The sequence below is a fragment of the Orussus abietinus genome, unplaced genomic scaffold (assembly GCF_000612105.2).
Source record: "Orussus abietinus isolate OABI.00-Male unplaced genomic scaffold, Oabi_2.0 scaffold88, whole genome shotgun sequence".
Taxonomy (NCBI): Eukaryota; Metazoa; Arthropoda; class Insecta; order Hymenoptera; family Orussidae; genus Orussus; species Orussus abietinus.
The window spans coordinates 18363-89036 of record NW_019394252.1 but is presented as its reverse complement, the minus strand read 5'-3'; the positions used below and the strand labels follow the sequence as shown (position 1 = coordinate 89036).

At 58.8% G+C, this 70674-nt stretch overlaps 1 protein-coding gene across 1 annotated transcript; it reads right to left on the bottom strand.

Annotated features, from left to right (window-relative positions):
• Positions 1–13219: 13219 nt before the first annotated feature.
• Positions 13220–37922, bottom strand: LOC105701892. Its single transcript, XM_023433933.1, has 3 exons — positions 36939–37922; positions 17192–17344; positions 13220–14215 (listed from the first exon to the last, which is right to left on the bottom strand). The coding sequence occupies exons 1-3, from the start codon at positions 37920–37922 to the stop codon at positions 13220–13222; spliced, it is 2133 nt and encodes a 710-aa protein (XP_023289701.1).
• Positions 37923–70674: the final 32752 nt, after the last annotated feature.

Here is a 70674-nt window from a genome sequence, read left to right as displayed (position 1 = left end):
GATTTTCCGCTTCGACGTTCCCGGTGTCAAGGGGTTCATTCATTTCTTCTGGGCACTCTTCATTAGCGGGGATATGTAGGTTACGTGCGGCTCTTGACTTCACACCTGACCGACTGATTATCAAATTCGTTTTCCTTTCTTTTCCGAGAGGCTCCTGGCCCGAAGCTTTGTCGAACGGCAATTTTTCTGGGCGAGAGGGACCAAACTCCGAAAGGAATCCTACGCACAGAGAAAAAATTTGGTTTATTGAAATACATCGTTTGACTCTCTGCATTTCGTTCATTTTAAGGAACAGTTTAGTTGAACCGAATTTTAATTCACTCGACCAAACTCGTTTGCATCTAACAACTAAAGTGTTTCGGTTAAATCGTTTCGTTACTTTTAGAACATAGTTAATAAACCAATGTTTCGAATAATGTACAAAATTACTTTAATATTGGGGGTGATATACAACAACACTTGACGTGGTCAATCAAAATTGATTAATCAAAGAATTTTGTCACGTCAACCAAATATTTGGCTGTTCGTACAACAACCGTATACTTAAGCTGAACCAACAAAAAGTGTATCCAATTCAAGCAAATATTTTTCAGCGTGTATTCGTCTATGACTATTGTAAACTATACGGTTAAACTGAAAAAAAAAAAGAAAATACTGTAGATTAATTGTAGAAACAATCGTGTCATCGCAGAAAGCAAAAAATCTGTTAACGATTCTGAATTCAGTGCTACTAAGAAAGTTTGTTTTAGACGAGGGGCTAATATTTACTGATATTCAAGCAGAATAATAAATGTTTCTCCGTTGAAAAAGGAATAAACGTTGATTCCAAATTAGACAACGAGTTAATACCACCTCAAGAACTCGGCGCCGTCTGAAGATAATTAACGATATCGAGACATGCTTCCCCCGGGGGGGGCCTCCCCTCCCGCAATCGACGGTATTATAAATCGATTCGCTTCGACGAATTTCTCTCGGTACGGGGATTAGCATCGCGCGAAGTGGGAGGAGAAAAGGAAAAGCGAAAGTCGTACGCGAGAAGGGCGCTGGCAGTGGCTCTCATCGGGGGTTGGAATTAACGGGGGTGGTTTCGATTCGAAGGAGAGCGGAGAGTGGGTCAGGGGGTGCACCGAAATGGCGGCGCCTCGGTATCGAGAGGTCCTAATAAAGGGCCAACCGGGTGGCCACCGGTTTCGCCCCCCGGAAAGGCCGACGATAAGCAGGGTGAATTTAATTCCGCGGGCTAACCCCTCTTGGCGCTCCACCATCCCTTGGGCTGCCCTGTCCCAATTCCATGAATACCCTTAGCCGAGGCTTCGTGGTGGTCGTACGTGCTCGTCCACGACCCGGGTCGGGAATCCGGTCGAAGACAGTAAAAGGGGTTGGATAGGAAGGAAGGAAGGAAGGAAGGAACCACCCTTACGCCATTTGGCACCGCCACTGTTCTATTTATGTTGGCTGGAGAGATGCACTGCTGCTTATACAGAGAGTTTCGGGGGGCGCATCCCGCACCCCTTGCCTCGCGCGCACCCCTAACCACTCGCGCGGAGGCGCGACCAGACGATTTCTGACGGTAATTTCAATTCCTCCGAGGGTGTGGAATTACTTGCACCTTGAGGGGGCGCGCGTGTACCCGGTATGTACGCCGACGATAACGTGACAATCTCGTAATGAATTTAGGCGATTATACGGAATATCGAGTTTCAAAGGCAAACGTTTACCACTCCGAGGTAAACGGTTGCCCTTGGTATCCGATAACCGACGGCGAAGGGTCGATCAAAGAACGGAGAAAATCTTGTCGCGAAACTGCAGCCGTGCTTAATGGAGCCGCGACATCGGGGTTTCGCCGACGCATTCAGCGAAGTTCGGTACGTATCAGGTGTCGAGCTCGATTGGACGTTCGCGGTTCCCGGAGTTCGCCGAAAGAGATACAGAAGGCGTCCGGATCTCGCGGTGGCCGAACTTCCCAAAGGGGGAAGGGTTGCCGGGGGCGCCAAGTTTTTGAAGCCCTGTGAAAGGTTTGGACCTTCTAAGGGGATGCACCGGCTCCGAGGGTCCAAGGTACTCTGGGAAGTTTGCAGGGATCGATAAGAGTCGCGAGAGGCAAGAAGTCCCCCCGAGTCCCCTCCCTGGGTCGGAGAGGGTTGGGGGAGGAAGTTCCGAAATTCCCCGAAGGTCCGGGCCGTCGTCTCTTCGGGGAGACCCTGGAGGAATTAAGATCGGCGACAATTCCGCGGCGAACGATGTTTCCCCACGTGCGAATACCGTGCGTTCCCTCTCGTATGCGCCGGGTCGAGTTGCGAAATGTTCATCCCCAGCGGGTCGAACCGAAGGGGGCGGTCGCCCCCGAGAAATAAACCATTCGCGAGAACCGACCGAGTAAAAACTCCTCGAAACTTTCGCCCGCTCGATCCGCAACAAACACGGTAATAGGATTCAGCCACTTCGGCATCCACGCCCTTCCGAAGGCTGCGCCGCCACCTACGACGACGACTCCCTTGTAGCTCGCCTCTAGGGTCGACATTCCCAGGAAATATCCGTCCTTTGATCGCGCCCATGGTCGAGGAAGAATGGGGGGAAAAAGCGGGTTAACTCGCTCTTCCCGAGGACGAACGACCCTTCTCCCCCGCGCCCTACACGCCCGTGCTAAGCGAAAAGGTCGTAACTGCATTTATCGCGGCAAATGCAATTTTCAGTTCCAACGGTGCGCGATATCAAAAAGTGTTCCGGATGAAAGTTCTTCGGGGTAATATACGGGATGACTTTCGTAAGAAACGTTTCCTCCCATCCGGCATCGTTAACGCTGAAAATCCGATTAATTTCGAAGAGGTTACGGGGCTGCGGCAAGAAGAAGGCGCTGCGCCCTCGAACGAACGATTTTTCTTCCACGGATCGAAGAGAACGGGCGATCGAACGTTATGGGGTTTAACCCTTCGCGGCAACCTTTACTCGAGGGGTAGGGACGTCGAATCAATCCGTCCCGTCGAACTCGAGACCGGAGCCCCCGCGGCGCCATCTTTAATAATTTCGCACTCGAGAAAAATGAACAGTCCGCTCATAATCCTTTCCCGACCTTACGGAATCCACCCTCGCACGCGGTGCCCTCCGCCTCCTCCCCGTACCTCCATCCACCTATATCGGGCGCCCTCCCTCCCTTCCCTTCGGCCGCTACGTCAGGCTAGGTACTCATTCATTTAATTTCAGTCATTCCCGGCAGGCGCACCCCTGTCGTGCGACCGACAAAAAATAATTAGTGAAGCCTTACGCCCTCTCCATCCCCTCGGTCGCCGCGCCCCTTTCACCCCCGGGGGTACCTACGTATACCTTGCGCCACGATTCGCTCCTTCCCTCTTTCTCTCCACTCCGTCTCTCTCTCGCCCCTGCTCGTGCCTCCCTCTTTCTCTTTCTCTCGCTCTCCCGCCGCCCCCTCGTCGCCTCGCCAACCATCCCCCGTCCCACGGCCAAAACCCTAGCTCAGTCAGCCACCCCCGACGGCCTCGGGCGGGATGATTCAGGCGCCAGTAGGGCGCACCTACCTCAGTGGGGTTGGGGCGAGGCGAGGGGTGTGGGTGAGCCGGAGCGCCGAGCGTCGGGGGCGGGGGCGGAGGCGGAGGCGGATGCGGGGGCGGGTGGGCGGTGGGCGGCGGGCTGCGCGCGGGTGTCGGAGGCCCGGGGGTGGAATTGGGGGAAACAGAGTGTGTCGGGTGCTGGGAAGGGCTCGGGGAGATACGCGCATGGGGCCGCAGGGTGGAGGGTAGTTTCTACGGCGGAGATATATATATATATAGAAGATACATATATAAGCACTGCCGACGCTAGGTATATCGCGGACTAAGTAATACAGGGAAGAGTGCTAACCTCGGGTAGATGGTAGCGCCACCTAGTCGCGGCCAGGACGAGGATTACGAAGTCGGGCCCGGAGCGGGAGGGAGACTCGTTTCGAAGGGGCGCTCCATATTTCGACGGTCCACCCGGACCTGGCCTTAAATCTAAAGGAACAAGCGGTTGCACCAAGCTTGTAGGAAAAACAACGCGAAGTCAACAAGAAACTCGATCGAAGGGTCGTCCCTTCCCTTCTCCGGCGACCTAACCCTTTCCGGACCCGGCCGTTCGATATCTACTCGATTGGGCCGCCCTTTTCAGTTCCACCGGTCAATTTCCTGTCCACTATCGAAAGGGCGCGTCCCTTTATCCTCACCGCTCTCCCCTTCGATTCTTTCCTTACAAACTACCGAAGAAAGACAAGATGACTCGCGCATATATTTACAAAGATTTACCATCTGTGTCCGTGTATGTCTCTGGGTTAACAATATTTCGTCCCGGTGTATGTCCGATCCTTTGCTGCGATTGCATAGTTTTTGGCCGCGTAGGAGTACACGAAATCACGACGGGGGTGGGAGCGATCGGGGGCGCAAAGGGTGGCGGAAAAGTTTGCTCCGCACCACGTGGCGAGTATCGGGTACGAGGCGAAAGTGGATGGCCGGATGGATGGGATGGGCGAAGGGGGCGAAGGGAGCGAAGTGGGTGGGACGGCCGGGGGTGGTTTTAGACGCGCGGAACCCCGGCAGGAAAGGCTCCTGCTCGGTGAGTGACTCGAGTGGGTGGCGGCCGGTGAGGTTAGGTTACCTCGCGGAAGAATATGCCGCGGGGGGCGGAAGCGGAGGAGAAGCATTTATTAGGCGCAGTCGCCTCGCTTAGACGCTCCCAAGTAGGCAAGGTAAAGTAACGGCAAAGATAGGGCTCGGCTAAGGGAGGGCGCTGATAAAGAAAGTGGCGCACGGGACGTGAAGTCAATATTTTCCCCTTTTTTTCAACTCTATAAGCTTTCCGATCTAAACGCGGACGCGTACACGGGGAAATGCATTGAAAAGCGACACACGATTGTGCAAAGGGAGTGTAAATAATTTATTCTAGGGATGTCGGTTAATTAATATCTCCCCTAATTAGGCTCGATACGGACTCATCGTCTCCTTCGACAATCGAGAGATATCGCGGCTCCCCACTGATAGCATCTTGTCCCACCTATCGCTGTTCGTTGGATTTAAATTGCGAGCTCTTACAAATCTACGTCCATTTAATCGAGCTTCAAAACCTTTACATATCACCAGAAAGCGACCCTTAATATACGGTAATTCTCCATTTTTCAGGTTTGTAATGATTTTAAAATGACACAGGGAGGTAATAAAGGGGGAAATGCCGGTGGCTAATGCAGGGGGGTTAGCCACTTGTTCGTTCGATGAAAGGGACAAGAGTAACGAGGAGGTGAAGGAGAATGGCAGAGGAAGGTAGAACTAGGCAGAGATTAGAATCTATCCGGCGGATAGAGGAGGTGCACGTCAGGGAGGAGAAAACAAATTGCACCGTTTGAAATTCAATGGCTTACCCTTCTCGGGACCGAAGGTCGTGAAGTTAGCGAGGAACAGGCGACTCCGTTTGTCAGGAGTTCGCGACACCCCACGCCTTCCGGGCTTGAAATTAGCAAAAGTGAAAAGTAAAGGCACCCTCTGGAGCGACTAATGCCCCGATCCGAGGGGCGCGTTCCTTTGCGATGAGGGTGGTTAAGATAAATTACATAATAATATAAGTAGGCGCCGAGTGGAATGGCTAGATCGTAAGAAATCAAAATTAAATGGCCACTGATCGGTTCGACCATATACTATTAATCCAATAAAGCTCCCTCAAAATGTACACGTATCGGGTAATCCCAAAAGTTCTGTCCTTTCCTAGTAATCTCATTTACCATATAACCGGCTTCATGGATTTTATTTATATCACTAACCGAAATATCAATTACCCATTACTGACTGACGGTACATTACTGATTAACCTTCAGTTTTTTTCTCGCAACGTTACTTCAAAGCTCGCCGATACAAACGACAAATAATTGATTTCATTCGGAACGACCCAATAATTATTCCCAAGAGGTTGCGAATCCGGCGGCTACCTCTTGAAAAATGGTTCCAAGCGAAAGGTGCTTTCGAAATGAATAAAAAATGGAAAACATGGTCCGCGGACCGCCTTCATTATATTGAAATCGGAGAATCTCCCACCGCGCCTCCGCGATTTCAAAACGAACGGGCTCGAACGGTTAAATTCAGAATTAACATTTGTAATTTTCAGGGAAATTCGAAGGAAAGAGGAATAATTTTCGGCGCGCAACCTTTCGCGTAATTGCACGTTCCTCGGATTACGGTAAAAGGTGTTTAATAAAAAAAGGGTAACGTTGCCCGTACCGAAATCGAGCGCGTCCGCTAATCCCCGCCGCATAAAATGTTTACCGGTTATATCAATTATCAGAAGACTGCTTTAGCGGTTCACGGTGTAATCCGTTAATACCGGCGGCGGGCTTCGCGTCGGCGTAATACAACAATAATAATTCGAAAATAAATTTCCTCTTCCACCCCCGAGGGGGTGTTCATAAATTCGAACGTTTTTCCAGAGGCCACGAAGGGTGGGCGGAAGCGCCCCATTTTAAAATGAAATTCGGCCCTTCGTAATTTCGGGACGGGTCGGACCTTGAGGAGATCCTCGGGAGAAATCCTGCCGTTAACCCGGCGCCCCTGGCGACGACGAGGACGCCGTCGACGGGGGTTGGCTTTAAAGGGAGAAGAAGGTAAATGAAAATCCCTGCCCCTCTTATTAGCCCTCTCGAAAGGGCCACCCATTCGGGCGCCGCCGCCTCGGCTAAAGCGTGTAACGATCAGCGAATAGAAAAATAAAGCGCAAACAAAGGGGCGCAGGGGAAACCCCTTTATGAGCGGAGGGACGGCGATTCAGCCCTTCATTATTCGGGAATTAGTAACCCCTGTTTTATCCTTTCCTTCCCTCCGCGCTCGCCGGGCCGCCGTCTCTCTCTCCCTCCCCCGGCCCCTCGTGCTCGTTTGTTCCCTCTCCTCGCGTCCCTTAAAAGTAGTTTCTCCTCTTTCTTCCCGCCACTGGGAATCTCTCCGTGTCCCTGTTTGTTTTCCCGCAACTACGTCCCGTTACACCGGCGGCTCGGGATCGACGCGAGGGGGGTGGGAAAAAATTTACATGGAAATACCTCCGAGCCATGGCGCGAGGGAAAAAAATCATTTCAAAGCGCGGGGGGCCGAAGCCTGCACGTCGACAATGAAAATTTCAGTTCCGGTGCCCGTCGCGAGGAATGTCTTCGGGCGCCCGAAAGAGAGTCCGCTTCCCGAAATAAAATGGCGCCGACCTCATAAGGCGCGACGTGACCCGAGCGTCGCCCACTCGTTTTAGTTCGGCCCCCACGGTAAACGCTTACGTGACTGACGGACGCCGGGGTGGATGTGTTTACCGCGATCTCCGGGAAACCTGTTTTACCGACAAACACGGCCGCCGCTCGGGGGCGAACGGCCCAGGGGCCGAATTTTCTGCCCCCACGAGGGCCGCGCGTGGGGATCGACCCGGCCTTCCTTTCTTCTCGGTGTCGCCCTACCGCTTATTAATTTATCGCGTTACCAAGGGAATCTAACGTCATCGGATTTCCAGGGCTCGGCCAATTTTGGGAGGTTTAAATTAATTACTCACTGTCCGGTTGATTTATACGAGGTGGTTCTTCGGAAAAAAGCATGGAAAATCGGGGACCGATCAGCGGCGGACGAGAAGGAGGGTCGCGACGCCCAACCTTGGGAAGACGCGGCAAGTTTCGGCGCGCATTCTTCTCGAGAAAGATTTCTTCGCGGGTCGGCACCGCGGGAGGGGGCGGGAAGGGACGAACGGGGTATAAAAGTGAAGTTAAAAGCGAGGCACTCGAGCTCCGGAGCACATTTCCGTTTGTCAATGCTCTCCTCCCCTTCCACGTGGGTTAAAGCGCCGGTGCGAAAAACCGTCGCGGATTTCGTCGGTCGCTCCCGACGTCAACGACGTCGCCCATTGTTATTCCGCCACTCTCCCAATTATTTATTTAGATTTAAACGAGCCAGTACCCCGGAATAGAGCTATATCCCGCGCTGTATAGGAGTACCGACACCTCGGCGCCAAACTCACCCCCCTGAGACTCTGCAGACTCACCTCCGTCGCCCCCGCCCCCAACTCCAACCCCGGCCCCAACCCCCGCCNCCCGCCGCCCCCGTAAACCACCCCAATGCCAGCTCCCGTTTCGCAAACCCACCCAGCCACCCACCCGTCCACCCTCTTCTCCGCCCACCCCACCCTCGGCGCCCGCTCCACCTCCGCACCGCAACCGCCCGACAACTCCGACGTAGCGAGCGACCCTCGAGCTATCTCCAAAATCATCCCTTACATTCTGGGGCCGCTGCCATCCAGGGGGGTGCTCACCCCCGGACGATGACGCAGGATAGGTGGGGGGCCCTGGGAAAGTAAGAGACTTCACCTTGGTGCCGGGCTGCGCTGCGCGGAACTCGATCGAGCCGGGTTTCGAGAAGGCGCTTCCCCTTCGAATTAGATGCCCGGAAGGCGGCCAATATTATTCCCGTTTCCCTCCTCTTGACGGGAGCTCCCATCCGGAGAGTCCTCGACGTTTGTTTTCCCGCGACTTTTGTCCCCGCAGTTGGCAGTTTTCTTTGTCGGAGCGGCGAGTCGAGGGTGCCCTGTCGGGCATCGCTTTGGGATCCGGCGGCACCGATTTGCCGGGTTACATGGAAATTAGACCATCGTTTAATCAACATGGTCCAGGAGGTAACGAGCGCTACCTCCTCGATGCCCCCTACCTCGGTACCGTCCTCGACTCTCCTCCTCTGTGCCCTCTTGGCCTACGTCGAATGAATTGGGGCGTAAAATGAAGTCTGCTCAGAAATTGTGACGCGGGCCGCGGCGCGGGGAGATCATTCTCCCATTTTCCAATTTCCCGGTATTCCTTTCTTTCTTCGGTCGCGTCAACGCGATCGGCGGGTCCCGATACGCCGGCGGATAGTAAACCGCACCCATCCATCCATCCATCCATCCAGTGTTCGGCCCTCTTCCGGTTTTTGTCGGCGACAAACTCGTCGACGTTCGTCAGATCGATCGGCTCGTGCGAGGCGGGGTCTAATAGGCACGGGCCTCTCTTCCGGGAGTGTGACGGGCTCGAAGGGTGGTCGGGGCTGATTTCACGGAGTATTCCCCGAAGAACAATAGATTTCAGTTGAATGCCACGGAGGCAGACCGGGGAAAATTCTAAATCACCGCTCAATGGGGCCGCGCCACTTAAACCACGATAATATGGTCACTCGCCACCGCAAGGGGTCTACTTTAACCGGACCATCGAGACCGCTGAAAAACGAGATATATCGAAACAACCCCCTCCTCCGACCAGGAATTATCTCGCGAGACGCCACGACTTTTCCACGATCAATTTGACGTTTCTAATCGAACCGTAGTCTAAAAAAACATGAAAAAAAGAAAATAAAAAGAATAGCACTAAAGATCCAAGGAACAAGTTGGTTCGAAAAATTCCGGAATTTTATTTCCAATGTTTATTCTTTGATACTGTACTTGTAAATTAAAATATTTTCATCGTCGATGGCTGTGACCCTCATCTTGGCGTGTACTGTCAATTTATTACCGTTTACCCACGCGCGTATGTAACTGTTAACTCAGCGGTACAACGCTTTAATCATCGTTGGACAAATTTTCCCCGATAAACAAATATAGACGAGTTCGTCAGACTGCAACCGAACGCGCATGCATTAACACAATTCTGGCCGGGTTAATCAGACGACGTGAACATTTACTTGTAATAAATAAACTAAATGCTCTAATGGGGTAATGGACTAAGATATAAAATTGGAGTATCCTTATTAAACTCGGCTCGTTAGAGTCGGATTCTGACTTTTTGAGTACCCAACTTTTTAAAAGGTTCTAATCTGATTTCGGCGAAATTTCAAATGAAAGCGTTAGGAGAGGAATAAATAAGCGGGACGATAATTTTTATCTGTAACGAATCGAGATATATTCTTGAACTTGATTACTTAAATTGTATAAGTACGGTATTTAAGGCGTATTAATTCTTTTACTCAGTTTACGGCATAACGAGAAATATAACACTTTCGATCGAAGGTGTTCAAAATGGTGACGAGCGTTCCATCGCCACGTATTAGTTTTTTATTGATTGCGTTAAAATTTGACCTGGTTACGATATTGGACTAAAAAGAGAAAAAAGAGAAAAAAGAGCGAAAATACCAACCGAAGATATTCCGTTTCAGGAATTGAGCCTCCATTTATATCTATTTGTTTTCAAACACTTGTTCGATTTCAAGGTAGATATTTCCTGCCTTGGTACCTAACCGAGTGTACAAATGTTTGTTTACTCTCTCTAGAGCTTGATAAAAGCCCATTAAACCCAATTTCTTCTCTAACCCGCTTATTGAAACATCCCTGTAGAAATGGGCGGTTATCACGAAAGGATAAAGGATTCGCAGGGAGGCGCAAACATCGGAAGAGCGGTTCGTCCTATGACATCGGAAGGGCATGTTCGAGTTTCTTAGGTTGTAGGTGAGTTCCGTTTCCGGAAATAAGGGCCGCAAGGTGTAGCGGAGAAAAAGCCGTTTACAGGAGACGAATCGATAGCAACAATGCCGCGGCAAAAGCGAGGCCTCTGCCTGGCAGGGGGTTGAGGGGGTTCGAGGGGGGTCGAAGNGGGCGGGGGCGGGGGCGGTGGCGGCGTCGGAGGGTTGAAAATGGCGGAATGGGGCAGCCTTATTGGAATCGAGGGGACGGGGGTGAGTTTTCCTAAGGGCTGGGCACGAGGGCGAGAGCGAGACGGAGAGAGGGAGAGAGAAAGAGGGAAGTGCCTGGCAGGGGGTAGTTGATGGAACGAGGCCGCTACAGCGTTGGCAACAGCCAGATGGGTAAAGGCTGCCTTACACGTACGAGACTCGTTACGGACCGGAGCCAGGAAGTGCGATTCGTTGCCGACTAATATACCCGGTGAGACTTTTTGGAAGGGAGGTTCTACCGCGGCGACAAACAAAAGTACGCACAAATAAACCCCGGCAAGTGATTTCCTCCATGTATATGCGTTTCCTCCCCTTTCCCTTCCATTCGGCTTCAACATACACCTCGGTTCAACTTTTGCTCATTTTATCCCGAGCGAAGTACATAGGTTTCGCCGTTGCTAATGATAATTAAGAAAATGTCTGCTCGTTTTTATACGGCAAGGGGAACGTTCGCCCCTGCGCGGACGTCGCGAACTTCGAGATAGGAAATCGTTGCACCGATAGAAAGAGGGAAATAATAAAACCACTTACCTTGGTTCTCGCCCCCTCGGTCCTGATTTATACGACTTTCAGCCCGCGGCAGAGGGACGTTCCAAATCGGTCATCGGGGAGATGATGGCGCCACGAGGGTCGGACGGGAATTGAGACCCTTGAGTGCCTCGCCGGTAGTCGCGGTGAGCGAGTGCTCGGAGGTACGCTCACCGGAACGGGATGCGACACCCGTCCAGCGGGACAAAAACAGAGGAGAAGGTCGAATCTCGGGAGGGTCGGATAAACACAACACGCTCGTCTAAGATTTGCGAGAGTTCGCCCTTGGATTCTCGTATATATATTTTCCGTCCATCTGACTCGCTGAGAGATTTAAATACGATCATATAATAATATTAATAGAATAATATATATATATAATAATATTATCAATAGTACATAATAACGTACGAGATTGTTGACCTTAGGTCTACCTTCTATATTACAACGGTTATTTACAAAGAAATCACCCTACGTCTACGGCGGCACGCTCACGTTTCATGGGTCAAAGGCTTAGTCTACGCTATTTCCTTTTAGGTGTCTTGGGTGTAAGTTTTTTCGAGTGTGTGTGTGTATATATATAATCTCTCTTAATTTTAACGACAATAGTTTATATCGAACCTCTAGCGGACATCTCGCGTAAGCACACCTTAAGGCCTATCATCCTATTGTACTACTCCACGCTCCTCGTCCCGGCTTACTTTCCGCAAATTAGTGACTAAGTTATCGTAGGGGAACGGCTACTTTGGGTGATTACGACCGCCCGGGCGGGCGGTCCATGCCCGGCCTTCGCCGCGAGTCGGGCCGACTCGATCGACTTGCGAAATGTCACAGCCCGGCCCGGTAGCGCGCGTTAGCGCGAGGCTAATTGCGCGTAATTGCCCGCGAGCCAATTACCCTGATCGCTGGGGAAAACTCGAATGGGAGCGAGCCGGTAAAAACGTAAGGAGCGGCCATTCCCTGGCCTCGAGCGGGAGGGCGGTTTTCGACCGGTCGCCGAGCAAACTTCGCGACTATCGACCGGCGCCTTTGTCGACCCCCGGCTCGGGGGTCGGGGGTGAGGGCCGGGAAACCGGAGGAAACGGAGGAAACGGTTGAAAACGACCGAAACGAGGGAGCGGGGAAAATGCAGATTTTCTTTCGCCGAGGCCGGCCTGCTCGGACCGGTGGGGGTGCGACCGGAACAGAGCTCACCCCCGAAAACCGGGCGACCCGGGAGGAAACAAAGCCGCGTCTCCGTTTCCCAGGGGGCGGAAAAACCGTTGCGTGGAGCGTGGCGATAATTGGGAGGTAATTAAACGGGGGGGTGGCTCGCGGAGGGCGAGAGAAGCTCGGTCGCTTCCTCCGCCACGGCTCTCCTCCCGAAAGGGCTGGCGGCCGGGTGCGTCTTTTTGCGAGCGCCCCTTCGGGCTCGTAGGTCCCTCGTATCGAACTTTTGTGCCCGCGAAAACCGAGAGGAGCTCGCGCGGGATCCTCCCGTACCGTTCCTTTTCCTGTGCGCCGTCGAACAACTCCGGAGTACAATTAACGACACGGAGAGAAAGAGAGACGATATTGTCTGTGTAGCTAAGAAAATACCGCAGTCCGTTTACCGCTAACGACATCGACGCAATACAAGAATACCGTAAGGGTGCAGAACCGTAGCCGCTTTTGAAGCATTCTAGGTGGAAAAGGGTTCCACTCGGATCCGTCTCCGCGAGAGTTCCGTCCCCGGCACCGGGAGCGGCGTCGAAATTTCCGAGGGATTTCCCGGATCGGGCCGCACCGCAGCTCAGACGACCCCGATCGGGGATCATTTCGCGGATGGGAAAACTCTCGGCGGACTGGGATCCAGCGGGTTCAAACCGCGAATAATTTAGAGCTCCCCGGATGCCCGGGAACCGTCCCGCTTAGACATGAACAATTCCACGGGTCCGGCCGAGCGCCGGGGCCGGATTAGCGTCATCTCGCGGATAGACAATTTTAGCCGGCCTAAAATCCGACGCGGCCGGGTTTCGAATAATTTAGGGCCCCTCGCCCCCGCCGCGCGCCGCTCAGGAATCGTTCCGCGCCGAGACGGACAATTCCGCGGTCACGGCGGCGACGTCCGCGGGCAGGGAGAGCGCGTTCCCCGGCACGGAGGCGCGCAGCCTCTCGGTCAGGGCGAGCATAACTTGGCAGTGGAGGTGCTGAATGGTCGCCAAGAGGTTGAGGTTGGTATCGATCAGGCCCGCCGCGGGCGAGAACCTGCCCATGTCGGGCGCCTCCGCCTCCTGGAGGCCGGGGGTCTGATCGGGGTCTCGGTGCTCCTCTTCGGGGGCGGCGGCGGCGATGGAGGCCGCCTTGCTCTTCTCCGCGAGGATCCGCTGCTGGTGCTTTAGGTACGAGGTGGTGATGGGAAGACTGTAGTCCACGGGAGTGTTCTTGGGGTCCAGCCCCGGACTCCAGGGCCTGGGGAGGGGATGCGTTGGCTGCGGCGACGGCGTCCGGCCCTCGGGAAGCATTCGCCTCCGCTTAGAGGAGGCCGAACTCCTGGAGCTCGCCCTGTCGGACTCTGGAGTCCTCCGGGAGTCTGGGAGGGCGTCGGGGCTCGCGCCGAAGCCGCTGCCGGTGGGCTCCTTCTTGAGGAGGTTGCTGATGCTCAGGGGGTTGTACTTCTCCTCCCGCTCCGTCGGCGCCGCGGCAACCGGCGACGCCGCCGCCAGGGGCGCCGGGGCGGGCGTCGCCGGGGCCGTCGTCGCCGTCATGGCCGCAGTGGGGACGGTCTGCTTCTGGTGCTTTGGGTGTCGGTAGCTGAAGAGGCTCTTGCTCTCCGGGGGATGGCTCGCTTCCCGGGGCCGCGGACTGCTTTGGACCGCCCCGGTCGACGCCGAGAGCGCCGTCGCCGGGAGCGGACTCAGCGGCGTCGACGAGGAAGACGCCGTCGTCGCCTGCGACTGGTTCGACAGATTCGTCGGGCTCGGCGTCCGTGGTCGACGCTGGCACTCCGTGCACCCCAGGAGAAACCTCGTCACCGCCTCGCGGGGTAGAAACGCGTACGTCTCCGTAATCTGTAACAGAGAAATCGGATTTCGGTCACAATTCGCGCTTCACCGAGCCTGGAATAAACCTAATCTCCGCGTCGCGCGACATCGGGTGACCGACCAAATCGCGAAAATCCGTCTGATTACCGTCAACTCCGGCGGGCGAGCCCCACCTCGAGCTACTCGATTAAATCGTGGAAATTCAGTGACGGGAAACGTTCCTCCGAAACGAGCGGCTCTCTCTGTGGAGCGAAATTCCCGAAATCGATTCGGCACATCGTCGCCGGCTGCGAAACGACCGCACGATTGCTGGGATTATTTTTTTTTCCATAGCCCGGAGTGGGCCCGCTTCCGGTCGAACAGGCCGTGGTCGAAACAACCGAATAATTCCCCCTCCCGCCTGAATTCCATTTATTAGCCGTTGACGTGGCGCCCATCCCACCCGGTCGTGTCCCCCGCGCCATTCCACCGAAAGGGATAAAACGAGCGCTTCCACCGGCAAACCGTTTGGGTCTTTTTCGGGGAGTCGCGCTCCCCTCCTCGGACGAAAAGGGATCTCGCGGTCGAAGGCTCTCGCTCAGGAGTTCCCCCGAATCGTCCGATCTCGAGGGTCGTTCGGCGCGAAGGACGCTCCCCGGCCATTGGGCGGCCCCGAGGTCGGCGGGTTCGCCCGGGCGGGAAAGGAAGAGAAGGAGGAGGTCCTAATGGGGACCGTTTCGCCGTAAGATGCGGGAGAGGCGGCATAACTTAATCAGAGATGAGAGAGCCCCGGATCCGAGAAAGCTAAAGGCTTCGGACGCGTTCCGGGACGCAAACCGGGCCGCCTTTGCAACGGGGTGCATTTGCGAGAGGGGACCCGTGGCGGTAATTCGATGAGATTTACTCGAGGCTCTGCTCCGGGGAGTAACCACTTCGACGTGGTCGGAGAGCAAAGTCGCCGGCCGATGCATCGAGGGCGGCTCGCAGCTTCTTCGGGGTCGGAACTTGCCCCGGAATCCGGATACGCATCGACCCGAGGTCGCCGTATCGATTTAGGGAGATGCGACGCCACGTCCTGGGAGGGCCGGACATCCCGAGAACGTCCCGGATGTCCGGCGAGATCGAATTAGGCTGCAAAGGGATCGCCCGATGGAGGAGCGATGACGTGGCGCGGTACTTTTTGCGTACCAACTTTGCTCGTTAGGATAGGACCCTGTCGACCGTGCGAAGAACTTTGCCCTGCGACTATTTCCTTCCACGGACTCTCTACCGCTCCCAAGGGCACTCCCGTGGGGTTATACTTTCCGACGATGCAAAACCGAGCTATTAATTTCCACGGGGTGCAGTCGACGTTGCAGAGGTTGCATTCCGGGTAGTCGCTCCCCAGGCGCGCAACAGACCCCGAAGAGAACGTAAAGCCCTTTCGCACGAACTACCGAAATTTATTCCCCACAAACCAAACGAAACGTCGACGAATGGAGCCCGGCGGGTACCAGGGCTAGGATGTTCCCCCACGCAGGATCGGCGGATATCCCGATAACGTCCCGGCGTATCCGCGAGCTCGGAATCGCATCGGCGTAAGGTCGACTTAACGCGATACGGTAAAACGACCGGCGGCTCGGTGTGGGTACGCGTGCACGCGTGTCCCCTACACGTGTGGGTGCGCGCGCGAGTAAGCAGGCAATGCAACAAGTGTCCTGAGGTTTTGAATCGCAAGCAGATCGCGCCGAGTGGGCGAAAGAGAGAGACGGACCGAGAGGAGCGGAGGGAGGGACGGAGCGAGAGAGAGGAGCGAACGCCGCCCGGCGCGGAGGCTGCGGAGAGAGGAAGAAAGGGAGAGAGAGACGGAGGGAAGCGACGGCCCGCGGAGAGACAGGGAGAGGAAGAGGGGGACCGAGAGAGGCTCGCGCGAACGTGCACCGGAACATGTGAGATGACGTGTGGTATCGAGTGTTCGCCGCTTGAATGCCTCGATGCGTTCCCTCGGGAAACACCCCGGGAATCTGTAAATAACCGACTGCCCGGGAGAATTCGGTCAATGCGAGACGACGCCGGGAAAAGGAGGGCACGGCGTCGCGGCGCTGCCCCGAGTCGAGTGCTACTTCGTGAAAACCCTGCGCTCTTTCGCTGCACCGTACTAAATGTGGGGTTATAGGCGACGGCGCGGTATTGTATCTCTACCGTAGAAATGAACGGTCTTAAATCCAACTTTTGCTAATGCGATGTCATCGTTACTATTTATCGAGTAACGTTAATTCCGTTTTATGTAGTATAATATCATAGAAATGAACTCGCTACTCTTTGCTTTCACGGGACATACATCGTATATTTTTCTATAATTCTCTACCGTACAAATTAACGGTCCTAAATCCAACTTTTGCTAATGTGAAGTCATCGTTACTCATTATCGTGTAACGTTAATTCCGTTTCATGTAGTAAAATATTGTAAAAATAAACTCTTTAGTCTTTCCTTGCACGGTACATATATCGTATATTTTTCTATAATTCTGCTTTGCCCCGACAATTTCTGCAGTTATTCCCCGTTGCATATTATCCTGCACATTTTGCGGTATAACTCCCATGTATATATTCTTTTTTAAAAGTGAGTTTTATTTAATTTCATAGAGAACGTATAAAGAAAAGTGATGATCGATCACGAGATAAGAAACTTGGAACGTTTATCGACAACTTTTATCTCGAAGTTTATATTGCAAAGTACTTGTAAATCTTGGAATACATCGAGTGACGTTCAATTTGATAACTCATTCTTTTGCAATGCAATGACGAAGAATTAGTGGAGCCGTTTTTTATTCCCGTGTGTTATGGCAGGTGTGTTTCCTCTGTAATATGGCTATTAGCCGGAGACGTTGTTGAAACGAGATCGGTTAGGTGCTCGGAAAAGTTTCCAGGATCCGTTCAGGATTGTCGGGGGAGTCTCGGACAAAAGGGCGCTTGTTCAAGGGAAGGTTTGTCGAAGATTATCGGAAGATTCCTGGTAACCAGGCTGCTCGGTTCCAAACTTACCGTTCTATACGTCCGCTTCTGTCCGGCATGTTTTCCAGGCCGCCCCTCCAGGTCCACGTGGACGGCATGGATGATGTCGAAGAAGTTTTCCACGATGGCCACCTTCTTGTACACTCTGCCTGGCGGCACCGTGCCTTCCGCGCCATTTAGACTCTGCAAGCAAACGATAAAAGATCCCTTTATTTCTTCCATTCTTTTTTCCTCACTGAAATGGTTTTTTTCTGGACAATAAAGATATCGAACACGTGTCATCTGCGTTCGAATTAATTTTCAATACAAGACCGTTATGTGAATCGGAGTAATTTGCATTTAAGGTCTCACAATTCACCCGAAAATGTTAAGAAGCAATCCATTTCGATACTTTGTTAGAAATGTTTCTTAATATCGAACAATTTAAGTACACAAAATCGCACCGAAATACAAATTAAAATCGTGATTTATTATGAATTTGTAAATGTATATACAACATTCACATTTTCTTATGCCTTATTGGACATTTCTTTAATTAATTATATAATTAAGAAACGCAAATCAATGAAATACACCTAAGAAGCCTTTATAAATTCGGTATACAGTGCCCCGATACGACTTCCAGGAGGTTTCATGAATTTATTTTTCTTTTGAACAGTGTACCACAATGGAAGGATAATTAATTGAAAAACTGATCTTACATAAATGACCATTTCGACAGAAGGTATCAGTCCGTAGGATAAAATATTAGCGGATTCAATTTGTCGTCAAATACTGCACGCGGAAGAATATTCCTTTTTTGAATAGATTTCGAAGTCGAGGGATCTTGGGCGGGTCAGAGTTCAGCGCCGCTCCTGCCATCTAGAAGTGAACGAGTAATGCATATCCGCCATACGACTCTAGCAGCGGTCGGAAGACGAGGCCACGAGAGGTCTCTGCATTACCCACCGCCGCGTCTCGCGGCGCTATCCCTCGCGTTGGTAACGTAGATCCCTCTAGCCTCTTTTCCCAAGTTACCATTCGGCAAGCATCCAGCGAGCGTTATCGACATTCGGCCGCAAGGCGTCGCCCCGCGTCGAGCGGAAATGGCGTTTCGCTTCCGGAAAAGAGCACTCCGCCCGGAGCTCCCATTCCGGATAAAAAAAAAACACCGTCTCGACCTTTTTCAATTGCCTTTAATTTCCTGATAGGTAATCGATACATTTTTTTTCGACGGCGGGACAGCGAATCGGGTCTCCCGGAAGCGCGCGACGCGGCGAAATCGATCAAAATTCCGGACGCCGAAAACGTGGCCGCGGGCTATCGGTCGTCTGTCCCGGGATTTTTACCGAAAACAGGAACTCGGCGAAATCCCCGGACGCTTCGACGATGAGGGGGCTTCGCCAGGGAGGGGTCCAATTTTGGAAGTTCCCCAGGAAAGTCAATGGATCCAGCGGCCGGGTCCCGCGGGGATTGGCCGGCCGCGGTCAAATCGCACCCCGGCAAAGTCCGCGACTTTAAGAAGTTCACCGCGCACGCGCGACATTATTGTATTTCCCTAAACACCTGTTGAAGGGCGAAGTTAAACTCGCGGGGACTGCGGAGAGGGTGCCGGGGGTTGCGGTCAGGCCGGCGCTCCGGTCCGGACGACTACGTTTTCAGGTTGGCCTCGCGCGACATTTTTCATCGCCCGCCCCGGCGTATATCGAAGCCGGCGAATTCACGATTCGCGAGGTAAACGGACCGCGGCAAACCGAAAAACAAACGTAAAATTAAATGGAACGGAGAAAATAGATTAGACACCGAAGAAACTACCTTTCCTCCGTCTAACAAATGTCCCTCTGCATCGTCGAAGACCCTAAATCCAGGATTTTGAAACCGCGTCCCGCCATTTCGAGCCAGTGGAACAAAGAAACCCATCCGAACCCGGCCAGGGTATAAAAATTCCCTTCTCGGGTTGCGCCTTCGGCCAACGGAAAAGTCAGGAAAATTTTCAACAAATATCTCTCCGCGCGGCCACTCTCCCCGCGTGCTTAAAACATTCACACATCCCAAGGATGAGAGCGCCCCACCCCGCTCGAGCATATTTAATACGCGCGGAAACGCGCGAGTGGTTCGGCTTAAGGTGAAGTGAAACATCCTTCAAATCAGTCTATTCGAATACAACACTTTTTTTTAAGGATATTAGACCAAACTGTCCGAAACTTTGACACATCACTCCTGATCATCTAAGAATTGTCCTGACACATTCAAAATTTGGATTTTTTAACAAAATTTTTTAACTCAGCCCAGACCAGAACCAAAATGGCGTCGAGCCCTCATATTTCAATGGATATACAATTATCGAAGGCTCTAATATGAGAATCGGAAGGGTCAGGACAATTTTACGACAATTTAGAACACTCTGGTAATCGATAAACTCGCATTTGACCGGGATAAAGGCAAAAAAAGTGTTGTATGCGCTTCTTTGCCAAAACGATGGTAATACGAGGTCTCGGAGTGAAAATTTAATTGACCTGGAAATCATAGATGGCGCAGAGGGTCCCTCCGCAGTCAGTTAGGGCCCCAGAAGGCATGAATCCAGAGGATTTCTGGAGTTTTACTTCGATTTCTTTATAATTATTGTACGGACACGACAGGTGGAATATTCTATTTGGTACTATACACAATATAATTCGACCCAGCTGTCAATATAAAAACGGACGTCGGCAACGTAGGCATTTAGAAAAATCTTCTTTGTCAACGTTGATCAAGTTCCTCGACTTGTTTCACTTCACCTTAAATCATTAAACCTTCGGGACGATCCTTCACCCGGAGTACCTCGAGGACGGAGAGGTCGAGGGCGCATCCGGTCGAGCCGGGTGAATTCGCAGGGTATCGGCTCGACATCTAGAATAAACATATCCACGGGTGGGGGCGTCGCCGGGAGAGCCATCGACGCGTCCCCCGGACCGGAGGACGAGTAACGCTCTCCGGAGCGAGATAAGGACTCGGTGGAGGGCCTCTACGGGGCCGAAGCTGCCCTTTGACGTCGGCGTCGAGAGGCCCGACGATAACCCGGTCGCGGGGCGTCGCGGCGGCGTCTCCACGGGCGTCCTCGCGCAGTGCCCGCCCGGGAAGCGGATCGCGCGTGCACGTACACGCGGACGCGTGGGCACGGGGCTGTGCTTCTATATAGAGGGCGTTTCACGGCTGAATGCGCGAGGCGTGTGTTCGGCACCCTGTCGCCTACCGGCCGTCCGCGTCACGCAACGCGTATCAGGGTATACGAGCGTGCGGTGGATACGAGGTCGCGTAGAACCGAACCCCCGCGTAACCGCACCTCTACGGGGTGTCCCGAGCGAGACGCGGCACGGCCTGAAAAAACCTCGAGGAGGACCGCACGCGTCGCCGCGCCTCCACCCGTGCCAGTCCGTCACCTCCGAGACCCCGGATTCTCCGCGACGTGCTCGGGCGTCGAAGACGTTTCGTTTGTCAAACTTTTCCCCGAATAGGCTCTACCGAGTCATTTCAAACTTCCCAACGTGAATACGGAGACCGGAAGGAAGGTCCTGAAACTCATGAAATTACCATTTTTTTTTTAACTATTTGTTAATACGTACTTTTTAAATTTTGTATAAGAAATTAAGTTTCATGGTCATTCATGGTCAGGACCTTCCTTATAGACTCCATATTCGTGTTGTAGAGTTTCAAACGATTCGGTACACCCTGTTCGGCGAAAAGTTTCGTGAACGATCGACCCCTCGGATGCCAATTTCACATCCCTTTAAATTTCACGTGGGGATTCGTTCCACCGCTCGTGCCCTTGTGGACGTCCTGCGCCGCATCCGCAGGGAAGGCATTCGCGACCCTCGCTGTACGTCCTAGGGGCTTTGAGCGGCGTCGCGGAGTTCGGGAATCGGACGAAAGTCGGTCGGCCGGGACGCGAGTGGGATCTCGTTGGGAGCGTTTAATCCTCTTAAGGTAGAGCGCGCTTACCCGGCCGGATCCGCCGGGATCGGGCCGGGCCGGCCGGGAAAATGACGGAGGAACGAAATCGGAGCACGCGCGCTTATCCGACTGAAATCGGGCCGGTGGGCCGACGGGACCGCTTACGGGGACCCTCCTCAGGAGAAATACGTGCCGAGCCGAGCCGGACCTTTCTTCGGCAATTTCGGGGAAGCGATCGGCAAACTGGAGCACTTTTGACGAGGAATCGTCTACGTCGTACCTACGTGTTCCTCGCCGTGACAATATGCAAGCACGATCCGATTACTTAAGGGCATATAGTTTCATGTACATTAATTTCAAAGTTCTTAATTAATTGAACGTCATCGTTTCTAAGGGAACGTTCTTCGATACGAGATACACATGCCGGGCCGTGCCGTACCTTTTTTTTGGCAATTTCGGGGAAGCGATCGGCAAATTGGAGCACTTTTGACGAGGAATCGTCTACGTCGGGCCTACGCGTTCTTCGCTATGACAATTTTGGAGCACGATCCGATTACTTTAGGCGTACAACTTCTTGTTCATCGAATTCACCGTTCTTAATTAATTGAACGTTCCCTTGATATGAGAAACACGTGATGGGCCTAGCTGGACCTTTCTTCGGCAATTTCGGGGAAGCGATCGGCAAACTGGAGCACTTTTGACGAGGAATCGTCTACGTCGAGCCTACGCGTTCTTCGCTGTGACAATTTGCGGGCACGATCCGATTACTTAAGGGCATATAGCTTCTTGTACATTAATTTCAAAGTTCTTAATTTATTGAACGTCATCGTTTCTAAGGGAACGTTCATCGGTACGAGTTCGTTCCAAACCAAGTCGAATCATTGTTCGGCGATTTAGGTAAGGAGATCGACAAAATAGGGCACTTTCCTTCAAGAATCGTTTACGGCATGCCTCGGCATTCTTTGCCAGGTTTTTTACATTAAATTCAACGTTTCCCCATAAAATCGGTTACTCTGACGCTTCGCGCTCCTGCCGCGGATTTCAATTTCCCGTTTTTCCTTTTTCGCCCTCCCCTTCCGCATTTTCCAACAAAAGGTTTTCATTAGAGCTGCCGATTCCCGTGTCGATAAATCACGACCGAGAGAGCAAAACTCTCCGCCTTGGCGTCGTGGCCCCGCCAACCGTGCGGCAGCCTTTTTAATTTTCGATCCGAGCCGATTCCGTCAGGAGAAGGGTGCTCACCCAATTCCGCCGGCGGATTTCCCCGAGCCGATTCCGGCCAATCCGGGTCGATCCCGCCAAGTGGGCTCCGACCTTTCCGCTCGCGCTTGCCGGGAACGAAGACTTCCGGCGAAGAGGCCCGTCGAGGAGGTCGGGATTTCGCGTAACGCGGACAGGTTGCCGCACGGAAGCCGCGCCGCGGTCGCGGCGAGAGCGAGGTCTCCGATAAGATCTCGATCCTCGGCCGTGGCGGGCCGTACGCGCGCCTTAACGGAAACGTTATCGGGGATATAACGAGCGGGGATAGCCAGGCTCGTTTCTCCGCACCGGATCCCCCTGGCGGAGCGAGCCGTTTCAGGGCCCGATTCCCGGGGGCATTCCCGACCGGACGACTCTTCTCCTGGGAAAATCGCCCTCCCTCGGTCACCGCTCCGGAGGGAGCGAGCGAATCGGGGGCCGGGGCCTTTCCGAACGCTCCGCGGAATTCGCTCCGCTCTTGGGTTACGTAAGGAAGCATAAAAGTATCCTTTCGGCCCCGCCGCAAATCGCGCGGTATCCCTAGATGGGGCACGGCAGGATCTGGGTAGATAAAGTCCGCTACCGGACGACCGGAGCGGAGAGAGAGAGAGAGAGGGAGCCGGTAAATCGGAGCCGCACCTCGGCCTCCCCTCGCACGCACGAGCGAATATTTCCGATCGATCGAATAAGCGCGCCACTCCGATGAATGCGCTTCGGTCGCCTGGGGCACTTCGGGCGCACCGCGGGGCGACTCCGGAGCCGAGGGTGAACGTAATCGAGTCGGCCTCCCGGTGACCCGGGTGACCCGCGCGACCCCGCTGACCCGGGGCGTCCCGACGCTCGCGGCGTCTCCGGGGACGCCGGCCGGAAGTCTCCGCTCGGACCCCCAGGGCTCGCCGAGAAAGGGACACTTTCCGACGTCCCCGTCGGTCTCGTTCCCTCGGACCGACTTCTCGAACGGACGCGCTGGATGATTAACGAAAGGGAAACGCGACCCTCCTCCTCCGAGGAAAATATAAGAGCTAAGTGCGCGTTGCTGCTAGTGGACGAGGAGCCCGAAACGACGAAGCGAGAGGGAGGGAGTCGCGGCGAGGTCCGAGGAAGAGGGCGAGCAGCGGGGAAAAAACGGTCGCCGCCGAAAGCGGACGACCCTCCATCCGGGTCGCGCCTCGGCCTCGAGACTCCTCCCGGGCCGTCCCGAGCCCCACCCCGAGGGACCGGACGGGACGGCGAAACGCGAGAAGCGGCCGAAGCGTGAGAAGAGAGAGGCTGCCCGGGGTCGCGGTATAAAAGCTAATTTGAGAATTCCTGTATAGGAATCGAGGCGGCCTCCATATAACGCCGACCACCCGTCGACAAACGGGACACAGCCGCGCTGCCGCGGCTTCGAGTCTCGGTGCGGGTGGGACCGGGAACGTTTGTTTATCCGTCCCCGGCCGCGCCCCACCCCGCCCGACGCCCAGCCAACCCGGGGTCGCGTTCGTCGCGATGCTCGGCGTCTAGAGCAGCCGCGGCCGATCCGTAGCTCGCGCGCGGGTAAGCGCGGAGAGGCGATAAGCGGCGAAGGCGGCGACGCGGGTCGAAAGCGGCGACCTCGCGGAAGTGGAGGGACTCTTTGCGAGGGGCTCCCACGGGGTTCGGGTCTCGCGGCGGCCCTCGGGCGGCTCGCCGGGAGCGTCGGGAGCGTCGGGCAGGGAAGGGGCCTCGAAGAAGGCCGGGCAATCGATTCGGGTTCCTCTACATAACCGATGCGACGGATGGAACGCTCGTCGGGTCGAGGGGTCGCGTCGCGGCGTATCGCGGGGTTATCCGTATCCCCGGCAATTACCGGGTCGCGATCGAGGCCGATCTAGGGCGCCCGCCGGTCCTCCCTTTTTCTCCGCTCGCGGGGACCTTTCCTGGGCGGCGAGGAGGCGTGCGCGATCGGGTTAGTTTTGGCTCGGTGGAACCGGATGGCCGGGCCACCCAGTAGCCATTTAGATAAACGGCCGGCCCCTGTTAAGTGCCGCGGGATGCCAGCCAGAGAGGAGCGGACGGCCGGAGAGGAAGCGAGACGGCCGAGGGTGGCTCGAAGAGAGGAAGGAGGACGGACGTGAACGGGAAGGCGGGCCGGGACGGGGGTGGAGAGGGCAAAGGACGGCTGGAAGTCCGATAACCAAAAGTGTTTGGTCTTCGGTGACGGAACAAAGAGGGCCGCGAGCGCCAGCGCCGGATCATCTCCGGCCGATCGATTTATTTGCGGAACTCCGCCGGCGGAAAACGCCGGGCCTCGCCGGTATTTATTGATCTTGCGCCGAGGCCGCGATCGCGGACCGGGAAGGGCGCCGGGGAAGGGTCGCCCGCGCCCGTTTCGGATTCCCAGGATCTCGTCGATTTCCGGAAGACTTTATTCCCGGCCGAGTCGAGCCCGAATCGCTCGATCGGCCGTCACGGGGAATTGGATCGGCATTTTCCGCGGATCCAGTTCGTCGCTCAAAACGCGGAAGCGGCGGGTCGGATTCGACACCCGACACCTCGCGCGAGTTCGGCCGAAACGAAAACGCGTCCGTGTGACGCCGGTCGAGTTCGACGGTGGTCGCGGATCGTCGATCCGGATATCCGGCCGCCATCTGACCTCGCGAAAGGGCGAAACGTTTCCCAATCGAGTCGAACGTCCCCGAGGTCGCCTCCCCTCGACCCAGACCTTGCTCGTTAAAGGGACTGGAACGTCCTCGCCGAGGGGACCGCGGGCGGATTCCGCGGCGGCTCCCGGAAAAGCGGCCCCGGGGCCCGTTATCGGCGAGGGGCCGCACATCCGGGCCGGGCCCTAAGCCGAATAAACGATGAGTCGGCCCGTCCCCTGCCACCTATTCCTTCGATCGGCTCCCTGCCCCCTCGGGAAGATTCATATCCGACTCGGCCGCGAAGTCCCGCTCGGCGCGGCACGGAACGGAACGGGACCCCGAGAGCCGAGCCCGAGCCCGAAGCGGGACGGGATCGGGACAAAAGTTCCGCGGCGAGTACGCGCGCCGGCGGACAGAAGTTCGGCATCCTTCTCGTAGGCGGCTCCGCCGGCCGCCTACGGCGCCGAGTGGCGCGCGGAGTGGGAGCGCGGAGAGGGAGCGGAGAGGGAGCGGAGTGGGAGCCGAGAGGGAGCCGAGAGGGAGCGGGGTGGGAGCCGAGTGGGAGCTGTCGAGGCGGCGACGGTGGCGGCGACTGCGCCCCGCGGGAAGCGGTGGGGGACCTCCGGAGATTCCACGCATGGAGAGGCCGAGAGAGGAGCGGGCCGGGCCAGACCGCCAGCCTCGTTGGTTGCACGGAAGGCAGCTGCCAGCCGGCTTACCGCCGCCGAGCATTATACCGGATGAGAGAGCGAGACGGCCGGAGGCCAGACGGAGAGGCCCGGCCCGTAAAGATCCGAGCGCTAAAAAGTCCCCGAGGGGCCGCGCGGCCCGGCCGGGAGCGGCCCGCCGAAACGGGCCGGCCCGCGGCCGCGGGACCACCGCGAAGGCGGAAAGGACCCGCCGACGGAAACGCCGGATCGGCCACGGATCGAGCTCGAAAGGACGTCGCCCCTCGAGTTTCGCGCCGCGTTGCCGAGCGCGGCCGGTCGCGACTCCGCCGCGGGTCGGCCGCGCGGCGGACGGGGTTTCCGCCATTTCGCGTAATTCGGCCATTAGCCGCGCGATTCGGGCGCGGCTAAAAATTCCGTTTTGCGCATGCAAAGTATCCTCGGTTATTGCCGCTGAAAGCATCGTCGGGTTCCGTCAAAGCGAGCTAAACGCGGGCGGACCGCGTCGCTTCCGCGATGGATCTCGCTGCGACCGGTCGCGTCCGGCCGGACCGGGTCGACGAACGGCGTCGACGAACGGCGTCGACGCCCTCCACGGGCGCGGCTCCCTTTCTCGTCGCTCTTTCTCCCCCCGGCCCGCAAAAGGCTTCCATTGTGGCGGGGCTCGCGTTTCCAACCCTCTGACGGCGCGGTGACGCCGAGTCCGGGGGTGGCGATCCACGGTCAACAGCGGCCGCGCTCTCCATCCGTCTCTCCGTCTGGCCGGCGTGTCGGATTTCTGTTTGCGTAGCCGCGTCACGCGTCGGGCCGAGCCCGTTCGGATTTCGCGAGCGAGTCGCGGCCGCCCGACCGAGCGCGACTTTCTCGAGCCGGATGCGGATGTGCCCGGAACCGCGTTCTCAGGGAAGCAACGAGGCCGAGGGAACGCCTCCCGGGCCCACGGCGCCTTTTGTGCCGCCCGGACGAGCCGAATCGGTCGAAATAGGATCCTCGCCTCGCTAAATGCCCCACCCAAGCTCGGGACCCCAACGAGACCCTGACCGAACCGTATTTTTAAAGTTCATCCAACGACTATATTTATATATTATCCAGTCATTTTCCGTTGAACCTTCGTTTGCAAATTATCGTTTCCACCGAAGGCGCGGTCCTTCTCTCCTGGACTACGTCATCCCCATCCTGCTCTTGAGAAAATCTAAACAACGCGAGAGAGAGGACAACCCTTGAGAGGCGACGTGGGACCGGATCCCGAAGGAAAAAGGATCGAGATTCAATCGATTCATCGACTACCTGCGAGACGCATCGCAACCTTTGCCAGATATTAGCGCCAATTGGATATAATAAAGTTCAGCCATTTACTTTTAACAAATTATCAGGGAATTATTATTAAATTCTCTACACCAAATTTCGTCCCTCAAATGACTCGTCACGGTCTAACTACGGGAAGGCGTTCGTTTCCGTTCCTCCGCAGTGTTTAAGGGAATCGAAGAGACGATTTGCAAACGAGGCTTTCCAGAAAAAGCCTCCGCGGTGGAAGCGGTTACCCGCAAACGTAATCGGCGACGCGACTCGTGCCCTCGTACACTGGATAATAAAAATTCGAGGTGTTCGCCGCGTCAATGGTCCAGTGGCTTTGAACACCGTGAAAACCGTACTTTTAACAAATTATCAGGGAATTATTATTAAATTCTCTACACCAAATTTCGTCCCTCAAATGACTCGACACGGTCTAACTACGGGAAGGCGTTCGTTTCCGTTCCTCCGCAGTGTTTAAGGGAATCGAAGAGACGATTTGCAAACGAGGCTTTCCAGAAAAAGCCTCCGCGGTGGAAGCGGTCGCCCGCAAACGTAATCGACGACGCGACCCGTGCCCTCGAACACTGGATGATAAAAATTCGAGGCGTTCGCCGCGTCAATGGTCCGGTGGCTTTGAAAACCGTGGAAGCACCGTCGAGTGGACCGACGGTCGTTCCGCCAGTTGTCCGGCTTTCCGATCCGGTCGGCTCGCTTTCGCGTCTTTCTCGTCCCGCTCGGCCGATTCTCCGGCGATCCGGCTCGGAAACGCGAGTAGAACCGATAGCGGCCCTCGGTGGCGGAACGAAAGTCGCGCCCGAGGCGGAAGCGGCGACCGGACGGGTCGGAGGGCGCGGTCTCGCCGAGGACGAGACCCTTGCTTATTTGGTCTCGCTCGGTCCTAGAGCTCGCCCAAGATCAACACGACCTAACGAGCGGGGACTCCTTGAAGTGGAGTTTTTCATGGCGGGAAATACCGTGAGCGCGGACTCTGCTGGCCGGAGGGAAGGAAGGGGGCGCCATGACGGGATTAATCTCTCACCGGGCGCGCGGGATGAAAGCGCCGCGACGCCGCGGCCATAAAAAGACGACACGGCCGCCAATAATTGCCGGCGCGGTCGCCGGGACGTCGAGTCGATCCGCGGGCCGAATCTCCCGCGCGGCGGATTAAATGAAATTAGAGCCCGAAGAATAATTTCCCGATAATGAGAAGGAATTCGAGCGGCGTCCATTATCGGCACGGCGAGGGACGCCGGCCGTCCGGCGGGACTTCTAATCTGCTTTGAGCGCGGCGATAACGGGCGGAACCCACGCTCACCTGGCGCGCAACCGCGGCCAGCGCGGAGTGATAAGGAAATGGGCGTCCCCGCGCCCCGGGCTCTGCCCAGGATCGACCCGCGTAACGAAGGAGAATACCCGACGGACCTTCCCGCGGCGGGAAATGCCGCGGAAATATCGCGCGGGCCGGAAAAAGGAGCGTCGCGACGGAATTAATCTCTTACCGGCGCGCGTCGGGTAAACGCGCCGCGACGCCGCGGCCGCAAAAAGGCTGCGGCGCCGCCAAGAATTGCGGGTAACCGTTTATCGGAGGACGCTCGCGCTCGTCGTTTTCCTATATCCAGCCCGGCCCGTCTCTCCCGCCCCCGGCGACCGCGTCCCCGACCCTCCCCGGAGGGATCCCGAGGGATCCCCGGGGATTCCGCGGCGGATGGGACGAGGCGACGAGGCGAGGCCTCCCCGAAGGGGACGTTTCGACCCACCCCGCGATTCCGCCGCCCCTCGAGATAACGCACTTTTACCTTATCGCCCTGCGTTATCGATCGCCGCGCGGATTAAGAAACCTCCAAAACGGGACCCGCGGGGAGAAAAAACGCGACGAGACCTATCAGGGTCGAATCGACGGCGCCCGGGAAATTCGATTAAACTTGATTTGATTCCGCCAAGTTGGGTCCGCTCGGAACGAGTCCGCGGAAATTTTCTTCGTCCGACGGAATGGCGCTCGAGATCGACTTAACGGTGCCGTTCCGGGCTGCCAAGTGGACGGCCCACTTCGTTGACTCGAGTGTCACCCGATTGGACGATCGAAATTTACGGCAACCTCGTTGCGACGTCTGACTCGAATCACGTGATTAACGCGCGAGGAGACGACGTTTCGCCGAGGATCTTTCCGGACGATTCTTTGTATTTAACGTTTAATCGACGCGATATCCTTTACAATTGCCGGCGTCAACTGCCAGGGTCTTCGCCGCGACGGCGCTCCTCTTATCGGACTCGATACAACGTATAATTGCGGGAAAAGTACCCCGGTCGGACAAACGTCCGGAGAACGAAGGACGCGTCGAGAGTAGCCGACGCTTCTCTCCCGACGTCCAAGGTATAAATATTAAATTATCGCTCGGTCGAAAAGCTGCCCGTCGAGGTAGTCGAGCCCGTATCGCGTTTCGATCAACGTTTCCGCTGACGTCGAGATCGCGCGGATACGTTGTCACCGGCGTCTCTAGACGTCGCCTGCGTCTTTTCGTTCCTCTACTCGAGCAGCGCCGAGTCTCGAATCGCTCGGCCGTGATTCGGGCAATAAACCGCATCCGAGAAGTACCGCGATAGCCCGATTTCCCGCGATCCGCGCAGGTCGGGCCGCGCGATAATCGAGCGGAGGTGAGAGGTGGGCGCGATATCGGGCGGGCGAGGAGGAGCGCGCGATTACGGCGCGACGCGTCGCGCGAGGAGACCGCGTCGGGGGGACCGGGGCGAAGGGGAAAGGGGGGCGACGCGCAGGCGCGGGCGCGCGAGCCCGTGCGTGCGCCTCATTAGGCGCGGCGGTCGCGCCGAGTCGCGGCGAGGGTCGCGTATGGCAGGGTCGGGTCGCGCGGTCGCGTCGACGGCGCGACCGCGCGGCGGCCGCCGGCCCCGGCGGCCCGGAATCGATCGTTCGGAAGTATTCGCGCTGATTGGATTACACCGAGAGAGACGCTCGGTCGCGCTCTCGATCCCGTCGGGAGCCCCGCGACGCCGAGCGTCTCTCCCTCTCTCGCTCTCTCCGCGTTTTCCCCGATTGCCGCCAGGCAACGGAAAGAGGGAGACCGAGCCGAGGGCGGAAGAAAGCGGGAAAGCGAAACGCAGGGGGCGATCGAGGGTGCGGTCGACGAAGCCTCGCGCGCCGCTTTTCCGCGCGTCGGCCGTCGAAAGTCGACGGGATCGACGCCGAATTCCCGGCGCGTCCGATTTGGCACCGCGGCCGGAACGAATTAATCGACGTCAACGGGAGGGCGCGAGGTTTCCGGCAGCGGGGGCTTTTTCGGGGTCGCCGCGGGGACGCGGATCACGACTTTCCGGTGCGCGCCGAAAGTCGATTCCCCGGGAGTTTTTGCCCCGTCGACGGCGGGAGGGCGACGCCGCCGCCGAGCTCGGTTCCGCGCGGGCACGTAGGCCCGGAGTTCGGTTCGTCGAACTCTCCGCGATACACCGGAACCCGAGGGCCGCGCTAATTCGAGCCGGGCGCGATTCCCCATAACGTTTTATATCCGCCCGGTGTCCTGCGTCCCTCTCCGCCCCTCCCGCGCGGCCTCCGTGCCCGGGCCGTCATTCCGCCCAACTGGTTACCCGGGCGTTCCGCGACCTCCTAACTTTGACGGAACGCGCGGCCCGGAAGTTGGGCGCCTGATTTGGGCCGTCTCGCGGGCCGCGATCGGGTCCGGCCAATCCGGCCGAGCCGCGCCGGAGAGACGCCCGGCGTCGAGGGTCGGCCGAGAGGTGCCGAGGGGAGCGGCGGGCACGGGGGATGAATCCAATTACGGGGAAGCCTCGCACCTATGGACCATTAAGGGTCTCCGTCCCCGTCCTTCTTTCCGGCGATCGGGTCCCCCGCAGCCGTCGATCGGTCTCGCTTTCACGACGCGTACCGTATTCCGACGGTTCCCTTTCTCCCTCCGGGCGTCCGCGTCCCCCGGCGCTCCGGATTATCCGCGCGTCCGTCTCTCTCGCTCCCTCCCTCTCCCTCCCTCTCCGGGCCGGCGGCCCCCGTCCCTCTCGTATATTTCAGCGCTCCCCGCCTTCCTCGCGCCGCGTCGGCGGGGCAGCAAATTCCGCGACCCTCCAATTACCCGCGGCCGAGTTTGCCGCTCGTTTCTAGATTTAAATGCCCCGAGCCCGCGCGGAGCGAGGAGTCGGCTCGGGTCTCGTCGTCGTTCGACTCTTATTAAAAATTGACGCCCATCCGACCGCCCGACGGGCGTCGGGCTCTCCTCGATCGATCGGATCCCGTCCCGCGGCTGCCGCCCTCGGGCATGACGAGGGCGCGACGAGGGCGCGACCGCTCGGGCGCGCCGAGTGGCGAAACGACCGCCACTCGCGAGACAATCGATATTCGACGTCGTAATTCGGGACACCGCGGCGCGCGGTCGCCCCCGCCCCCGCCCTCCGCGAGACCGTCTCGCGCGACGCCAGGGAAGCCGAGAAGCGTGAAAAAGGGACGGGAAAAATGCCGGAGCCCAGGAGCTCGAGCCCCCCGCGGCGCCGCGACGCCGAGCGCCGCCGAGCGACGCCAAACGCCGAGGCTTTTGTGCCTCCTCGTCCCCGGCTCGGCGCCTCCGAGTGTCGATCGATATCGCGGTTAAATCCTAATTCGGGCCAGTCACGTGCGACCCGGCAAACAAAGTGCGACCGTCCCGCCTCCGTCGACGGGTCGGTCGGCGACGGTCGGGGGGCGGCGGGGGCCCGACACAATGGGTCGGCCGATCCCCCGTGCCGCGACTCGACCGCAGTCAATGAAAATCCCGCTCCCTTTCCGTCCGCCCGGCCTTTGCGACCCCCTCGGGCATTCGGCGAGCCCCCTTTTTCCACCGATTACCCCGCCGCTTCCCCGCCGCTTCCCCGGCGTCGCCCCTCCGCCGCCCGCCGCCCGCCGAGCCCCCCGAGGGCTCGTAATATATGTCCCCGGGACCGTGGCCATTTAGCCCGCCGAGCCGAAAGGAGACTTCCTCCGACGGGACCGTCCGCGAGGGGGACATTTTTATGACGATTCCCCTACCGTATGTCCCCGAACTATAAATGCACGGCGAGGAGCCGGGCGTTAAAAAATTCCCTGCAAAATGTATGGAAAGGACGTCGCGACGTAGCTCGAGCGGCCGCTCCTAAAATTACTACGAGCGTCGATAAGCGCGCACCTGACTCGCCAATGCCACGCGCCTTGGTTCAACCTTTTCGACGGATTTGGACGACGGATCGACGATCCATTCGCGAGGCCATCCCGGGTGCTCCGGAGCCCTCGACGCTTCGCCTCGGTGGCGGCGGTCGATCGGTCGGCCCGGTGCTCCCTGGGGGGCGCAATTGCCGGTAATCGAGGGTGCCGGGAGGCCGCCCTTCCGGGACGACCGCCATTGTCCGGGTCGCGCTTTTCCGGCGGCCGCGGCCGGAGGAATCGGGCCTGCGGGGGCGCCGGAGACGGCGGCAGGGAGTTCGAGAAGTTATCGGGAGGGGTCGGGCACCGAAAGGGGTCGATACCTATCGACGGTATCGCGATTTGCCGCGCGGCTGGGTTATCGGGCGACGTATCGAGCGGGAGCAGCCACCCCGGCCCAGGGGTGGGACCGTTCCCGTCTTTCCGCGTCACCCGGTACGCGCTGGCAGATAGGGATCATCAAGGCGTGTTCTATCGGTCTCATCTCGGCCACCCTCTAACAACCTCTCGCGCGCTCTCGTCGCGTTCCGCGGCCGGCCGAGTGGCGCGGAGCGACGGAGAGAGAACGACGGAAAGAGGGAGAGAGGGAGAGTGGGAGCGAGAGAGACGACGAGAGACAAAGCGAGAGAGGGAATGAGAGAAAGAGAGGGACGGAGAAAGCGAGGAGGAGACCGGGAGAGAGCGGAAGAGAGAGAGGGGGGGTAGAGGGGAGGGGGGAGACGCCCGAGCGCACCGGCAAAGGGGATAGGGTCTATTTTTGTCGGGTGGCGGCGGTGGCGGGACAAAAAGCCTGCGGCTTCTCCCCTGGACCTCTCTCTTCCTGGCTCGATTCCTCCTCCCCCCCCCCACTCTCTCGCTCTCTCTCCGTCGCTCTCTCCCGGTCCCCCCGTTTCCCGCGCTCTCTCCCTCTCGCACGGATACTCTCGTTTTACTCTTTTCGCTCTCCGTGCGCCTCTTTTTACGCCGGCGAGTCGGCCCTCTCGCTCCCTCCGCGGGCCGGGTCGCGCTCTCGGTCTCGGTCTCGCGCGCAGCCCCACTGCGCACGCGAGAAACGGAGACGGAGAAGCGAACCGCGAAAGCGCGAGGAGGAGAGCGACCGTGGGCGAGCGGCGGGCGGAGAGGGAGGGACGGGGGGACAGGGCCTCGGCTCCCTTGGCGGGCCGCTACTAATTGCCGGCGGCCGGCGGCCGGCGCGGCGGCCGCTCCCGGCTACGGGCCGCTGAGCATCGCGCCACGCACAAGAGCCGCCACGGTTACGTTCCGTGGGTTATAGCCGTGACTGCGGATACGCGGACCCGAGACGGCGGATGCCCTTCCTTTGCGACCGTCCCGCCGGTCTCGACCGCCCGGCCCTCCGGGACGTCCCGGATCGCTCCCCGAACGACTCCTCGAGTCGCGGCCGGAACGGTCCGTCGACGGCCCGTGACCCGGGAGGTCGTCCCAAAGGAAGGTGCCCCCGGGCGATCGCGTATCGGGGAAACCTCGGCGATGCCAGTGACGTCCGCGGCCTCGGTGACGTGCTCCGCCGCGGTGAAATCGATGCGAGCGGGGGCCCGTGTGAATCTTTTTTTACGTCGCTCTGAATTATCATACAGGGCCGATGCCCGGTATCGCGTTCAGGGCGGGAAAAAACGGTCCCGGGAGAAAAAAAAAAAAATCCGAATGAAAATTCAACGTTATTCAAACGGCGGAATTATCAACGCGATACCCGAAAACGCGTCCCAGAGAATTCCGCGCGACTTCGTTTCGACGAATGTTTAATGCGCTCGTCTTTAGACCGAGAATAAGCCTCGAGACGTTTTAAGATCGAGTCTCGTCCGAATGGTTCTTTTCCCGCAGTCCGCATAATGGGGGGACTGACGGGGGATAAAATGCGGGACGCGACGCAGATCGTGGCCGAACGAAATGATCTCTTCGAGGAAATCTCGGAAAGGAAGCGACGCCAACGTCCGGAGAAAATTTAACGCTCCCCGGGAGAGCGGAATTTCCGAGGCGACCCGGGCCGCGGGGAGAAAACGGAAAGGGAGAAACGTGCGAACCACTGCACGCGAGGAGCCCCGCCGGGGGAATAATTGGGAATAAAGTAATAATTGCGGAGGGCGAGGAGAAAAGAGGACGGCCATTCCGCGACGGGACGCGTCCGTGGGAGAGAGGTCGATGCAAATTCGACGGACCGAGCGGCTCGAGGCGATCCACTCTCGGGAACGGCGAGAGTGTGGGAAGTTTCCCTCCGGTCGCTCGTCCACGGACGGATGAATTCATCCGGGGAAAATCACGTTGGATTTACCGGATCCGGGAGAAAATTTCCCGGGCTCCCCCTCCCGGTACCCTCGGGACCCCGGATCCAGTTACGAGATCCAGTACCCGGAGATAACTCGCGACCGCGGTCCCGGCTCCGGCCGCGCGTGGGCCGCGGCCGATCGTGAGAACCGACCGGATCCCTCGAGCCGATAAGATATTGCGCCTCGCTAATTGGTGACACCTCCGCCGACCCTAAAGAAGAGGCCGGTCGGCGGGGAAGATCAAAGCCGGCCGCGCCGAAAACCCGGGCCGAATCGACGCGGGACGCGCGAAATCGACGCGATAAAGGCGACCCGATTCCGTCGGTCGGATCGCCGATCTCGGCGACGCAGATATCGAGCCCGGTCTATTACCCCGAACGGCGCCCACCGGATGCGGCTTTGCCGAGGTGACGCCTTTCCGGCACTTTTAGGACGCCCCGGTCGCCGCGGAGCATCGAAGGTTAACGTTCGTCTCCTCGGTAACGTTTACCGTCCGCGGATAATATTAATTACGAGGCAGCGAACGTTGCGAAAGCGTGAGGAAAATTGCCGCCGCGATTACGGTGGCGGACGGCGAAACCCCCCGTAGGCGGCCCCATTCCCGCTCCCGAGAGGAAGACGCTCCGTTTCCCCGTTACCGTAATTCCATTAGACCCAAAGTCGCGATCCTTTTCGACCCGTCGGGATATTTTCGACCTCCCGGCGAGGTCGGCGAGAACGTCGCCAAAACGGAAAAGCCGCTCGATCTCTCTCCTCCGATCCGGTCGATCTTCCCCGGGTCTTCCGCCTCGCCCTCGCCGCCCCTCGTCGACGCGAGCGCGGTTTCCGCTCGCCCCTCCCGCGGGTCGCCGAATGCGGCGGCGGCGTTCCTCTTTCGGGCGTGACTCAGCTGCGGCCGAAAGCGGGTATTCCGGAGCCGCCGCCCTCTCGGCCCTTTTCGTCCGGGCCGCGCGCGTGCTTTCGTTACCGGAGCGGCGGCGATAATCATCGAGCGCCGCCGTCGGGGCGGGGGGCGCGAAGGGGTTATCGGGCGCGAAAGGGATATCGCGCTGGGGGGCGGAAGGGGAGCCGAGAGCCATTAGAGGATCCGCCGAGCACCCCTTCGGCTCCCCTCGGCCGGCCGAGCGGGACCCTAATCCCTCGACCCCCGATTAGCCGTCGGCCGGGATTTGTTTATCCTCCTCCGTCTTTCGGCGGGCCTTGGGCCATCGGTCGGCCTGAAAGTCCCGGCCCCTCCACCCGCGGCCGAGTGCGGCTCCCGCGAAAGGCGCGGCCCGTTATATTAGCCTAGGGTCGACGCTCGGCCGCTCTCTCTCTCTCTCGCTCTCTCCCACTCCGTCTCGCCCTCCGCCCGCCGCGGCGGGGTTACGGTTAACCGAGTCAAACCCTCGAAATCGTAGCGACGAATTATCGGCTCGGTTAACCCCCGACGCCGCTCCCGCCCGCCCGAGCGCGAGCCTTCCCCCAGGACCCGGGTTTCCACCTATCGGACCGAGCGCCTCCCGTCCCGAAAAAGCCTCGCGGGCGCCTCGATTCGGCGCGTAACCCGCCGCCTCGGGAATCCCCCTGGGTCTGGCTCGTCCGCGGATGACGCGCGCGTCCCCGGTACCCGGGGGGGCCCTCGGCGGCGGGCCTTGCCCGTACGGGACCTTTGGCGGCCGCGACGATCGATGACAACCCCGGCCTCTCGGCTCGGGCCTCTCGCTCCTGCCCGCGGCGCCGATCGAGAGGGTCGCTCGCTCCCTCTCGATCGAGATAGACGCGTGCGAGAGGGAGACGGGCCGCCGGAAAGGGGGGCCGGGTTTCTCGGGAACGGGAGCGAGAGAGAGGGCCCAGACGCCGGCGGAATGCCGGGCCGAGAGCGACGGAGCTCGACGAGGATCGCAGCCGGCTCCTCGAACGCGGGACGCAGTGGGGGAAGCACCGGCGCGGCCTGTCCGTGCCTCTGCTTCGGAAAGTGACTAATGACCGGCCGGCCGGACCCGCTCTTCTGCCACCCAGCGAGAGAGACCGCGCAGCGTCCTCTCTCTCCCGGCGACCCACGCCGGGTATCGCGGCCGAGCGCCGTTATCTCCCCGACGGTCGACCGTGAAAAATGACCGCCGCGAGGAGATATCTCGCGCGGCCGAAGGGCGCCCCGCGGAACCGGGTCGACCCGAATCCGCCCGAATCCGTCCGAATCGACCGCCGACCGCGGAAGCGGCTTCCTCGGGCGGAACGCCGGGGAGATCGGACCGGATCCGGAGCGGTTCTCGGGAGCGGCGCGAGGAGAGCGGCGCGCCGACCGAGGCGGTCCGGCCTCGAGCCCGATACGGTATCGAGGATCGCCGCCGAGAGCGTTTCTTTAATCGGCGGGGATTACGCGACGGGTTTCGAATTTCGCTCCGCGTTCGGTGCTCGTCGCTCCTCCTCTTCCGCGGTTTCGCCCTCCGGATCTTCCTAGGGATCGCGGGTCGCCCGGTCGGCACGAATCCAGGGCGGATGCCGTTCACCGCGGGCATCGCCTGGGCGGAACGATTAAAACACGGCGATCGGACTCGAAAGTCGGCGGCGACTCGGCGGGACGCCCCTGGCCGTTGAGGCGCTAGAAAATGGATCGTCGGTACTCACTTTGTTGTGCGGCAGCTGCGTAGGTACGTAGAGGGGCGGGTCGAGTCCGGGACTCGTGACGGCGTGCCGACCCACGATCCTATCGGCCGGCTTGGCGTCGTATCCTTCGGGCTGTCCGATGTGGAAACCCTTGCTCTTGACCCAGAATCGGAACTTGCTGTTCTCCGCGCTGTTGACCTCCTCGCCGCGCAGCGTCCGGAGGATGCGCGCGTACTTCTTGATGGTGATGGTCTTGGTCTTGGCGAGGTCGCCGTAGGTCTTGATCACCCAGGGCTGGTAGGCGTTGAACATGGCGTCGTTGAGAAACTTCTTGGGCACCCCGGGGCCGGGCTCGCCGACGGAGTGGCCCGCCTTGCCGACGAAGGCGCCTCCGCCGGGGGCCGGCGACGCGCCGGAGAAGGGCATCGCGACGCCCCCGGGGCCGTCCAGGCCCGACGCGGGCGCCTTCCCGCCGGCCTCGGCCGCGCCCATGTAGCTGGAGGCCAGGCTGCCCCCGGTCATGTTCGAGATGTCCAGGTACGAGACGGAGGAGCTCTTGCCCAGGTTGGTGGCGGTGCCGACGAAGGTCGCCATGCTGGTGGACATGTAGGGGATGGCGGGCGGCATGGCGAGGCCGGGCGAACAGAGGCCGGGGATGCCGGGGGCATAGGGCGCGCCCTCGGCCCACCCCGCGGCCGGCGACTCGGGGCCGCCCGAGGGCGCGGAGGCGCCGGCCTTGGACTTCCCGGAGGCGCCGCGGCCCCTGGAGTCCCCGGGCGAGCCGGGACCGGCCGAGCCCTTGGCGCCGGCGGTCGAGGTCCCGCGGGACTTCTTGGCGGGCGGCTCGCCGTGGCCCGGCGAGTTCAGGTTCCCGTGGGACGGGCTGTTGTTGTTCTCCGAGCGGGAGCGCTTGTTCGTCGAGGAGGAGGCCGACGACTGGCCCGTCGGGGACGGCGAGCCGTTAACCGGCACGCGTCGTCGCAGCCCCATGGTCGCCGTGGCCATTCTCGGTCCGGGTCGCTCGGTCGACTCGCTCCCTTTCGCGGAGACCCCGCACCGTCGAACGCGTCGACGATCGCCGTCACCGCGCGGAGGTCCCGCGACCAGTCGACATCCCCGGGGCGACGTCGGGCGGCTCCCTCCCGTCCCGGAGGCGCGTCGATGGCTCCTCGACTGCCCTCCTCGGGGCGTTCGCCCTCCGTCGGCTGGCTCGGCTCGCCCCTGGAACAAAAGAAGCTCGGAGGTGACGAGGGAAAATTAACTAAGCGCGATTACGAGCCGGAAACGTTTAACCGAGGGTGCCGCTAATGGACCACCCCGCCCGAGCGCGCCCGGCCCGTCCGCGGCGCGGCTCGGATTATAACTGCCGGGGATATAATATGTGGACGAAATTAAACCGGGAAATTGGCTTTGCGTTATTGGATGGCTGCCGCTAATGTACGATCCAATTTCTTTCCTCGGTGAACCCCCGGGTCCCCGGCAGCCCCGAGGACCCTCGAGTCGGCGTTGGCGCCGGCGCCCGTCGACTGCCACGCGTCCGGCTCGAACGCCCGAGGAGACCGACGCCGTATCGCGGGCATCGGAACGAGTCTCCGGGGACGAACGGAGCCAGAGGGAAGACCGTGCGGCTGCCAACGACCCACCGCGTCGTAAAGAATTCCCCGAAGCCGGAAAATCCGTCACGTCCCGTCGCCGAACGCGCGCCCGCTGGAACGTCGTTAGTGGCGCGCGGCAACGACCCGTTTCCGATTTTTGTCGCCGAGGTCGAGGACGCTGTGGCCACGACGACGCGCGATGGTACGTGGGGAGAGTTCCCGAGGACCGGGGGTCGATTCGCGCGAGTCCGGTCCGCATCGGTTCGGCGTCCGTCCCATTACGGCGCGTCCGTTAGCGTCAAATCGGCGACGTCCAGGCTACCCCGAGACCCCGGGAAGAAATCGCGGTCGACTACATTTTCCGGCGACGCCGACCGGACGGAACGCAGCCCACCCGCGCGTCCCATTGCCCCGGCTTAACGGGCCCGGGGTCCCCGGCCCCGTTGGACTCGGGAAAGTTCCCGAGGACGGCGTCGATCGAGCCATCGGCAGGTTTCCCGTCCCGGACCGTCCCGTGACCGAAGACGACGGGCGTCGCGGCGGTGGTCGAATCGCCAGCCGACCGCGTCGGGTTAGATGACCTTCCGAATTAGGAAACCTGTCCGTCGGCGCGACTTTCCCGCACGCGCATTGGGCGGGTGCCAGCTCGAAACGGTGCCTCGCAATTTGGCGCGTCTTAATAAAATAACGCGCCCCGCTGCGAGAGGGCCGCGCCGGGAGAGGGGGGCTCGTTTAAGCGGCCATTATCCGCGCGTAGGTTCCGCCGCGTCCGCTCCCCCCCGAAGAGAACGGTGCCCGGTTCGGAGACAAACTTGCGCGAAATAAAACCCGCGGCAAGGAAAACGCTACGCGACCTTCCGCGGAATATTTCACGGAGACCGGAGAGCCGGACAAATTGCCCCGCCGCGTAGACCGGACTGTCGAAAGATCGCGCCCTATGCCTCCGGCTAAGTTTAACGGGACGGCGTTTCCGTTCGCGGCGTCGAGCGCGTCCGCAGCCGACACGGTTCCCAGGCTGGCGTCCCTTAGCGTCAGCGGAGCAACGATAAAGTCTCTTTCGTTAAGCATTGCCTATCGCCAATCGTTAAATGAAGCCAATTTCCCGGCGCCCCGGTCGCGTCCGAGGAGCGGTTACGGGCAACAAAGTATACCGATTAACCTCTGCCCGCGGATCGGCCGCGGGCCGCGCCGGGTCGCCGCAACGGTGGTCATAGAAATGACCGGATCGCCTTGCGGCGCGTCGCGCGCCACGCGAGGTACCGATCAATTGTTCAAAATCGGTCGCTGCGGCGACTCGCGACGCGGGCGCGGCCGCCCATCCGGGACATTCGTGACTTCGGCGCGTGCCCGGAGCGGTAGTTAAAAATTCACCGAGCGCCCGGACGAGCGCATCGTCCGCGTCGATTGTTTTCGCCGGACGCGTAAGCGAGTATATCGGCCACGCCGATGGTTTACGCCAATCGCATACGCGGGTTCATCGTCCGGAAAGGGGTAATTACGCCCACGCGCGCGCTCTCGATAATTCGAGACCCGAGGCTTCCTTTCCGGCGTCCCGGCGGCCTCGAAGGTTCCCGAGGCGGACCTCGAGGGTCCGGCGAAACCGAACGCGACGAGGAGACTCGGAGGAAATTCGAGAAGCGGGACGCGCGGCCGCGAGAGGCCGGCACAAAGGAAGGCGGCCGGTCCTTCGGTAGCCGGGCTCGCCCGGGCGACGGACGGCGTCGGGACGCACGCGAGTCACGTAGGACCGCGGGCCACCGTATTATGGCGCGTAACGCGCGCGGTGCGCCGCGCTCGGCGCGCACCCGGCGGCCCGACGCGGGGTCGCGATACGTGCTTCCTGCCGGCGGCGACGGCGACGCCGCTCCTCGGGCCGACGACAAAAGGCCGCGGGCGTCCCTCGCCGCCGTGGGACCGGCTCGTGATCGCAATGCGCGATCGAATCCGCGCGACCCGGCCGGGCGCCTCCGCGACGAGGGCGACGCCGGGAGAAGGGCGCGGCGCGAGGCGGCACACGTGCCGCGCCGTAAAACTTTCGGGGCCGGCCGTGAATCCGTGCACGCGCGTGGGAGGAACGGGACGTTTACCGCGCGCGGAGTGGATCGTTAGATGCCGGGACGTCTCAATGCTTTTTTACCCGGGGACTCATCCGAGCGGAACGCGGGGAATTCGTTTCCAGGATCGGCGAGGCGTCGAGGCGAGGACGCGGATTCTCGCGTCCCCGGCGTCGCGTTTTTTGCCCCGCAGCGGTCCCCCTCGATCCGACGGCGCGCGGACCGCGATCGGGAAACCTCCCCCGCGTTTCGCACCTTCCGAATCGGCGACGCGCCTCGCGTTACCGCCCGTGGGAGGGGGTCACGGAAGCCGAGGAAGCGCCAAAGAAGCGTCGCCGCCGCCTTCTCTTCTCGCCCTCCGGCTTCCGCCCGCTCGCCCCTCGTCCGCGGCGGAAAGATGAAACGACCGCTCGGCGCGCCGGGAGAGGGAACGGAGACGGAGAGCCGCCGCGCGAGCGAGACGAGGAATCGCCCGCTGATGGACCGAGACGGCCGCCCCCGCGAGGGGCTCGTATTTTATTTAGCGGGTGGAGGACCCCGAGAGGGCGGAGGCCGCCGATGTTTCCCGCGGCTCGTCGCGACTCTTCCGCCCCCGGATCGATGTCCCCTTCCGGTGGGCCGGGGGGGGCGCGAGCCGAATCCCCCGACGTAATTACGTAAAGCACCCGAAACCGCGTGGGAAGCGGCCCCTCGCCGGCCCGTCCTCTCGGAGGTTTCGAGAACGGGCCCCGGGCCCGCCGCGTCTCTTGGTGGTCCGGGACCCGAGGAGGGTTCGAGGAAGAGGGGCCCGATCCCCGGGGAGCAAAAAAAGTGCGGGGGCTAAGCGCGCCCGGTGGCGGTAAGTCGAATTCCCAAACGGGCGGGTGTGGCGACCGGCCCGCGCCGGCCCGGCCCGGCTCGGCTCGGCCCGGCTCGGTTCGGCCCGACCGGCCCCGGCCCCGGCCCCGGCCCTCCGGGTGCCCGCGGGATCGCCGCCCTTTTCCAGAGGTCCCCCGACCGATCGGGCCCGACTAATGGCCGGGACCCGTCCCCTCCCCGACGACCCTCCGATTTCAGGCCCCTCGGGAGCGCGATCCTTCTCCGAGTCGAAATCGCCCCCTTTTTTCTCTTCCTTTTCTCCCTTTTTTTCTTTTCCCCCAGAAACTCGGAACGCTCCTCGGGCGAACCTCCGCGGTTTCTCGTGGGGATATCCGCTCGTGCCATTATTCCCGATTGCGGATCCCCGAGGGTCCGCCCGTGGGATCTATTATAGATTTCGAGCGAACCGGAGCGTACTTCGTCCCGGGCGAACTCCTTTTCTTCTTTCGCCTTCCCGGAATGTACGGAAGACCGATTCGTCGCGAACCGATTGCGGAACGAGCGAGGACGAGCCTCTCGGTGGGTTCCTCGGTTTCCGTTGTCACCAGAACCGTGATAGCGCGAGAATGAAAAACAACGAACGGAAGAAAAGGGCGTTCCTGCGTCGATGCCGCCACGATTCGCCCGATACGTGCCGTAACGAGATGGCTCGCAAATCCCGGCACTTCGCGAATGCGCGATGGGAACACTTATCCCCGATAGTTCGCCGCGCTAATCCGCGCGGTAATTATTATTAGAACGGACGTCGGGCGTCGCGCCTCCGGGACGGCCGCGCGATCGGCGGAATCGGGGCGAAATCGGGACCGGATACGGAAACGGCACCTCCGGACGTTCCACTCGACTCTTAACCACCTAGGAGAGGTCCTACGGACCGGAAGAGGCGCCGACGGCGTCGGAGGGCGTCGCCGGCGGATACGCACCTCGGTCGATGGCGATCGGCGCCGATCGGCGCGCGATCCGCCTGGGGTCGTCGGTCCTGCGGCAGCGGGATCGATCGGAGATCGAGGCGGGCACGCGGAGTCACTGTCGCGGAGGAGCACTTTCCGCGTCCGGGCCGAGCGCGGCGGCAGGCGGCGACGTATCCGGCGCGCGAGTACCGGCCGAGTGGCGCGAGCGGCGCTCGCGCGAGTGGCTCGGCGCGCTCGGCGGAAGGAAGCTTTCCCTCGGCGCGGGCTCGGGCGCGCAGCCGGCCGATTCGGGCGGCGGGGCGAGGCGCGGCGCGGGCGGCGCGGGGCGCGGGAGCGCGGAGGCGCCGAGGCGAGAAAAAGCCCGATGGCCCGCGGTCAACGACGGCACTCTCGAAACTCGGCGGATCGTCGCCGCGGCGGCGGCGACTGCTCGGTCGGTCGTCTCTCTCTTTCTCTCTCCGTCCCTCGGCGTCGGGCGGCGTCGGGCGGCGTTCCGCGTCCGGAGCGCGTCGGCGCGGCGCTCGTTTGACTCCGGGAGCCGAGAGCGGTATCTCAGCCGCGAAAAGCGTCCCGCTCGCGATCAGGTGACAGCGGCGGTGCCGCGCCGAGTCACGGACGGCCGGGGAGGGCCCGCCGCGCGCACGTGGAGGGGAGCGGGCTGGAGGGGGTCCCCGTCGGCGGCGACGACGGCGCGCGAGAGAGGGGCGGGGAGGGGCTCGGCCCGATCGCTTCCGAGGGCAAACGGTTCGGCGCGCGGTGGGACACTGGCGGCCGGCGGGCCGAAACGGGCTGCGGGTAGCGGGTGGCGAGCGGCCGGCCGGGCGATACCGGGACGGGACGGACCGAAACGGGACGGGACCCGCCGCATCCGGCGCGGCACCCGCAGCGCCGAGCCGACGGCTGCGTTCCCCCTCTCTCTGCCCGTCCGGCTCCCACTCCCCGGAGAGGGAGCGCACCCGGCGCGAGACTCCCTCTCCGGCGGCGCCCACGCCGAGAGCGGTAGCGCCTCGCGGGGCCGCCTGCCTATCGGGGCTAAAGAGGGAGCCCGACGGCCTCTCTCTCTCTCCGCTTCTCGCTCCTTCTCTCTCCTTCTCTCTCCTTTTCTCTCCGCCGACGGGACCCGGCCATCTACCGGGTGGCCGGCGAATCGGGTCTTTTCCGCGCCGCTCGTCGCTCGACGCCTCCGAATCCTCCGTCTCCGGATCGGACGGCGGAGATCGAGAGGGAATCGATCCGTCGCTCGAGGAGGCGCCAAAAATAGGACCGAGCTCTCCGGAAAGTGCGGCGCTTTTCCCGAAGGCGACCTCGCGCGTGGTCGTCCGATTTCGAAACCGAGCGTTTCCCGCGAGCGGGCCGAGGCTCGATCCGCGGAAGGAACGGCCGATCGAAGGTCCACCCGCGAAGTCGGATCGGATTACGAAAGGCCGAGGAGGTCGGCTCCGACGTTCACCTTGGAGCGGCCGGGGAAATTCGGAACCGGTCCGCGTCGCTCCCCGAACCCGGCGGCGCCCCGCGGGGCCGCGCCGACGGAGGCGCGAACTCGTAAAGCGCGCCCGGTCGGCTGGAAATCGATCCGGGCCGGTCGGTCTCGGGAACGCGGCGCGATAACCCCGCGATCCCGCGTCGAATCCGCCCCCTGCCGCGACCTCCTCCGGAGAGAGCGGGACCCTCGAAATCACGAGGCGCGCCGGCCGGGCCGAGTTTAAAGGTGGCCGGATCCTCCGAGTCTAGGGCCGCGCTTCGCTTTCGGCCGGAAACCCGCGTCACCCGTTACGCGTAAATCCCGAGCGCCGCCGCCGCCCGGGCTGCGTCCCCGGCCCAGGGGCACGAGGCGCGGGGGACGTCGCGACGCCGGGTCGAGCGCTCCGAAGGGGGTCCGGGAATTATTAAAGCCGAGGGGCTCCGTCCCCGTTCCGGGCCCCTGCCCATTGGGAACCGGTGCGCGCCTCGTCCGTCCTCGTCGCTCCCATTGTCCCCTCGGCGCTCTCGCTTCCGCGCCCTTCCTCCCGCCGGGTCTCTCCCGCGCCCCGACGCCCCGAGGTCCGACGCGTCCGCTCGCCCCGTAAAACGCCCCCCGCAACGATTCCGATCGGCGGTGGCCCCGGAAAGCGTCGCGCTCCGCGTCCGGGACAGCCGACGGCGACCCCGCCCGCCGCGGGCGCGACGCGATCGAGCGGGCGGCCGGCCGGCTTCGATTTTTCGAGCGGGCTCGGCCGACTCCGGCGCGGCCCCTCCTCGCCGGGAGACGGGACCGGGGGGAGGAGAGTTTATCGCGCGGCCGGGAACGACGCTACCTGCGAGTGACGGGCAGGTACGGGGATCGGGATTCCGCTCGGCGGATATCGGCCTCGACGCGCGACCCCTTCCGACGGCCGCCGCGGCCCGGCCGGCTTTTTGCGCGCCTGGCCGAATTCGATTATCCCCCGCACAAAGGCGGCGCTTTCGGCGCGGTGCCGGATGCGGCCCGCCGGCCGCGAGGCGCACCTTGCGGCGTCCCCCGACACCTTGCGCCGCCCGGGCGGCGCACAAAGGCCGACCGAGCACGTGCAACCTCGTCCTTAGGGACCGCGGCTACCTGGACGCGCCGGAGGATCCTAATGTCCCGTTTAGGGCCGGCCCGTTGTCGGCCCGGGACTCGAGACGAGACCATTAGGAGCGGACCACCCTGCCGGGTCCTCCCTTCCGGCTCCTCCGGAGATTCGCGGACCGCCGGACCGATAAGCCGCGCTCGTTCATTTGCGTCGATTAGAGGCGCTCGAGGTCGATCGGTCGACCGGGCGGTGGCCGAGGAGAGGTTTTCCAGGAGCGGCCGAAGATGGCGGATCGCTCGAGCTTCCGTCCCCCTCCCTCCTCTTCCTCCGCCCTCGCCCCTTAAGCCGGTAACTAATTCCATTCTCCGAGGCCGATCTCCCGGGCGCGTCCCCACGGAGATCGTCGCGGGCTCGATAAATAGTCGGCGGCCGGGGGTGAGGTCGCCGCTCCCCCGGCGGAGGGAAGTCGACCCCCCGGGGCCGTCGGCAGCCCCGCTAATAACGCTCGAACCAATCGGGCGTCGCCCTTCCTTACCGTCCCTTGGCCTTCTCCGAGGCGGCCCTCGGCCGGGAGGGAAAAAGCTGCGATCCGTCGTGCCTGGCCGTCGTCCAACACTCCGCCGGATTAAAAGCTTCTTGGCTCTCCGTAAGCTTGAACTTTGTCCGGGTCGCGCCCACGGACGCCCTCGGCGCGTCGCCTGCCCCGGGACTTCTCCGCGTGTCTCCTTCTCGTCCCGACGTTCCTGGATCGCGCCGTCCGCCGGAGACCGCTCTTCTGAAACACTCAAACGCCGCAAAAGCTCCGATCGCTCGCGCGAGGCGAACGTCGAGTTTCTTGCCTCGACTCTTCCGCTCTCCGATGTTCCTGGAAAAAATGAAACCCGGAGACGGGACTATCCGACACTTGGACAAATTAAAAGCTTCTCGGCTTTCCGAAAGCTTAAACTTTGCCCAGGTCGCGTCCTCTGAACGCTGGCGACGCGTCACTCGCCCCGGGACTCCTTGACGCGTCCCGTTTCCGTCCTGGAAATCTTGGATCACGCCGACCGCCGGAGACCGCCCTTCTGAAACACTCAAACGCCGAAAAAGCTCCGATCGCTCGCGCGAGGCGAGCGACGAGTTTCTTGCCCCGACTCTTCCGCTCTCCGATGTTCCTGGAAAAAATGAAACCCGGAGACGGGATTTATCCGACGCTTGGACAAATTGAAAGCTTCTCGACTTTCCGAAAGCTTGAACTTTGTCCAGTGTCGCGCCCTGTGAACGCTTGCGACGCGTCACTCGCCCCGGGACTCCTTGACGCGTCCCGTTTCCGTCCTGGACATCTTGGATCGCTCCGTCCGCCGGAGACCGCCCTTCTGAAACACACAAACACCGAAAAAGCTCCGATCGCTCGAGGCAAGGGTCGCGTTTCTTGCCCCGACTCTTCTCCACCCCGATGTTCCTGTAAAAAATGATGGCGACCCTGGAGCTAGAGGCGGGACGATCCGACGCTTCGGCGGATTAAAAGCTTCTTAACTTTCCGGTCGCGTCCCGCGAACGTTAATGCACCGCTTACGGTCACGTCGGCCGGTCTTCTCGGGTGGGTATCATCCCCGACGGGGAGGCCACCGCGTCGAGGACGACCTAAAACCCGAAACGCTGGAAATTTCTCGCGAGTCTTTGCGGTCAGCAACCTGCTCCGTCCCGCGCGTCGATAGGGCCGCCGTCCATTCCGCGTCACCAGGAAACACCCGAGGAACCCTTGGCCCCGGGAAATTTTCCCACGAGCGAAATAGTCAGCGACTCGGTTCCCCAAATTTCATCCCGAAAATGGAAGGGACAGAAATCCTCGAGCGGACGAATCCTAAACGGAAACGCGCGTCAATGGTGAACGGAAACGATTCCGTGACTACTTTGGGCCGAGCGGAGAAGCTTTTAATTTGTCGCGCGTCGCCGTCCCCGACCCCGCCAGGAGGCGATTATCCTGTCGGTTCCTGGGACTAAAAAGGGGACCCGGCGCGTTAACGTCAATAAATTTCCGCAACAAAATGGCGATCCTCGCAGTATCGATCCCGACGCCCCGCGGCTCCTAAACTGGCAGGCAAAATGACTTCCACGAGCGCGATCGTCGCCCTTCCTCGGCGCCTCCCTTCGGGTTCGAATTAATCGCTGCACCTGTAACCTGAAAGCGGTGTTACGGCAGATTACTCGCAAATGTATTCGCGTCTAACGAATTGGCTTAGAGCAAAAGGATTAAGGCGGCGGAGTGCTTAAAGCCGATATACACGTGAAATATGATTTGCGAGGGGTCCCAACCGCGAGGCGGCCGAGGGCCGGAACTTTCCGGGAAAATCGCGAGCGCGCCCCCTCCGTGACCGCGCGGGAAAACGGACAAATTAATAATTTCCCACCCGGAACGAGCTTTAATCGTTTAACGAACGCCCATAACTAGCCGCTTACGTCTGCGCCAGATGAAATATGGACCGATGGCGGAGTGGTATTGGCAGCCGCCGCCGAATCGAAATACGAATATTGATGCCGGAAACCCTGGAAAAAGGCTCGCCTTACGTGCGGCGGCGCGTCCCGGGTGGGATCGAGAAGGATACGGAGACCGCCGATCGACCGGGACCCGCCCTCGACCTCCAAACGGCGAGCTCCACCTGCGGCGAGAAATCGTTTATTAAAGAGAATATCAATTAGCGGGCGAATGGCGAGTTAACGAATTCTCGGAATAGCTTAACGAAGCGCCGGCGGGGAATTAAAATGCCTAGATGAAAACCGCCGCCAATTTAAGATCCACCCGCGCCGCGTCGACGGCGCGGCGGGAGCGAAAATGAAATTGCACCCGGTTGGACGAGGAAACGGATCGCGAGGACCCGGCCCCGAAATACCGTCCACTCCCCAGGTCGACCTCGTCCTCGCCGGCCGGTCGCACTTCGAGATTCACCGGGCGAATTTCACCCTCGCAAGAGTTACATCTCGAGGGCGGGACGCGACCCTGCGGCACTTATTTCTTCTCGGGCCCGGTAACTGCGTTCTCGAAACTACTCGACCCCTCGCCGTCGCCTCGCCCTCTGTCTCGGTCGCTCGGGAGAACTTTTAACGACGGCCGGGCACGAGTTCGCGGGAACGTCGCCGTCGAGGCGTCGTGTTTTCGCGGACTGAAACCGAAAACGGGGTTTCCCTCCTCTTGTAGGTCGGATCGCCGGACCGCCGGACTGCCCCACCGCCCCTGACGGGATCCCGCGATCGCGTCTCCTCCGGACCAGTTCTCTCCTCTGGTGCTCCCGGCTCCATTCTCACGCGTCCCGGTAGGGATGCTGAGAACTGGACAACGGTCAAGCGCGATCCGCACACGCGAGCCGGGATCATCCCGATCTCTCGGAAGGGTTGCGCCCTCGCGGTTCTGGTTTCCTCGTGAGAAAGGGCTGGCGGATTTGACCTCTGCCGCTGCGCAGAGCCGAGCCGGACCCGGTCCCGACCGATCCCTGATTGCCGGCAAATTACTTCCGTCGTTTCCCGTATGCTCGCGGAGACGCTTCCGCGGCTGTACCCGGGACGCCCATTCCTCGCCAATTTTTCTACTCCGATTTATCGACTCGTACAATATACGTGTATAATGGACTCGGCAACAAGGTGGATGGAATTATTTATTTCGATCGAGAAATGATTATCGGAAGTGGAGCCGTTATTCGGAAAATTTGAACGCTTCCGGAATCTGATATGTCTATATTTTATCTATGAAAAGATATGCACGTTGATACAAGGACGTGATCACAAGTAATGTACCCTCTTCGGAAATGTGCACCGTTGTTCTTTAACATTTGGCGCAATTTTATTGAATTCTCGTTGAGGTTCCCGGGGTAATGAATTAAAGTAGTTATCACGGAAAGATGAATAATGAGGCTTAATTGTAGATCCACTGGAATCTAGGGAACTTATTCGGCGAAACTATGTTTTGTTAAATGTTGATCGTAGTTCCTGCGACCGTAAGAGTGAAGTTTGTAGATTACTTGTCGAAACTTTACGATAGTTTTGGATACTTTCTTGAAATTTCCTCGCGAGTTTAATTAAAATGCAATGACATGTAAGTATCATCCAAAGTGTACCTAGTTGTATAATTTCTTTATAGTGTTTTTCTTGGATATATACAACATGAAATAAAATATTAGTAGTAGGCCTCCCTTCCTACCTATCTACAGTACATTATATAGCACTCCAAGTACCGAGGTTATTTAATTATAATAGTTTTATCTATCACTATAATGATCATGCTATAACAGTATCCACATATAACCTAAATTCAGCAAAAAGTATTAATATCTGTTATTAACGGAATCGAACTTATAACATATTTCTAGAATTATTAATGCGCAAAATCTCGCTACCCTGTCTAATAGAAAATTATATTTGAAATACTTAGGTGTAACGTTTATGTAGCAATAATGTTGCAGTGTATTTCATACTGTAACACTTTGTTTCTATAAATACCTATGTACAAGAATATCACATAATTGCAAGCTGGTTTCACTTGTATGAAGAACGTTACTCATGAAACGTAGTTTATTAAAAACGACATATATCATATTGTGCAGAAAACGATGATAATAATATAAACATTAACGTTTGCACGCAAACGGAAGGAAAAATCGTATCTACGCATCTAGCTATAAAATAAGTGTCAATGTGAAAATATGTAAAACTCGAATTATATCTTTTCAAATAAGTGCGCAGAAAGTGTAACATCTTCATACCAATTCAATAAAAAAGGCATTAGCGGATACGAATGAAAATTTCTCAAAAAGCATAATCTTACACGCAGTCTTAGAGGAATTTAATGCCGTTACACAAATAATAGATTTCTACTTTTTCACGCCTATAATCAACAGAGGATTACAAATATAAAATAACTGATAAAATTATCCAACATGAACCATTGTTATAATACTTTAATCACTAATAAGCTGTTTTTGTTAAAAGATAATACTCTAGATGCGTATATTTGGGGCAGTATTAACGTATTTTATTTGTTTTCGTTAATGTTTCAATATTCATTTCCGACGTTTTATACTTTACATAAGTAAACGTATACAATCGCTCGTCATCATATAAGGATAATTTCACCGATAAGAATCTTCTTTTATCGATGAATAAAAAGCAACGCCGTATTCTTATCATTCGTAACCGAACGAATGAAATTACAATTTAAAATATATATTTAAATAAAAATATATAACTGGTCGAAGAAGATAATAAAACATGTCAATCTTGGGAGGTATCTTCTCCATTTTCCCAGCGAAACCCGTTAACCATCTAATGCACACAAATGCATAAGTTAACGGCTTACATAACGGGAGGTAATTTGAAATAAATTTCTGTTGCAAAATATCGTATTTACGGCCACAAGGCTGCACAAATTATTCCTTACGACCGCTTCACCGACGATCCACGCAAACGCCTAAGTATCCGGATAAGTTCAATTGGCAAAAAGGTCGCCGGAGCCAGCCTCGACCCGGTGACGTTAAATTTCTAATCTAAATACCGGAATTGAATAATTTGAGGTATACCGAAGAGAGACGCCGGCAGACCGGTCGGGGAACTATTCGAACCTCGCGAGCGTCCATTTATGGATGCCGCAGATAGAAATAACCCGATGGTCCGAATCCGGGGTGAGGTTAGGAGTCCCCGGAGGCTCCGGATTCCGCCTCGGAATCCCTCGGGATTCTCCGCAAAGCGGCCGTCCCGAGAGGGAGCGATTTTCGATTCGCGGCCGGGATTCCCCGTCCTCGGTTGCGCCGTTTTTCCCAGCCTCCGGCGGCGGTCCGCGGTATTTTCGGGAACGGTTAACCGCCCAAATGCACGGCCCCAATTACCGGGAGCTCGTGCCGAACGTTGATGAAACCATCCCCCGGTCCGCCCCCGCGGCCCTCCGACCGGCGAGCCGCAGTCGGGGAAAAACACGGGGAAAAAATCTCGCATTCGCCGGGCGAAATCGCGCGAGCGGTCCGAGTTGACACGGACACCGGCCCGTTTACGGCCGCCGCCCCCGCCGCCCCCGGCCCGCACCGGACAAAAGGCCGTTCGCGAGGAAATTCCCCGCCAATAACGCCGGCCAATGTTTCGCTAACCCCACGGATTAGCGAGAGGGACCGGGGTGGCCGCACTTGGCGAACGCGGCCTAATGTACCGCGCGGACGATTCGAATAATATTTACCCTCGACGCGCGACGTCCTCGGGTGCCCGGGCCTCCCGGGGGGGCGCGGGTGCCGGCTAATGCGATTGGACGGCCGACCGTCTCCCGATAACGAGAAAAACCGACGAAATAACGCGGCCGATAAGCCGCGGGATGAAAAAACACCTTAATTCAATCGGACGAATTACCGCCGCACTCCCTCTCGTTGTCTCCCGGGGGTGGTTCGTTTGATTTCATTCATTTCCGCGCGGCGCGCCGCCGCCCTCCGCGAGCCTCCCTCGCCATCCCGCGGTACCGATTTTTGGGTAAACCGTTTAACTCAACCGTGACCCGGCGGGATCGAGTTAATATGCGTTAATTCTACGTGACGCCGCGGCGAGCGGCCCGGAACTCGCCCCGTGTCGTTTCGCTCGAGTTTTTCCGCCCTATCGCGGAGGGTCCTGTCCCTCGCTCGTCCTGCCTTCCGGATATCCCCCGAGGTCGGAACCGCCCGGAGGAAAAGGATACCGCACCCTTGCCGAATTTTTCTAAAGCTCGTTTTCCCCGTATTTACTCGCACGATACCGGGGCGATACCTCTCCCGGGTGTACACCCATACCTTCGAAGGACGAGGGTAGGGTCGATAAACGAGCGATGCAAAGTTATTCCATCGGACTGCCGAGGCCCTGACTCCTCGGGGCGCGGAAAAGCGTCGAAGGTCCGGGTCCCGCGGGGGCGCGGGGGGAACGAAACGACCAGGTGTCGGGCGTATTCCCACGTGGGTGACGCCTCGAGTTTCGGACGGGCCGATCTACCGGGTGCCCGGTGAAGTTCCTCGACTCGAGACTCTCGCCACTCGCCGGTTTTCATTACTCGGCCGATATACCGCGAGTGGCCCTCGAACTTTTCAAGATGTCTTATTAAAGGGCGAAACGCGCTGGCGCCGGGACGCCCCCGCGCGCCGCCGGCGGCGACCTCTCGATACTCCCCCGAGGCCGCCTTTTCGCGGCTGTTATTATTATTCCTTATATTATCATTATGCGATCATTATTGTTATCGCCAATCCGCGGAACGGCGAGAGGGGAATTATTAAGCCCACGCCAGGGCTGGCTTTTTTCTCCCGGGGTAATCCGTAACGGAGAGAAATATCCGAGCCACTCCCTCTCGCACAGGTAAAGCGTCCCGAGAGTTCGGGGCTCCGAGTCCCGGTCCCGCCACCCCGAACAGAGGGCGGGCGGAAGATGGATCCCCCCGGGATGCGGGAGAGGGGCGGTTGGAAAACTCCGCCATGTTTGCCGGGAGAAATCCTAACGATTTCGGAAATGTGGTTTATCGCGGCGAATTCCGTCCCGGGAAGCTCGCCGGGTCGGCCAGGTTTTTCCGAGGACGACGCCCGGCACCGAGGGACAAAGGCGCGAGACTTCGAGACCCATTTTTCGGGTGCTCGACGTTCTCCCGTGGAAACGGGATTTACCGGCGAGGTCGACGAGGAGACGGTCGCGAGTAAAAAATAAGGGTGTCGGGGCCGGGGGGTGAGGCGAAAAATACGTAGATTCTTCCATCGATTTTCCCGCGCTTTTCGGAGCGCGGGGTGACTCATCGGCGGGTCAGAGGAGGAAATTCCATGGAGGAGCGGAGGAAGAGCCGCGATAGCGAAAAACCTCCCTTATCGCGTGCATATTTGCCCGGTCCTGCAAATCCCAACGATTCCGGGGCGAGAAGGGGCTCCGGCTTTGAGGGACGACGGGCCGACGGGTCGACGGGTCGACGGGACTCGGGGGGCGGCAAATAGAGTGGGACAGCGCGAACAAGGGTGCCGGGACAAAAGAGCGAAGGCCCCGGCGGAGCGAGAGAGACGGCGCGGCCGCCGGGACGCCGGGCGAAGAAGGACCGCGGCAAATGGAACGCGCGCGGTCTCCCCGGCAAAGGGGGTCGCGGAGGGGTTGAAAAGTTCAATTGCGCGTATTTTCGCCCCGACGTCTCGCAAATCCCGCCCGGCCCCGAGTAGCCTAGACGCAGGGGGGAAGCGGGATGACACTCGGTTTCGCCCCGCCGCCCTCTTCCACGGTATTTAACTCCCGACTCACCCTTACGCGCCGCCGCCGCCACCCTGCTGATTACGGTGGTATTTCAGGCGCCCCCGAGCGCGTATACGATCGCGCTTCCGGGGCGCTTCGGCCGCGTTTTCGGGCCGGTCGGCCGCGCCCCATTTTTATCGTCGCGCCCAACTTAATTAAGCTCGCGAGCCGCCCCGTATCGGATCGGCGTCGCCCGTCGCCGAGGCGCCCGTTCTCGCGCCCGGGGAAGGGATTTAATTAAGGGTAGGCGTCGCGGCGCCGTTCGCCGCTCGCGCTCGCTGCGCCCGATCGTCGGTTAACCGGATAGCCGTGACGGCCCGATAATATCGCCGGCGTCGCCGCTAATGAAGAGCGGAACCTACCGAGGGTGTAATTGCGCCCCTCGCGTGCCCTCCCCGAGAGGGCTTCCGTTCGAACGCCGCCCCGAAGTCCGGGCGGCGTTTCGCGCCTCCTGGACGGCTCTTCCGCAGGGGAGTCTCGACGAGCCCTCCGCCCCGGCGACGACTCGTAACGGGATAATGATCGACGGGCACCGGGGGTGGAACGCCTTTTTTTCCTCTTTTTCCTCCCTCTCCCGATTTTCCCCCCGGTCGGTCGTTCTCGCGCCAACGCGACGAGCGGGAGCAGCGGTCCCGACGAATTTGATTCCCGCTCGCGGCGGCCCCGTCGACATTTTTTTCAACTCTCGCCCCGATCGTCGGAATAATAACCCCCGCGTTTAATGGGCGGCCGAGGAGAACCTTTAAGCCCCGCTCGACGTTTCTCTCCGCGAGCGACCTTTGGGGGCATCGATAGAAAATTGGAGGCATCCACGTCGCCACGGGGGCGATAACTCTTCGCGGGAAACGGACGACGAAAGAAGCGAGGGATGTCCGGAAGGGTGGGAGCCGGGGGTCAACTCCGCCTACGCGCGGCGAGGACGCTCCGACGCCTTTCGGCCGCCAACCGAATAAGGGAGGGCGCCGGCGCGAAACTTTGCGCTTTATCATCGCGCCGCGAATGACTAATTGCCCCGCTCAGACCTCAACCCTCGACGGGGTCTCGGGGGACGAGCGGGAAAGTCGCGCTCGAGGGAAAATCCACGCTAAGGCGACTTTAATTTTGATTCACGGCGGTATTTTCGGCCCGTCCCGAGCGGGCCGCGGCCGATCCGGCCTAGTTCGCTCCCTTATCGCCGAGGGGAGGCATCGATCCGGCCGCGTCCAGGAATTCCGAAATAATTCGCGCGCGGCCGATCCCTCGGATTTCCCGTCGCTTTCCGAGCGTTCGCGGAAAGCAATTTTCGGGGCGGGATCAAAGGGGGCGGGCGACGGCGGCGGGGTGGAAGCTCGAGAGGCCGTCCGGGACCGACCGGAACCGCCCGGAACGGTTCCGGAGTTCCGCTTTCCGCTCGCGTGCATAGGTGAAACGTATACTTAGGCGGTTTGCAGCGGCCGGGCGGCGCGCGGTTCGCCGGAAGCGGGAAGGCGCCTCTTTGCGCGCGGATCCGCGAGGAACGTGACGTCGTCGGGAGGAGAAACGCCGCCTAAACTGTGACGCGAATCGGCGCCGCTCCCCCTCGGCTATTTTCTCTCTCCCTCGTTCCCTTTTCCCTTTCTCCCGGCGGGGATCGTAAACCTGCGGTGGCGAATGGCCCGGCGGGTCCCGGGACTTTTCAGCTGCTTCGCCCGCTGCCCGCCCCCGCCCGATCCGATAATCCCGTGGAAGTATGGCAGCTTCCGTAACGGCCCCGGAGCCCTCCCGGAGACCCGGTCCGACCCCGACCCCGAGACCGGAGCGGAGCCGGATTGACTCGTCCACCTGCCCCGCCGCCCCCGAGCGACCCGATCGCCGCGATAGATTCCGCTGGATATCGCCCCGGAGGGGGCCACTCCCGCGCCCGAGATGACCCCGTCCGCAAAGGGGCCGACGGCCGAAACCTCGGCGCGGTCCCTCCCCTTCCGTTCCCCGGCTCTCCCTCCTCGGTCGAGTCTTGGCTCGAGCCGGTCGGGAATCCTCTCCGGGAGAACGTCGCGAAAAGGGAAAGTATCCGAGGCGCCGATCGCACGGTGGAGTCGAGGCGACGGCTTCGCGAAAGGAGCGACCGGAGTCTCGCCTCTTCGATAAGAGATAACAGGCTGACGAACGAGTCTCGTCCGTCCCTCCAGCGAAACTCAGAAATAAGGGAGGAATCCGAGGAACGGGGGAAACGGAGCGCGTTCCAAAACCGGGGCGTCGAGGGTCGAATCTCGACTCCGGATTTGCGCTCGCCGAGAGATTCGGGAAAAGTTCCTCGGGCGCGTGCAAGCCGGAAGCGAGCCGCTTCCTCGAGCCCGCGGTCGGCCGGTGTGGCCGAACTTATTAAACCGTGCTTATTATTAAACGCGCTCCTATACCCCGCGTGCCTAAAGTAAGTGACGGAGCCTCATGTATTTTAAACAGGACACCATGCATTATTCATCCGGCTAAACTTGTACTTCCGTGGAGCCGCCGGTTGGTCCCGGACGCGCGGTCCTTCGAATTCCGAAAGGCCCGGCAGCGCCCCGGCCGCGATCCGGACTCGGCGGAGGCCCGATATGGCCCGCGGCCGCCTCTTTCGGGCCGCAACGGGATCCGCCGCGGAACCGTCTACCGGAAGTTCCGGTGTTCGCTCCCGGCCCGGCTCGCCCGCCCCGCCGAATCGATACTCCGACGCGTTCCTGAGGATTCTCCTCTCAATCCGGGACCTTTTGATGCGCCCGAGCCGGCCGGTGCGTGCTCCCGAATTTTCCGGAATTCTCCCGTTTTCGACTTCCCCGCCTCGACTTTTGCTCTTTTACTCCCGCCACGGCTAACCGGCGCTGCATTTTTTATCCGGCCATTCCATATCATCCCCGCCGCCCTCGCCGTCCTCTCGGGCTCGCGTTTAAATGGTCGTTTAGTCCCTCCCAATAAGGGCGTACTTTTAATGCGGATTTCATCTCCCCTCCGGGCTTAGAATTCATGGAAGCGCCGAAAAATTCATCGAAGAATTCCTCGAATGCGTTGAAAGGGATTTTGGTAGAGGCGGAGCGGCCGCGCGGGGAAAACGGGGACTGCCGACCGGGCAAGAAGTGGACGGCAAGGACGGCAGTTTATTTATAAATTCGGCGGGCGGGCGAGCGTGCACACGCGCACGCGCGCACCCGCGCTACGCACTCGCGTGCTCGCACCCGCTCGGGGGGAAGGTGTCGGGTGCGCGACAGCTGTAAAACCCGGGGGAGCGAAGTCCTCGACTCCTACCCCGGCAGCGTTTGCCGTATCCCGCAACCCTCGACGTCTCATCCCTCGGCCGTATATTCCCCCGCCGACGGCGGCGCGGGAGGAAACGCGCCCCCTGGGGGACGCGAGGGCCACCCCGAGGGTCGCCCCAAGGGCCACCCTGGGAGCCCCCCACGGCCACCCCGGACCCCGGGGTGGCTCGGCTTTCGCGCGTCTCCCCACCGGTGCGCTCCGGATGACTTGGCTATCCCGTTACAGGCGTACGCGTGGAAGTGCTCTCACGGACGGCGAACGCCAGGCATGGCGTGCAAGGCACATGTGCCCAGGTTACCCGCAGCACGTTTGAAGAGAAAAGATTAAATTGCGATGATTTCAACGCGTTATTCAATGATTTCGTGACTTTGCAACGGCATCTCCTTCTATGCCGTACCTACTGCGGATGTCGGACGGTAACCGGACTCCTCGATTTACTTGGGTAATGTCGAAAGAACGCGCGAACGAGGTAAAGCGGATAAACAAACAGGATGTCGTTAACGTTTAACGATACGCGTCGATATCCAAATTGAAACGTCTTGCTACTTTTTCTTGTACGGTAACGGACGGTAACCGCACTCCTCGATTTACTTGGGTAATGCCGAAAGAACGCGCGAACGAGGTAAAGCGGATAAATAACGTTTAACGATACGCGTCGATATCCAAATTGAAACGTCTTGCTACTTTTTCTTGTACGGTAACGGACGGTAACCGCACTCCTCGATTTACTTGGATAATGTCGAAAGAACGCGCGAACGAGGTAAAGCGGATAAACAAAGAGGATAGCGTTAACGTTTAACGATACACAGACCAAACGCTGCCGTCGCATCGATAGCCAAATTGAAACGTCTTGCTTCTTTGTCTTTTGGGAGAAGGATTGTCAAACTTAAGTCCTTAGTGGGAGTAGATTCGCCTGGAGCCGATTGGTGTTTGAGATCGAAACCTACCTTTGTACGACGAAAGAAGAGATACGGAACGATGCGTAAATTGATCGTTGGAAAATGCCCAATTTGTTCGGCAGATCCTACCGCGGGAGCAAAGAGTCCATGATTCAAAATTGCCAAGGAAGCAAAAGTGGCAAAAAAGAGTGCAGTCGAAAATATCAGGTTAGAGTTGCCGGTGAATAGGGATATGAGGACGCCGAAAGAAATCCCACAATTGATAAACCTCGCGTCCTGGGAGTCACCAGGGGGTCAAGTCGTCAGTTTTTCTATGAATCCTATTACCGCATGCCTCGCGATATTTATGATCAGGAGCGTAACGATTTTCGAGTCCCTAACTCCACGCTGTAAAGTACCACTACATTCGCGCCTAGACCAGTGATATCGTCTATCCCGTGTAGCAAACTCATTTCGCTATCCATTTTCGCTCCCCGGGTCAAAGGTTTGAGAAGAACCGTCAAAGATGTCAGGTATACGACCTGGAGACGCTTTAAATCCCCGGAGTCAAAACCGTCGCAAAAATCGAGGTCGGCAGCCGAACGTTCTACTTGGCTGGCTAAACACCCAGCTCTGGGAGAGAGAGAAAAAAAAAGAAGCAATCTTTTCGCTCCTCGGAGCCAGACCTTGCGCCAGCACTCCAACGGTAATAGCCGGGTTTCGGTTCTACCGGCTGATTACTCTTTTCGGTGCGCTTACGACACCGGTACCACGAGCGTAAAGCGCTGCGTTGCGCCCGGACGCTCGTGGAACCGAATCCTAGATGCGCGCTCTCCTTCGTCGCCGCCTCCGTCCGCGTGGACCGGTACCGACGTATACTCGCGGGCGTGCATCCGTGCAAGGGAGATAATTCGGTATACGCAGAGCACGCACACGCGCGTGGAGGGCGCGAGGCATTCTGCCCGCCCGATTCGATTGTTCCGCCTACCTGTGCGTTTATCGCGGCCCCGTTCACCGGCGCTAATTCGGCCCCATTAAATTTAATTCGGGTCGCGCGACTGGGATCTCCTGCCGGCCGAAGGGAGAGGATCCATTAGGGTCGGTCAGGGTGCGCCGCGCGGAGCGCAAAGCGCAAAGCGCGCACGCGCGTCAAAGTCGGCGCGATCAAAGAACGGCGCAAGCCGAGAGGGCAGCTCGCATGGGCGCATAGGTGCATAGGATATACACGCGTAGGCGTGTAGACACGCGAGTGGATACCTCTACGAGGCCACGGGTCCCGGGCATGCGATCAAATACCGGGCGATGGTACACGAAACCTCTTATCAGGTAGAGAATGTCAGAAAAATGTCTGATTCGCGTACGCCGTCCATTTATATTTTTAACGTAAGTATGTTAAAAGAGCGTTAATTATGCAAGTTTGTCGACGCGGTGAGTTCGTTGGTATTTTTTTAATTTGGCGCAAGGGAGTACGGGAAATCCTGATATCGGAAGGGGATGGTTTGTGGATTGTGAAAATTGCAGTTATCTTTGACCGATTTTTCGGATAAATATAGCGATGAATTGCTATCAAGTTTTCATTTTTCATATCGGAGCTAGGTTCTCGGCCCGGAGTTCGGCCGCTGGGTTTCTATAAGTACATTTAAGAATTTTGGAGCATTCCGTGCCCTGAGCCAAATAAGTCACAATATGTTATACTAATAATTGTATATTGCAAACATAACGCCAAAACCTCTTTATCACACCTACGTTGTTGGGTTTTATCACACCGCCATGGTTGGTTGACAAATTTAATTAAAAAAATTTCGTACGAACAGTAAATTTGAACAGGGGCGGCAGAAGGTGAAACGTAACACGGGGCAATTGTAACAAACGTTATAAATTTTATATGTTTAACTTGTCGGGACAGTGGAAGCTTTCCGTTAACGCTATGAATATCGCACAATAATTCCATGTCTGTTAGACCAAGCCTCCCGTTGTTATCGATATTTTTCGTGAAACGGCATAGGTGAGTAATATTTTCATGAGTTTAATATTTTTGGTTTGTACCAAATTAGAGGGAATTAAAACTGATTTACTAGTGGCACGTCATAACATATGAAGTGAATCGTTGCGTATTTAATGCATTTAAACTTAAAATAATTCTAAATAGCTGTAATTATATCAGTCGTTTTACAAAATACATTAGGTACACTTGTAACAGGTTGACTCCAGTCATTAACATTGCCGCAAAACACTCGATAAAAAATATTTCCGGCATATCTTTTGAACAGGAGAATATGCCCTGTATACGTAAGAAATGTATAAACAGAATGAAAAATGACATGAAATTGACGTTTACCGTATAATCTACATATTGGTTATAAGTCTGCCAAATTTTATATTTATTTTCGCCCGAATGCCAAATAATCATAATCTGTGGTATTTTTACGTATTTATTAAATTATACTTCTTATTTTTGAATATTCATTCAATTTTTCAAATTAATCCTAGAACGACCGGCAGATTTCTTTTGTGGAGGATGAGCCATTTGAAACAAGTCATTTTGACCCGTCTTGGTAGTTCTAGTGTCAATAAGTAGCGTTACATTTGTCCCGACAAGTATTACCCGCACCCTGTACCAGGAGCAATTGTAATAAAGACATTCAGGATGGAAAATAAATTTGCCGATCTTTCATAAACTTTCAGAGCGATAAAACGTAAACCAGTTTCAATCGTGAAAACCCGCTACAGCCGATTATACGATCAAAAGCGTAAAAATGATTACAATTGACCTCGGTCCTCTCTGCTGTACGTTTAAAAAACATCTTCGCAAACGTGGCCGACCTGGAACACAAACTAAACAAAATGTCACGTCGACAACAATTGAAGAACCGTTTTATTTTTATTTTTATCCTAAAAACGTATCTTTACATACGACGGGGACAAAGACAACGAGTCAGCGACCCTCCGCGTTGAAAATTTCAGAAACGAACAAGATGAACCTTGAGAATTCACCGAAGTATTCGGTCGAAGATCCCGAGTCACGAAAGCTAGGCGCCAGTAGATAGGTTTTCTCGACATGAACTAATCGATAGTCGATAGGGAGTTCTCGGGAGCGTCGATCCGAGGTAGATTTGACCGGCGAGTCGTACGATTCTCGTGGCAGAAAACGATTCCACCGCGAGCGCATTCGGCTGGCTGACGAATCTCCGCCGGCAGATATCTCGCGGCTCTTGGGAGGCATTTCACGCGAGCGTCGGGCGGCCCGGAACGATCTCGCGATGTGGGGCGGAAGAGGTACATCGTGGATTCCTGTCCCCCTCCGGGAGGCGCCTCTCGACGCCGCGTCCTCGTTCCGGGCATTTAAATCGGTAATTTTCGAGCCAACCGATCCGGAACCGCGCTCGCAACGTCACACTTTGCGTCATCTCGAAGTGATCGAAGCAGCCTCGAGTCGCGTCGCTCCGCGTCCGTAGATTGCTTTTAATTCGATTCATCGGTCGAACGAGGACGCGCCGCGGGGCCTTCGATAACTGACGAGGAAACGCGCGATTCCATCCCCGGGGAGAAGTCGGGGGACATCCGGCGGGGCCTCTCGGCGCGAATTCCGCGCCCAGCTGCGCCGGCATCCCCGGAGAAGAAGCTCGCAAACGGGCTTCCCATTCCGGGAGAACGGTCCCGGACCTCGGAGAGCCCGTGACCCGGGAGCCCCCGGTGACCCGTTTCCCGCTCCCCCTCCGGGGGTTCGATTCCCGGCGACGGTCGTCACCGCGAGGGTCGTCGTCGCCATCCTCGGTGCAGCGTCGCCGGGCGGCGGGGCGGCCGGGGCCGGATCGATGCGTTGCCGACGCATGTAGCGAGAAGCCCGCAAAGTGGTTCGGCGAGAGGCGAGCTTGCGGGCTGCTTACGAGCTTGTAAAGAGGCGATAACCATAACCTCCCGGCGCGGCGCGAGGGCCGCTCGCGGGGGGCGGACGCAGCGCCCGGGGTGCGGAATAAGGGCGGAAGAGAGGACCCACGTGTGCCGCCTTTCCGCGCTTAGCGTCGGCCACCGAGCGCGGCGGGGAGGGAGCGGATTCGAGGGGGCGGGAGGGTGGCCGACGCGGAGGGAGAGAGAGAGAGAGGTCGCGAGGCCACGAGGCCGGAAGGTGGGAAGGTTCGGTGGAGCTACCCGCTTAGGCGGAGGTGGGGCAGGGGCAAGGGCTTCGGGGGCCAGGTTATCGATTATAATGATCGCGTACGCGGCCGCCGCGGTCGCGGCCAAGTCGGATCCGCACTCATTAGGGACGCCCGGCGTCGTTCGTTCCGCCTTTCCGCCTCCCCGCCACCGCCCCGACGCCGGCGCTACCGTCGACCCTTATGCACGCCCAACGCCTCCGGTTTCTGGGATCGATCATCGGAGAACCCGGCTGGAGGGGGTCGCGGGGACGGAATTTGCGGTAACCAAGATCCCACTCGAGCCCGATTCCAGGGCCCGAGTCGTCGTCGGGCCCTCGAATCGGCTCCGCCGTTATCGCCGTCCTCTCTCCGGGTGCCCGACCCTGACGAGTGATTCCGTTAAATGCTCCGATCACCCCACCTCCGGCTCGAATTTAACGCCCCATCGTCCGGAGATACGGCGAATCGTTATCGCGCCCCCTGGACGTCCGATGCGGCCTACGAGAGGAAGTCGAAAGAAATCCGATACGATCGAACCTCCGAAGAGGAATCCGTTTTGGTTTCGTTATCTACCGTGACGATTTCGACTTTGCGGGCCACCGTCTCGCTTCGAAGGAGGGAAAGCGTCGGCGTCAAAATGGATGGGCTTTACGTGATATCACAATATGTAGTAGAATCACATATATGTATGTATATTGATATATATCATGATATGATATGATATATATATGTATATGTACATGTATCACAATCACAATATGTAGTAGATATTTAGCGAACGCACGGAATTGATTAATTTTCCCCGGTGAATTCTCACAAAAGGAATCACTGCCGTGGATTAAAAAATCCAACGCGAATACATTGAATTATTAAATTATGAATCGGGCATTTTTTTCCCGCAAGAAGTTACGCAACGAATTACGTTATTGGGCAGTACTATATGGGTACGCGATGCAAAGATGAAGAATACTTCGTATTTATTGAAGCTTAAAATCCTAACATTACTTGTTTTATGATGAACGATGCTCATTGGGATTAATATTCCATCGTATCGTTTCCAAAGAGCTGTACTACATTATTTGTAAATGACAAAATGGACTGGAATTTGGTCACGAAGAACTTGCTTCGAGAATTTTTTTCGATCAGCCAGTTATATTCCAGTAGAGCGGAACATCATTTCACCCGAAAAACAGAGCAATAAAAGAAAATGATAAAAGAAAAGGTTAAAAACAATTACAAGAGAAAAAGCAAGGGTAAAATGAACAGTACCCTTTGTTAGATAAAACAAATCGTGTCCGATCCTCCTCGCCCGGGGAGTTCCGCCTGCTCATATTTTTAAACGTTTCAATTCCATCTGTACGATACATTTTGTCCGTAACTGCGTATACGTAGAAATTTAACAAATGAAATCGCGAAAACTGAATTTTCCATCACAATTAACGAGCTGAAAATAAAGCAACGGTTAAAGACTGGAGGTCAATCCCCGAATGTAAAACCACGCGTAATTGACGTAAAAGCACGGATCATTTGAAACGTACAAAAGATAAATTGAATTTTTTTATTCGCCCAGCCAGCAGGCATCGAAAAAAGCAAAGATCCCGAATGTCGAGATAGATGCATTTCGCGTCACAAATAAACGAGAGTAAACGGAGTGGGCACGTCCATATCCGAAACGGCGGCTCAAATCATCGCGTTATTCCCACCGATTAGACGTAATTGCAGGCGAAAGTAGAAGGCCCGGATCGGTAGTTTATTTAGGATAATTATTCCAACCCGGCAAGGGTATTCCGATACGACGATCAGAGGGGAACGGTCGCGTCGGCCGTCGTTCCGTGCGTCCACCGTATGTCCAGCGGAAGGAGTATCCTTTGACCGGCCGTTCCTCGCGGCGGCTGTCTCCGTCGCGCAGGCACAGGCCCAATGGGTCGGTCCCTCTCCTTTCCGCGGTTTCGCCAGCCGCCGGCCAGACATTTGCGTGCACGCGTAATACCTGTACTTAAGGCCCCAGGGGATACAGGTGGGGCTCGCCGACCTCGGAAGTGTCCCGACCGGCCAGGGATGGGCACCCAGACGTTACGAGACCGACACTCGAGGCGGCCCTCGAGCCTCGGTAGGGCTCAAAAAGGGGAAAATTAGGGAAGCGAATCGCGGATGGCGGCCGAGGGTGCGCCTCTCGCCCTCCCGCGGCCGGCTTTCCGCGGTGGACGCGGTCGGCCGCGTCACCGGGTTTTCCGCCCGGCCGCGCCCCGGCAAGAGCACCCCGGGCCCAGGGGGCCGACGGGGAAACAAACGAATTTTTAATTAATCACTCGCTAATGAGCTGGCAGTCGCGAGACAGCGCGCGCCGCGGATACGAGCGAGAGAAAGGGGGATCGGCGGAACGGAAAGAGGGCCGCCATTGGCTGCGAGAGGGAGCCCGGCGGGGCGGGGGCGGGAAATCCCGCGGAACCAGCCGCTTTAAAGTTTATCGGTCCGCTTTGGCCGCTTTGGCCGCCCCCGCTAGTCCCGCAGTCTTCGCGGCGGCGCGAAAGGGACGCGCCGAGCCGTCGGAAGGAAGCGGGGCGCCCGGGGCCCGGAAAACTGGGCGGAAAATGAAACGCGCCCCGAGCCTTTTTACCCGGCCGCGGCGCGCTTAAAGATTTCCACGAACAGGCGCCGTACGCGCATTAACGAGTGGGCGCTTGTAGTAATTAGTGGCTCCGATGCACCGCCCCATGTATCCGACGTACATATGTACCGGGCGCCCCGACCCCGCCCGTCGCCTCCCGCCACCCCCGCCCGCCCCGTTTGCCTACGAGCCGCGTTACGATTGTAACGCCGACGATCGATCCTCCCTCTTATCGCCCGCGTCGCTTTTTGCACCCGGGGCTTTCGCGAGCTTTAAGCCGCGACGCATCCGCCGAGCTCCGCCGAGCTTCCCCGAGCTCCGGGCCCGCGCGAAAGCCGAGCAGTCGTCCGGAAGGACTTCAAGGCGCGCTTCCGGGGGTGCCGAAGCTCGTTTCGCGAGACTCCTCTCGACCGGGCTGTCGCAGACTCGCGGCCGCGTCCTATCCGTGTTTCGCCGGGGGCAACGGCTGGTCAATATCAAAGATTCGTATCTCGGATTATCTCGCAGCCGAGGAGAAATAAAGGCCCCCGAGCAATCTTTGCGATACCGCGCCGCGGGTTTCCCGAACGGAATTGTAATCCCGATCACCTGCCGGAGGAAATCTCCGACCTCTCCGAATCGGGGAAATCGAGCCGCAACGTTCTACGCGTGCCGATCGATCGATCGGTTTCAACGTCGCGAGCCGTTCCCCTGCCCTTATCGTGGCCGCATTTTTGGCACGGCCGGGGCATAAAATGATCATAATTTTTTTTATTATTTATTATCGTATGCTGTATATTTCTAAGCATCGCGGACAAATTCTCTCTGTATACGTACGACGGAAGAATTGACTAAAAGTACGAGATGTAGAAACGCGTTGCCAATATGGAGACAAATTGATAACGCGATAACGAGGCCTTTTTAAAATTAGATCACCGCAGGATCTCGAGCTTCTTCGACTTCCGCGTCCCCGATGGCACAAAAAAGCCGGAGAAAAGGATCTCTTTCCCCGCGCTTCGTCCTTCGAAAATTCCGATACCGCGGGGATCGTCACGAGGACGTCCTCGCCTCGTCGCGTCTCCGGCGGTCTCGCCGTCTCTCTCGGCGTCTCGACGCCGGGGCCGGCTCGTCGGCGAGTTCAGCCGATAGGACGCTCCGCTTAATTGCGGAAACTTGGACGAAAGCAGCCGTGAATCGCGGCACTCCTGGGTTTCGCTAATTGGCGAAAACGTTCCTGGATTCGCGCGGCCCGGTCGATCGATCCTTCGGGACGTCGACGCCTAGGCCGCGAGCGGATTCGCCCGAAACTTGCGCGACGTCGAGCCGATATATTCCACCCCGGGGTCGTTCCGCCTCGCTAACTCTTCCCGACGCGGATCCCACCTCGAAATTTAATGCACTCGGCTCGCGACAGGCCGAGAGGAACGATTAAACCGATATCGCTCGATCGTCCCCCGAGCGGCGGAAAATTAGCAGGAGTTACCTGGAAATTCCCGGCCGGAGAAAACGGAGCCGGGGTTTTTCCAACCGAGCGGGCGAGCGGGCAGGGTCGGCGGGGGAAGCGGAAGAGAGAGACGGAGAGAGAGAGGGAGTCTTTGGAGCGAGAGAGACGCGAGAGGAGGGAGAGGCTCGAGAGGCGGGAGACGGAAAAGACGCCTCGCGCTCCCGCGAGCCGCGGCTTCGGGGTTTCGCTTTAATCAGCGCTAATAATTAGCCGGCGCGGGTCGAGCGGGCGACGCCGCGACGTCCTCGCGGCGGCCTCGCGACGTCTTTGCCGGCGCGGCTTGCGTAAACGGCGCTCGCGTTCCCGCGAGCCGGCGGCGCGAAATCGCGAGCCGAGAGAGATTACGTCTCGAGAGGGTCGAGAAAGAGAGAGAGAGAGAGAGAGAGAGGGGACGGCGAAGGGAGACGGACGACCGGCGGAGAGGGGACCCTTCGTGGAGCTTTATTTCTCGCCGGTGGGAAAAGGAGGCCGATGCAGAAGCGGAAGGACGAGGGGGCCGGGAGGCAAGAAGAGCCAGAAGAAGCACGTTCCTCCGAGGCCGGGATGATCGAAGGCGGACCATTCAAAGACGCCTCTCGTCCTGGAGGGAGAGGAAGAAAAAAAAATGGAGTTCCCGGAAGAAATGCATATTTCTCCTTTCTCCGGGAGCCCCCTTCGCGGCCGAGTTCCCGCCGCGCGGGGACGGCCGATGATCGATTCGGGATCGCCGGGGATCCCGAGCGTCGACCCGAGGGGAGACGTCCGGGCGATCGGATTATCAATCCGGGGATCGGACGTCGCGCGTCCGCGGGCGGAGCGAGGCCGCCTCGAGACGGGCCGGGCGAGGCATTTATATTTAAATTTGTCATCGGCGCATCGCGGCGGCGCCCGCCGTATATATAACGAAGGAAACGACGGCGGGGGCGCTGCCTCGGCGGGCGCAGGATGACGCTCGCAGCTGTCGGTAATTCCGAATTAGACCGCCGGCCGTGGAGGCGCGCTCGGCGACGCTCGGTCCAGACGGCCGCGTATTAATCCTGCGCCGCGACGCCGTCCCGGGGCGCGGTTCCCGCCCCCTCGGGAGGCGGAGGGGCCATTTATTAATAAGTTAACAGGATTTCCTCGCGTCGGGAAATACGGCGAGATTCCCCGGAGGATTCGGATCCCGGGGAGCGGCGACCCTCTCGATTCGCCGTTCGGCTCCCCTTTGTAGCGGGCCCTCCCCTTGCCCCGACCCGTCGTCCCGTCCCGACCCAGCCCGTGGCGTGGCGTTCGCCATTCCACGTCCGACCAATCCAATCCCCGGAATAAAAGGCTGAGCCGAAATTATCGGAGAACCGGCTCGAGCTTCTCCCGCGGGAGAAGGCATCCGGGAAGGAATCGGAAGGCGCATCGATCGGGATCGCCTCGCCGTCTTCCGGTTCCGGTTCCGTTTCCGGGGGAGGCCGGGGGACCAAGGACCGGGAATTCCCGGTCTCCGATGGCCACTCCGGGCCACGTCGACCCGTGGATCCCGAGGGACTCCCTGGAACCGTCGACCGAGTCGGAGATTTCGCGACTCCCTGGCATCGACCGTGCCTTTTTTTACTTTTAAACCCTCGGAGATCCCAAAACGATCACGGGGCGAGCCGAATTCAAAATCGAGGGACTTTCGCGCCATTTCTTTCTACCTTCGTCGGTCCGCCTCCTCGTCGACTCTCCTCGCGAATCGCTCTTCCCTCGATCCGAGTCTCTCGAGCCTTGACGCGGGACGAGATTATCGGCGTGGATTTTTTGCCCGTTAATTTTTTAAGTCCCCCTTCGTTACCGAACGCGGACGTCCCCTCGGGAGATCTCTGCCCCCCTCGGGGGGCAAAAACCGAGGCGGAGGAGAGACGGCTCGCGTCGATCTCCGGCTCTCGAGATGCGGCCTTCTACGCCGGGACGTTCAACCTGTTGCGAGAGCCATTAACATCGACGAGTCGCCGTCGATTTCCCCGACGACGGGGCCAGGGCGCCGCGAGGCTCGGACCCCGGAAGGAAAAGCTCGGCCCGCGGGGTGAGATTTTTCTAATTGGGCCCGAAATTCCGGTGGCATCGGCGGGGTCGAAAAAAGGCCGGTGGGAACGGGCCAGGGGAGGCGAGGATAGAGAGAAGGCGGCACCGGAATCCGCCGCGGAGCGTAGACGGTGGCCTATTACGAGAAATACGACACCGCTGTCGGACCCGAGGCTGGAACCACTTGTGCGAGCGAGCGAGAGCGAAGGTGCGCCGGAGAGGGAGCGGAGTGGGAGCGGAGAGGGAGAGGGCGAGGGCCGGAGTGGGAGCGCGGCCGGTGGGGTGGGGGGGCGGCGAGATCGAGCGAGACGGCGACGGCGCCGACGGGCCGGGGAACGGGACGGCCGGGGGGCGAAATGCCCGCGATATTGGGGTACGAGACGCTGAAGAGGGCGGCGGGAGATCCCGTCTCTGGATGCGAGCCGGCACGAGCTCGTGGCGGGTAAAACTTCTTCGTACCGCGGAGGGTGGCGGAGGGTGGCGAAGGGAAGTGGAGGGAGGCAGAGGAAAGCGGCGGGGTCGCGGGGGGCGAGGGGTCGAGACGGGAAGGCGGAACGAAATCGTAACCCGCCACTGGATGAGAGCCAGCATGAAATCCACGGGGTGTAAAACTCCCGGGGCGAGAACCCCGAGGGGAGAGGGGACCCGATACGCCGGATACGCCGGATACGACGGATGCGCCGAGACCGCAGGGAACGAGAGCCCTCCTCCCGGGGGACGGGGCTCCCGGAAGCGGGTCCCGTAATCAACGGGCGGGGCCGATATCTGGCCGACGAGCGGCGCGCCGCGTCCGCCCGCTGAATTAGCGACCTCGGAAGAACGCGACGGGTGCTTTTCCTCTTTTCTCCCAGGTCCAACGATGCGTTCTCGATAATCGACGGTTATCGGACTCGAAGCGCTAACTCTGCCCGCTACGTCCGCGAGGGATTTTTCCGTCGAATTTAGTGCGCGGTGCTTGCGCGTTTTTTTTTTTTTAATAAAATATGTTATTGTTATTATTATTATTCCACGGTTACGCAACGACCGAGGAAACGGGGTCTCGATTCGACCCGACCCGGTTGAGGCGGTTTCGAAATCGCCGGGCGAGAGGATCGCGGAAACGCCGGCGGACGGCGACGCGGAGCGTCGGATAATTCGGGAACTTCGATCCGACGTCTCGGCGTCGGAACGTCCAACGGCTGCGTCCCTTATTCGGGGCGGGGGGTCGGGGGGACGGGTCGAGCAGGCAGCCATCCAGGAATACCCTCTTTAGGAAGCCGGAGTGACGTGTGACCGTGGGCTCGGGCTTTGGCGCTCTCTCGGCCTTAAAGTGTAATGGTTTTACGGTGCGTCAAAGCTGCAAGAGCGCGGGGGCGGGGCGGGAGGCCGAGGAGCGACACGAGCGACCCGGGGTTTGCGCTCTGACGGGGCCATTACACCCTTGATTTCATTACGGCAGCCTTGCCGGTCGTCCGTGGTCCTTCTTTCTCTCCCGCTCCCTCCCTCTCTCCGTCTCTCTCCGTCTCTCTCCGTTCCCCTCGCCCTCCGCGGCTCTCGCGCTCTCTCTCTCCGCCTCGCGGTCGTCTCCGTCTCCCCTCTCTCGTCCTCTCGATTTCTTCCCGTCGCTCGCCTCTCGCCGGAGATATTTCTTCTCGCCTCGAGTCGCTCCGTTAATTCTAACGGAATCCCGAGATGTCTCCGCAGATTTTTCCGCCCTGGTCGAGGGCCACTTGCCCGCCGATCCTGGAAGGGAGACCCTTCGCGATCCGTCCCGGAATAAAGACGAGGCCCGGATCTTCGATCGCCCACGAGGTCGTGGGGTAAATGAATTTTCACACCTCGACGGGGATGCGCGATCTCCGATTCGAAGGGTGCTCGAGTCGCCGTCCGCACTCGAACGGGCACGGGCGAAGGAATCGCGCCTCGTAAATTGCAGGACTTTTCACGAGAGCGGGGAGGAGTCGTCCCGCCTCTCGGGCTGCCCGGATGCCAGGAAGACTTCCTGGAGGCCGGGGCGAGGATGTAATTGCTTTCCGTAAGCGGATGGATTTAACGGGCCGCGTTACAAGAACAACGGCAGTCTCGACGTCGAAGGGACGGATCCTCGCCGGGGAGGGCCGAAAGGAATCGAAGTCGGGAGCCCGTCCCGGACGGGGTGATTTAACTCCCCGGAGGGCGGACTCGGGGATTAAACGGCAAAAATAACGCGGAAGCGACTCCCGGGACCCCCCCGCCACCCCGGAGGGCCGACGACCGGAATTACTCGAGGGTAGGAATTGCTGCTCGGCCGCCAATTAGCCGGAATCGCGACTCGGAAGTGGCGACTTCCGGAAGCGGGACCGCCTAAAGTCGAGAATCGATCGGCGACGACCGCAGCTTCCGTGTCCGGGGGTTACGGCCTTATCGAAGTTCACCCTTCTTCGGACCGCGATACCGCGATTCACTCCTAACCTAACCTGGAACCGCCGCGGTCTACCCTCGAGCGTCGCCGCAAATGGGACGGTTCACGGATCACCGCAGCGGATACCGCTGCCCGTTGCCGACCGTCGTTCCACGGGGTCTCTCCTCGGCCCGGTTAATTCATTTCGTCGCTTCCTGCCGAGAATCCGATGGAGGGTACCGAATCTCGATGTCCGAGGCGGGTAGACTTTTCCGTCGCAATTTCTCCAAGGCGCGCCGGCTGGCGAACGAAAAGAGCGCCCGATGGCGGCGGAAAAAGTACGCCGTACCATCCGAACGAACCTCCCGTCCCGAAGAGGAATCTCCTCGTTACCGAAGTGCCCAGGGCCGGTGGACCGGAGATTCGTATCCTCGGGACCCTAGGAAACGTTGGTAATTTCCGGAAGGTGGCCGAAGAAGTCCGGGTCCTCTTTGAGGAAGTTCGCTCGAGTGACCGACTCCGCCCGAAAGTCCAGGAGGGACGGCGCCCAGGGAGGACCGGAAGACCCGTATAACCGCCCGGACGGGTCGGAGTGGTCGGCGATTGATAACCGATCGATAACCCCGCCATGGGTCGAGCCGGGAAAGGGGCTCGGTCGTCCGATCGACGCGGGCGAAGACGGGCGGCCCGGAGACGCAAAGAGTGACGGGAGACGTCGAAATAGCGTCGGGGGAAAGACGTCCCCGGTGATGCAATCGTTCGTCCGTTTTCCCTCGGTTTTCCGGGTTTTCCGAGTTCTCCGGATTTTCAGCGCCGGCGAGAAATGCCGGGGAAAACCACGTTCGCGGTC

What these genes read in the sequence shown, in the direction of transcription:
- LOC105701892 (XM_023433933.1), bottom strand. Translation starts at nt 37,922, where the DNA reads ATGGCCACGGCGACCATGGGGCTGCGACGACGCGTGCCGGTTAACGGC. An exon ending in CGCAGCTGCCGCACAACAAA is followed by an intron (nt 17,345 to 36,938) that starts GTGAGTACCGAC and finishes GTTTGCTTGCAG; the next exon opens with AGTCTAAATGGCGCGGAAGG. An exon ending in AGAAGCGGACGTATAGAACG is followed by an intron (nt 14,216 to 17,191) that starts GTAAGTTTGGAA and finishes TCTCTGTTACAG; the next exon opens with ATTACGGAGACGTACGCGTT.